Source organism: Oreochromis aureus, linkage group 17, assembly GCF_013358895.1.
Source record: "Oreochromis aureus strain Israel breed Guangdong linkage group 17, ZZ_aureus, whole genome shotgun sequence".
Lineage (NCBI taxonomy): Eukaryota > Metazoa > Chordata > Actinopteri > Cichliformes > Cichlidae > Oreochromis > Oreochromis aureus.
In genome coordinates, this window is record NC_052958.1 from 29250678 (window position 1) to 29322766 (window position 72089).

At 39.3% G+C, this 72089-nt stretch overlaps 2 long non-coding RNA genes across 3 annotated transcripts; both read left to right on the forward strand.

Annotated features, from left to right (window-relative positions):
- Positions 1 to 13049: 13049 nt before the first annotated feature.
- Positions 13050 to 54244, forward strand: LOC120434058. 2 transcript variants are annotated; one of them, XR_005608916.1, is made up of 4 exons: positions 13050 to 13075; positions 25936 to 26019; positions 53508 to 53723; positions 53799 to 54244. It is a non-coding gene; the product is annotated as an uncharacterized LOC120434058 (long non-coding RNA). The 2 variants fall into 2 exon arrangements; XR_005608915.1 differs by lacking the exon at positions 13050 to 13075 and adding an exon at positions 13452 to 13526.
- Positions 54245 to 58483: 4239 nt separating this feature from the next.
- Positions 58484 to 58884, forward strand: LOC120433884. Its single transcript, XR_005608816.1, has 3 exons — positions 58484 to 58555; positions 58629 to 58718; positions 58797 to 58884. It is a non-coding gene; the product is annotated as an uncharacterized LOC120433884 (long non-coding RNA).
- The last annotated feature ends 13205 nt before the right edge of the window (positions 58885 to 72089 follow it).

Below are 72089 nucleotides of genomic sequence, written 5' to 3' on the forward strand. Positions count from 1 at the left end.
GGAAATGTGATTGTTGGTGACAACTGCTGTGACGTAGCAGCCTGCTAGCAGGTGCTTCAGGCTCTGTGCCCATTCTCTTCTCTGAAATGGCCACAGAGGAATATCTGTCAGGCCTGGTTACTGGCATTGCCATCTAGCCCCAGCACACTCTGTATTTCGGAGCTCAGCAGAAGAAAACCATGCATGTGTGTGTGTGCGTATGTGTATATAGGCATGTGTGTAAGGGAGATCTGACTGTTACGGAGTGAATGCTACAGACAATGAAACAGGAGACACATGTAGTCACTAGGGGAAGACCGCCTTCTCAGACTTTCCAACCGTGAAGACAGGTGTTGCAGATTTGTGTATATTCAAAGAGAAAATGCATATCCAACATGCTCTCCTTTAATACTACAATTCTGAAAGTTGCATGTTGCATGTTGTTGGTTTGTCAGAGAAGAGGGCCCTGTCTTTGGCAAAGGTTTTTAAAATACTAAAATGCTGTGTTGAACATTCTGACAGAAATAGTTTGGCACTGCAGATATGTGTGCAGAGTAGTTCTGTGCAACTCTGCTTATATTGCCAAACTAATAAAAGCTTTGCTGCAAATTGTTTGCAGTTCTTGTTTTTCTACTGCTTGTTAACCCTACAAGAAGATGATTTATGTCACTGAGCATTGTACTTACAATAATGAGCTTTGGGGTAGCCAATACATGCACACAAGGGACTTATTTAATTAATGTACAACTCAGTTTAATAAAAACTTGGTAAGCTGTGTTAATGCTAATGCAGGAATGGAGGACAGAATGCAATGACTTGAAAGTCATTTAAACTTCATATTGAAGTGAAAATACAAACTATCTGATGTTGAAAGCTCAATTTGAATTTTTCCACCAACAAAAAAAAAAGTTGGAACATGACCAACAGAAGAGCAGAAAACATATGTGATGCTAAACAAGACATAGACAAATAACATTTCTTAAGTAATTAATTTGAATGGTTACATAATTGGTCAACCAATGTACGGTTGTGTTTCTCACTGCAGTACGGGGAGACAAAATCAAACATCAACAGCCCATCACAGGGCTGGAGTTAAAATGATTTTTGAATTATTACACTTCATTACGATTTTTCATTTACATTTTACACTGCATTCAAATTCTTGTCAAATCTGGTTTGTATGAAACTATTATTGTCTAGAACGCCGCAGTGAACACACTAATCCCACCTGCACTCTATGCACACTAAGATAAAAATAAGACTGAAAACATATACTTCAAATTATCAGCTGTGCAAACTCCATTTCATAATGAGGAAAGGTTTAAACACATTCACTTTTGTGGAATAATTAAAAAAATGAAAGAAACATACAGAGTATTTGCTCAGTCTATTCTACTTCACTCAATTCCAATAATTATGTTCAGTATGAAACATGATGTCTTGATTCTGACTCTGGCATTGAAACAAATGTGGTCTTGACGTATTAAGTCCTTTAGTATTCAGCTTCTGAGAGCAATAAGCTTAGGCTTTCCTCAGTTTAATTTGGGGAAATGTTCCATGACAGGACAGAAGACAGAGCTAAGAAGTTACTTATTTAGCAGATGCCTTCTGCTCAATAACTTGTTTTAAAATGCATTTCTGAGTCATTTAATGAATCAATAGTGCTTACAGGATCTTTTTGGTGTTGCTTATGCAGCTTTATTAAATCAAGAATATTTCTATTTTCAAAGGGAGTTGCATTTTTATTATTACCAGGTTATACTGTAAGTCCAGGCTTTCCTTGATAACATATCATGACACTTAGGCACAGGCAGCTACCATGTAGCCTGACATGCCCTTAAATCAAGAACAAGAATCTCTTCTGTTCACCATTCATGTTCAAATGTATGTGCGGTTTCAGTAGCCACCCACAATTCTTAGAAAGGTTTATGCCGTGTTTTTGCTGACTACCAGCTGACTACTTAGAGCTGACTTGGATTTTGAAAAGTGGATGACACAATTGAAAAGGGTATAGGGAGGGTAAAAAGAGGTCCTGCAGCAAAGAGAAAATATGTTTTTGGAAATTAAAGGAGTAGAGCCTCAAAATAAAGTTGTGAATACGTAAATGAGCATAGGAGTACTATTTCTCAGTTTCAGATGGAACAATAAATGATTTTTTTGTTGATGTGAATTAAATTTGGGTTAAATGGCAGATTGACTGAATTAATCTAAACTGTAGAATCAGGCCAGATGACTCAAAGCATGAAACAAGCTAGATCACTCCTTGGAGCATGAATGAATTGAATATGAAAAGTTGGCTTTCTATGTACTTTGGGCTCTCTACATTGTGCTGCATTATTCTTGTCAAGCAGTGATGATCTCTCCCGAAGGGCAATCTGGCAGTGGGCTTTCCAATATGGAGTGATGAGTGATGTGTCTTGTGTAAATTGTCCCACATTGGATCAGACTTATTGATTTCTGAGTGTTGGCACTTGGATCTTTTGAGCTCTGTGCTTCTCCAGCAGAATGATTACTTTTTCATCATCTCATTGATATTTCATCATTATTGTACTTCTGCCTCCTTCCTTCCAAACTACTACTGCCAAGTGCCCTTCTAAAAAGCAATTATGCTATGGATGTCTATCATTTCACCCTTATGAAACTGTCTGTGCGCAATGGCTTCTTTACAAACCGAGATGTTATATTCATACTGTAGATGGCAGTTCCACCTTTTCACTTCGAGCGGTTCCTGTGTGCTGCGTGACTTGTTTGAGCATGGAAAATTCTGCACAAACAAGCAACTGTCACTGAATGGCTAATGGGTGTAGCACAGAAGCTCAAAGATGTGTTTGCTGCCATAGGATCCCACTTACACGGAATAATGATGATGTTTGTCCAACCTTCCTTGCTGAGGCAAATGCGAAGCTACATCACTGTTATTATTTAAATGCAAATGACGAACTGTAGAGGCAAATTTCACATTTTAAAAGATATCAGCAGTGATTATAGCTTTTCATGTGGATTTATTATGGCAGTTTACTGCGTAGATGCAAAGATATGCATAATGACTGCAATTATTGAAAGTTTAAACCTGACAATTATTTTGAAAAAGCACCAGAATACGACAGAGAAAGTGAAATAAAGGAGGGAAAGAAAAGGAGAGTGGTGTACAAAAAGCAGCTTGAGGTCTGCCTTTAGAGTGAAGTAGATTGTCCCATCTGGAGGTGTGGTGAGAGGCGTGTTGATTTGACAAGATTGTATGATATGTTACTTGGGTGGAGGAGGGGAGCCTGCTGAACGGCACTGAGGCATCAGGTCAGGTCATGACATCAGATAAAATGAGGATTCTTAAACTTAAAAGCTGAACAAGGCAGGACTTATAAATAAGACTCGAAGCTTTTTTTCATTATCAACCATGAATTAGGAAGCTACAGAGAAAAAGCATCCATCCATCCACCAAACAATTCTACATCCTGGTGCCGAATAGGATGAGTGAAAAATTTTTACTTTAAATGCAGCCAAGATTGTGTCTAGAAAAACACATAAATGCTAGAGCATTTCCCTGTTGTTGTTGTAGTTGTTGTTATTGGAATCCTTTAGCACAGATGTTCTCAAATACGCCGTCTGGCTTCCTAAAGGTATGAAAGGTAGGGACTGGGTTGGCAGTTGGTGGTTCGATCCCAAGCTCCTGCTGACTGCACATCAAAGTGTCCGTGAGCAAAAACACTGAAACGTAAATTGCTCTGCGCTGGCCCTATCAGCATGTGTGAGTGTGTGAATAGGAGGCACTGAGAAGTCCTTTGTCATGCTTGGTCGGAAAATGCAATGCAAGTCCATTTGTTGGAGAAGGTGAGGGACTGCAAGAAAAAAACAAAACACAAAGTGAACCAAAGCTGAATGAATCTGATTTATTCAAGCACGAGAAGGCTTTCAGGTCAACAGTGCAGTCAAATTTTGTGTTGGAAAGGTTCATTCGAACAACATGGTGCAGTAAGTACTGAGCTGACAAAACAAAAAGCCTGAAAAATGCTCATACAGCAGATAACTAAACCTCTGCAGCTGAAAGGCAATGTGTAAATTCCTTTAAGTGCAGCTCCTCAGACGGCCACTTGAGCATACAACACTTGATTTATTTATTCTTTTCAGTGTCAGCTCAGAATTTAACAAGTTCAAAGCCTAGTACACATATATACTGTATATAGATAGATAGATAGATAGATAGATAGATAGATAGATAGATAGATATTATATATGCTTATTCATTTGTTTGACTTGAAGTTCTTTATCATGTGTGTGCTAATGATGCCTTTGGTGGAGTAATATTTAATGGAATTCCCTCACAAATAATATCTCCTGCTTTATGAGACAGTCCATCAAAGATGTTTGCACTCCAAACTGCACACAAGTTCTTTGTCTGCTACTAATTAGCAGTCATCTGTGTCTGTGCATTACACCCATACACTTTATTGTTGCAGCTTGCTATAAAAGCTTTCTTATGTTAGCTGCAAACTTTGTGAATTTTACCCACTCATTTAAATGTGGTCACGTCTGACTTGATAAGTGACCACAGAGGACAGAAACACATGGGTAGCAGCATTGATATTTTATATACAGTTTATTGATTGACTCTGAAATGGAGACATCACTATGAAGCTCGTTTTTCTCTTTGCTGTCCTGTCAATGGCATGCAAAAGGATGTTGTCCATGTTTCAGTAAAGTTAACAAAATAAACACAAACATACAGTTCTTGTTCTTGAGAACATTAAAAATGTTCATTTCTCCATCAGAGAGGGGAAATTGCAGGAAACCATTTGAGAAGCTACTTTAGTAGAACCAAGCATGCTTATTGATGTTACATTACAGGATTTCTGTCGCTTCAAATCCACAAAATTAAAGAAGTCTTCTCTTGCTACCATGTGTGAAATTAACTCTTACAGCATTAATCAAAATATATGGGCTCCACTGCAGCTGCACACACTCTTGCAATGCTTGACGCACTCTTAAGCATGCAAGAAAAATAAACAAAGCTGTAAAATATTCATGCACTAAAATAATATAAATGCATAAACACAGCTTGTATTTTTCAACAGCATGAAGACGTGCATAATACCAAGTTCAGCTACAGCATCTTCCATGCTTATGTCTGCTTATGTGCAAGGGTGAGTTCTCTAACTGCGATACCATCCATCCACCTCCCTCTTTGTCTACCTGAGTCAGTGTGGGCCTCACACTGTCCTAACAGCATCCGGTCTAAATGAGGTGAGCAGAGTGGCCGCTGTGCCAAATGGACACATAAAAAGGAGACATTAATGGACTGAGGAGCAGCATAAATCTACCAGCCAAGCCTTCTACTCCAATGCCTGTGTTACTGGGACGATGTAACAGGAATCACTAAAGACGCCCCAGGTGAGGCATATATCTCTGGCATCTGATTTTACTGACTCTAAGTGCCACTGACATCACACATCCCACAAAGAAAAGGGGAAATTCAATTATGTCTCTGTTTAGATGAAAAGTGCCGCAAGATACTGTGCTCTTTAATATAATTTGCCATCACCTTCCTTTTGCATTTTTTTTTCTAAAAAGTATATGGTATATAAATTTGGTGTTTTCATTTAGGTCAAAGTTTTATGCAAAATGCTGATGTTTGTTGTAATTGGTGAAGTGTGTCAGTGACATCTGAATATAATAAACAGGGTGAAATCTGTTTAGAATTTTATCCCATAGAGTATGTAACGACAATTTAAGTGCATACATGCTGACAGCAGAGTGTAGCGTTTGCCGATTTCAGACGCTATTAAAGAACATCTTTATAAACACTCATCCTCCCTGAAAATGCCCAACAAGAGTTCAATAGGCCCACATGTACTGTAGGGAAATGAGTATTGAGAAGGTTCTTGTTATGAAATGTCCTCATTTGTTGTGTGGTGTAGTAAACAGCAATATGATTCTCATCTTGTGTAAATTCAAAATGGGATCCATCATTTTGAAAGTGACTCATTCAAGCTTGTACATGACTGATGATACTCATTAAGAACAAATTATGGCATTTAACAGATGGAAGTATTAATATGTGAATACATTTTTTTACAATAATAATATCAGCCTGGATATATAAGAGACTTTGAAGGAAAACTATGTAGCATTTTTGTAAATTAATGACTGTTTTGGTGCTCTCCACTGGCAGTTGTTACAGCACAGTGGAATCCAATAATGAGCTATGGACTTAAACTGGTTCCTTCCAAACAGTCATGACAACAGGTGATTTTGCTGATTAGCTGCTCCCTTGCTTCTTGAAGATGCAGTAAGTTAATCAGTGAAAAACAACAACAGCTGACATGTTTGGGTAGAAGAAAAGCACAGGTTCCTTCCAAATCACACCCGAAAAACAAAAAAGAACAAATTGGTCAGAAAATTATACATCATATATACTGAGCAAAGCTTTAAAGACCCATATTTTCAGTCTGGCTTTTCAAATGCCAATTAAACAGTAGCACAAACCCATGTAAAACTGCTTGTTGAGGAAGAATTTTACTTGCTAATATTTTATTATCTCAGTTATAATTAGGGTAAATGTACTAATTACAGACTAACTAATATATTTTCTCCAGGTATGACGTTTTTCAAAGTAATATAATTCAATTTCAGTTATATAGCACCAAACTTCAACAGCTGTTTCCTCAAAGAGTTTTACCGTGCAAGGTAAAAACCTTACAATAATAAAGAGAAAATACCAACCATCAGATGACCTCTTATGAGTAAGAGCAACAGTGGGAAAGAAAAGATCTCTTTTAACAGGAACAAACCTCTGGCAGGACCAGGTTCAGGGAGGGGCGGCCATCTGCTGTGAGCAGTTAGGGGTGGAGGAGGGAGGAGAGGGAGACAAGACCAAAGACGTGCTGTGGAAGAGAGACAGATATTAATAATATTTCATAATTAAATACAGAGTGCTGTATAAACACAGAGAGAGTGAAAAAGGTGATTGAAGAAGAAACACTCAGGGCTGGATCAGGTGAAGCCTATTAGTTATACTGCAATAGGCTGCTGGGACCTTTCCATGATGCACTAACTACAAACTTTATCAAAATGGAAAGTTTTAAGCATAATCTTGAAAGAACTGAGAGTGTTTATCTCCTGAGTCCAAACTGGGAGCCGTTCTGCAGAAGACAGGCCTGGAAGCTGAAGGCTCTGCCTCCCACTCTACTTTTAAATATTCTAGGGACCACAAGTAAGCCTGCACTCTAAAAACAAGGTGCTCTATTGGGGTCTATTAGGGTCTACTATGAAGTCTTTAAGATAAGCTGAGGCCTGATTATACAAGACCTTGTAAGTGAAGAGAAGGATTTACTTTTTAATTCCTTTAGATGAACTGATTTTAGTCTAAAGGTTTTTTCTTTCTGATATTGCAAAGTACTTACAAGAAATCATCCACTGTTTCCTTTTCATTTTTTTTATTACTAAGCTGTACCTTTTTGACTGATGATTCCTAAAGTTTAGTGTATTGTTATCATTATATTCATATTTGCATATAAATTTGCAGAATCTGTTTGGTAAGGGTGCTGGATGGTTTCTGGTTTCCATTTCTAATCTGCTGGTAGTCAAAGTTCTATAGACCAATTTCATTTGGCTTTTGTTGCATTCAGGCATATAGTGAGGAGAGGAAAAGAGTGAGTTTACAATGACCCGCAGAGAAAACTGAAAATCTTGACACAGATAGCTACTGGCTACACTGGAAGCACAGAAAAAGTACCCATTGCCACAACTAGCTAAGTCAGCAGACTGACTGATTGGTTCCCAGGTTGAAAGCAATTTATTTCAGATTTTAATTCTGCGAGATGTCTAGTCTGTGGGATGCTAGTAACTTCAAGTGGTAAGATGGATAAGCCCTTCATCATACTGCTGTAATCACATCAACCATTTGGCCATTTTGCATAATATCTGGACAGGGCTCTCTCAACCAGCCACGTTGTACTAATGGACTCTGTTGTCAGGAGACAGACTTGCAGAGAGGGAAACAGAAGTGAATTCCTAAAGCAGCAGAGCGCCACACTAGAACGAAAACACATTTATAGCACCTTCAGCTGACATTAGCATTGAAACTGTAGCTGTAGGTTGTGGTTACTGATGAACTAGAACTTTGCACAAACTTGTGTAAACTCGTGTTACATAAAAAGCTACACCACAATTTTTAAAAGTTGCACATTTATTGATTAAAATCTTATAATAACAGTACATCAGCCCATACACTATGAAGTTAGAATCTGCCACAGCATCTTGAAATGACAAGTACAAGTAGTGCAGCAGTCAAAATATATACCTATTTTTTCTCAATAACTTGTCTGATGGGTCAAAATATGGCAGACCAAGGCGCAGAGCACCTGAACTCTTAGGCATAATTTTAAAAAATGCCTGTCTGACTATTTATTTTGAGTTTCGAGCATACTCTTAAATGTTTAAGCTAATTATAAAAAAAAGTGTGGCATGCACTTTACAAAGTGAACTGTGCCTTGAGTTGAGAAAGTGACTTCCAGTACTAATGGGCCCTGCACACCCACACAGGTATTTTCAGTAATTCTGAGTGATTAGACCTCTTGCTCAGGTCTGTTGAGGTGGTGGAAAGTTACTTCCTAATGACAGCTGTTTCCATTAAAATATTTTGCAGGTTTTTGGTGAATTTCTGAAAAACCAGTCCCTTTTTTAAAAAGTGCTCTTAAGCACACAAAAAGCCACGACAACCTGACATTTTAATTGGGAACCAGTAAATGTGACACATCGTGTCATGTTACTGATACAACCCACCGGAGAACTTGGGTAATGTGTAGTTTACAAAGGATTTACAACATGAAGCTGTGTATATTCTGTGGTACTAGTCACTTTGAGTATAGATAGACATTTAACAAATTACTTCTTTTCTGCCACACCTGAGAAAAAGGCATTTACAACAAAATTGTTTTGCTATCACCTCAGTATGAAGAGTTCTACAGGAACATTTCTCAGAAGTACAGTCCTAAACAAATGCTGCTGTATTCAAAATACAAAAACTGGGATGTAACCCTTCAGTGCGTGAATGCCCAGATTCCTAGGCTTTTCAGTAATACTGTCAGGTCATTAAGACATAACTACCGTATATCTCACTACAATAGAAACTTTCTATTCAAATAATTGAATATGTTAGATGTATGAAATATGTGCAAGTAAATAATACAAAACCATATTTAAGACCATTTGTGTTTGAAATATCTACACATGAACTGTTGTAGAGATTTCTGCAGGTGTTTTTTTGCTGCCTTTGGGTTGTTTTTCATCTCTTTCAAGGTTATACAGTGTGTCCTTGGAGTGATCTTTGCAGGATGCCCACTCCCACAGAGAGCTCTAACAGTCCTGAATTTCATCCATTTGTAGAGTTTGTCTCATAGCAGAATTTGGGAATGTGACTTTTCAAGCTATGATGCATCTTGTAATTCTCAAGATCAAGGAAAGGTTCCTGATCTTTGTTGGCAAAAGAAAACTTTGTCAGTAATCAGACTTTTTATGCCTTTATCTGGAGGGAGGGGCGCTCTACAACCCATACTTCCAATCTCATCTCGTCTATTGGAACAATTAACTCCAAGTAGCTTTTGGAGATTTGATTAGCATAGAAGCTCTCCTTTTCCAGTTGAACAAGAGTGATTCAGTAAAGGCAAGAGACATTTGATTGTTTAGTGCAGTCCAATTCTGTTTGTATGCAGCTGTGACTTAGGATGATGGTGTTTCAAGGGTTAACAAGGTTTTTCATGAATCTACACACAGGCGTGTCATCTGAGGTTGCTCATCATAAATCCTTTACGTTTCTATTTTCTCAAGTAGAGACGAGATAGTTTAGCAGGATGAGGAAAATCATTTTCTCCCATGAGTCTATACTCACCACTTTCATGCCAAGAAAAGGATCACAAGTGCAGAAATAACCTTAATTTAAAAAGGCTGTCCAAAACGGGCTTTTCATCTGCATTTAAGTGAGTCTTGCCAAGTTTAAATATTAAAGCAACTCTAAGATTTCTTTCAAGTTCATCCAGACAATACGTGGTCTCTGTATACCATAAACCCAGAGTGAACAAAGTTAACAGAGTTATTTTTTTAAGTCACAATTGATAATATATTTCAAAAAAAGCAAGTTCAAAACAAGGGTATGTAAATTTGTGAGTTATCTAAATTTTTATCGCATGTGGGTAACAAACATTTTATTAGTCCTAGTAAAAATATCATTTTAAAAATACAATTAAAATATATAATTAAACAAAGGAACAAAAGTCGTTCTTTTTATTTCAAAATATATAGTCTTTCCAGGAGGGTTGTATATCGTGATGCAGTCCACAATATCTGGGGTTGTTTGCTGACAAGAGGGACTCTCTCTCTCTGTATGTTGGCTGTATTCTGCACACAAAGCCTGCTGTGAGGATCTGGCAAGCCTGCATCCACTACCTATCGTGACCCTGTTTTGGTAGAGACCACACAGAATATATTTTGTGACCTTGCATCTGGGTCAGAATAGAGGGGTCACTGCAAAGGACTACTGTGCCTACAACTAGTGATGCGTGAATCATGAACGAATCGTTCAATACTCGAGAATCACTTTACTAACTCATGAATCATGATTCACAAGCCCAACTGACTCACTGACTCATCCCTGTTGCTGTTAGCAGCAATATATCTAGCTTATAATTAAAATTGTGGAGAAAAACACAACATCCAGTATCTTAACAAAAACATTTCTGCTCTGAACTGGAAGAAAAAACCCTGAGTAGAAGCTCACATCAAGACAATAGCTCCTCGGTTCACAGTAGCATCGCTCTGCTAACATGCTAACAGCACATTTGAGCTACTCACCCCCTCCTTTCCTGTGCTGAATCGTAGGGTAAGCAAATCACTCAGGACTCGCTCACCTCCTCCCTCCTGTGCTGAATCGTAGAGCGAACGAATCACTCAGGACTCACTAACCCCCTCCCTCCTGTGCTGAATCATAAGCGTAAGCGAATCACTCAGGACTCACTCACCCCCTCCCTCCTGGCTTCTTCTTCTTCTTGGTTGGCAACCAATGTTAAGGCGCATTACCGCCCCCTGGCTCACAGCTCAGTGGACGTTTAGATGGGAAAATATATATTTGACACATTTAAGGAAAATACTAATAAAATAAAAATAAACAAAATAAATGTTCCCTTTAGAAATTTTTTTGCTCTTTTTTGCTCTATAAAATAGTTGTTTTCTTTTAGAATCAGTCATCTTAGCTGTAGGATATACATGAAAAGAAAGAAAGAAATTAAGTGTGAGTGAAAATGTACATTTTTTGCACTCTCTGGTCAACTGACTCAGTGAATCAAATGACTCAAAAAACCCGATTCACTTTGGTGAGTGACTCATTAAAACTCGATTCAGTAAAAAGAATCAAATTTACCATCACTACCTACAGCATTCTCAGCAGCAGCTGGCCAAGAAAGAGATAGCTCATCACTAGTGTGACAAAATGCATAAAATTAGAAGAAAAAAAAACATAGCATAGACTGATGTATCTTGCTAAAACTACCACAGAACAGGCTTCTTAAAGATCCCGGACTTTTCATCAACTAACCCCTACATACTACATGTTGCACTCCCATAGAGCCAGATTTACTAATCAGGCTAAATTAGCATGATGTTGTAATCAGGAAAATATGCCAATAGAAGTGAAAAGTTGTGTAGTTGACCTACTAACAGTGCACCAATTTATAGACTAAGGAGTAGTGACCAACATTCAACCATGAACAAATTAGGTCAAAGTTAACCAGTAACAGGGTGTGAGTAGTCTGCTAACTGAAATAACAGATTTTACGACTGTTTGAAAGCACCGGTACTATCAGTTGAAGTACAGTTTCAATATCTTTTTGACATTAAGACAGACTCTTAAAATATTTTGAGGGTTTGGGGGGTATTACAGCTATTGTGTTTATAAATCTTACAGCTCAGGTGGCGTGCACTAGTCTGAGAGCTGCATTATTGCAAAATATTACCCCTTTTCAACTTGAAATCTGTGACCTTTACAATGTTCACACGAAGACAAAATGAGTGAAACTTATGAACTTTTTGAAAAGTGCACCGCACACTAAAAACAGGGAACATTCATCAAATTAACATTGTGCCTTACCACCAAAACTAACATGTTTTGGTTCCAGTGAATTTCACTACTTAGCAAGTAGTTAAAAAGTGAGACGTCTGTGGACACAAATCAGCATGTTACATGCAAAGTAGAGGTGATGATGGCAATCTGTTACTGAATCAAATGGCACAGCAGCATATTTTTTTTCTTTTTTCTTTTTTTTACCATTTTCACCTTGTTACAGCAAGAAACCTCCACAGGTCACTCGCCAGGTGGTTGAGGAATACATATTTTTCCTTAGTTATTGGTGCCCAATCTGTAGACATGGATGACTTAGGCTTTAAAAATCGATTTTACAGTGACTACCATCAACCTCCAGCAACTGCCTGCAGCTAGCTGGGAAATACCTACTTTTCCGTACCAACTGGTCACCAACCAGTTTCTAGGCCTTTGTGACTGGGGCCTAACTTCAGATGGTAGTCGGTAGGATAAATTTGGAAATCAACAAGAAAAAGCTATTCATGCTAAAGATAACAATTAAATGGTGGACATAGGAAGAATGTTTCCCACAGTTAAGGAAGGAGTCAAGACATGCTATGGGTAATAGGGAAGAGCTTACCAGATGACTGGGAAAGTCCTGTAGTTCTTCTAGATCAGGGGTCGGCAACCCTAGGCACGCGTGCCACAGTTGGCATGCGAAGGGTTAACTGATGGCACGACCATAGCTGGACTGGCCATCGGGCATATCGGGCATTTGCCCAGTGGGCCGATGATTTTTTTTTTTTTTTTTTTTTTTTGTAACGGTATAAACAATGAAAGGTGGTGGATTGGCCAGATGTTGGGCGGTGTGTAAAAATAACTCAATTGTTTGGTGGTGGCTATGGCGGAGCTTCCACAGATTCAGTAACATTAGTGGAGGCCAGCAGGTGGATGAGGGAGAAGGGAAGGGAGGCAGGAGGAGGAGAGACCCGAGGCGGGGCCGGTCCGAGTATCAGGTGAACTGAACTTCAGGTAAGAAGTTATGACCTGCAGTCATATGTGTCAGAGATAAACCAAGTTTAGGTGGAGTTTATTTTTGTTGTGCTGACTTTTTACAGTCAGTTACAATAACTCATACTGCATGCTAGCCATAGCTGGACTGGCCATCGGGCATACCGGGCATTTGCCCGGTGGGCCGATGGTGATTTTTCGTTTTTATGGGCCGATGGGGTTTTTTTTGTTGTTGTTTTGTTTTGTTTTGTTTTGTCGTTTTTTTCCGTAACAGTATAAACACTGAAATGTGGTGGATTGGCCAGATGCTGGGAGATGTGTAAAAATAACTCAGTTGTTTGGTGGTGGCTATTGCGGAGCTTCCACAGATTCAGTAACATTAGCAAGTGGTGGAGGCCAGCAGATGCAACACGCTGGCAGGCGGATGACGGAAAGGCAAGAGGAGCAGAGAGGCAGGTGAACTGAACTTCAGGTAAGAAGTTATGACCTGCAGTCTATCTGGGTCAGATATAAACCAAGTTTAGGTGGAGTTTATTTTCGTTGTGCTGACTTTTTACAGTCAGTTACAATAACTCGTACTGCGTACTAGCTAGCATGACGAAGTTTATATACTGCTGGGCGGGTGCTATGATGTTACTGATGTTGAACTTGTTTTATCTTATTTTATTTATAAGGTTAGTTATTAGAGTCTCCAACCATCCCTTAAAAAACTGAATCGTCTCGTATTCAGAGAAAATATTACGCGTTTCGTATTGAGGTGAAAAGGAACACAGTTTGTCCCGGACTTCAGCTACAATGAAAAAGACACAAAGCTGGAGTTATTCTGTCTTTGCTGCACAGCTGCCTCTTCTTCTCTCAGTCTCCCCCCTCTCTCTCCTGTTTCTACTTCAATCATGAAACTGATCAATGATCAGCTGATCGGCTTTTCTCTCTTGTTTATTTATCGCCCACTTTGAGCCAGAAAGAGGAAACCAGCGGATGTCGCGTTAAACAACAGCAGCACGTTTAAGCTTGATCAGCTGTTGTTAGAATTTATTTAATATTAATTTCTAGTATCAGCTGATGTTTGCTGGAGCCACGGCTGTAAAAGCTGCTGGTCATGATATTTTTTTGTATATGTGGTGAGAGGGAAACATGCAGATGAAACCAGGAGATGTCCTTACTGAATCATCAGAGCTGAACAGGTGATGGAGAAACAGGTTTACCTTTTAGGTGACATGAATGAGTTGAAGGGAAGTTATGAACTGTTTCTGAGAGACAAATAACACCAGGATCCTTTTCTATGTAGCTGACGGCTGGTAACTGTGCAGGGGCGGATCTAGCAAAGTTTTGCCAGGGGGCCAGGTAGGGCATTAACAGGGAGAGGGGGGCACAAAGAAATACTTTCTTATTCTCATTTAAAATGTCTGGCTGTTATTAAATAATTATCTGAAGCTTACAACCAAAGTTTTTATCTGATGTAAAATGTATAGAAGTCATACATATACCAACAAGACTGTACATCACTGTCACAACAGCGTTTGTTTTCATTCAAAGGCTTTATGGCTTTTCCTATAATACCTGGTGGGCCGGTCTCTAGTCAAAATGCTGGCTGAGTTAATGCCAGTTAATACAACATCGAAGCAGCTGGAATCCACAGCTGTGCGTGTTCATGGAGCTTGCATTTTCACCTGCTGGACATCACTACCTGACAAGTTTAACTGTCTTCAGAACATTGCAGAGGCCTTATTGACAGTATTTGGCTCTACATGTCTGTGTGAGCAGATTTTCTCTCACATGAGTGTCCTCAGGTAGCCGTCTGAACGCTGGACACTCGGAGACCTGTGTCTCTGAGTGGGAGACCAGAGATCACATTAACATGTGTGTCTCTGTATTAACAAACATGCCATATTGGCTGAGTTTATTTTTCTTATCATTGTTGTGAGGAGACCATAAATAGCATTTGTATTTTCTGTTGTACTTGCTGTTATGGAGTTCTTGTTATGGATAAAAAGTATCTTTTTTTTGTTTCAAAATAGCTGATAACTATTCGCTGATAGCTGCCAACATCTGCGAACAAATATAATTCTATAAAGTGGTTCTATATGTTGTGTAACTGTTCATATAGAGTGTTATTAAATTTATTGCTAATGCAATCATATGGCACTCTGACTTCTGAGGAAATTTTAAATGGCACTCGCCATCAGAAAGGTTGCCTACCCCTGTTCTAGATGAAGAAAATGACTTATAACAATTAGCTAGGAAGAGAGATCAAGCTGGAAAGAATGTGCAGTGGGTTAGGTGATTAAGGACAGAATTGGAGATGTGCTAACAAGTAAAGAGAGAGTGTTGAGATGATGGAAAATTAGCTATTTAGATAAAATGAGATAAAAAGAAGGATGAGTAGAAAAGAAGAAAAGAGTCAATCAGAAAGTGCAAAGGGTTAGTAAGGAGGAAGTGAGATCAACTATGAAGAAGATGAAGAGTGGAAATGCAGTTGGTCAAGATGAGGTACCTGTTGAGGTATGGAGATGTTTAGAGCAGAGGGCAGTGGACTTGAAGTTAGAGGATGCCTGAGAAATGTTACGGATTTTCAAGAACAAGGGTGATGTGCAGATCTGAAGTAACTACAGATGTATAAAGCTGATGAGCCACACCAGCCTTTGGAAAGAATTGTTGAAACTAGGTGAACCAAGGTGATTATCAGTGAGCAGTAGCATGGCTTCATGCTGATCAAGAGCACTACAGATCTGATGTTTGCTATGAAAGTATTGATGGAGAAGTAGAGAGGTTAAAAGGAGTTGTGCTGTGTCTTTCTAGATTTAGCATAAACGTGACATAGGATACCAAGAGAGGAGCTATGGTACAGCATGAGGAAGTCTGGAGTGTCAGAGAAGTATGTGCAGAACATGTAAGAGAACAGTGGGTTAGGGCAGAAATGACAGATGGGTTTCAGGTGGAGGTAGGGCTACATCAGGGCTTGGCTCTGAGTCCCTTCTTGTCTGCAGTGGTGATGGACATGCTGACAGATGAGGTCAGGCAGGAATCAACATGGACTATGCTATTCATAGACGACTTTGTAATATGCAGTGAGAGTAAGGACCAGTTGAAGCAAGCCTGGGCAGGTGGAGGCATGCCTTGGAGAGAAGAGGATTGAAAGTCAGTAGAAACAAAGACAGGATACATGTGTGTGAATGAGAGATAATCAAGGTAGATGACTTTAAATACCAGGGGTAAACAATCCAATGCAACGAGTGCAAGAGAAGTGAAGAAAACAGGGGGTGATTTGTGACAGAGGGATAGCAGCAAGAGAGAAAGGGAAGGTTTACAAGATGGTAGGGAGATGTGCTATGATGTATGGTTTGGAAACAGTGGCACTGAAAAAAAAACAGGAGGCAGAGCTGAAGATGATAGGGTTTTCATTGGGAGAGACCGGAATGGGCAAGAGTAGAAATGAGTACATCAGAGGGACAGCTCAGGTTGAGCGGTTTGGAAGAGTAAGACGTAAGAGAGGCAAGGCTGAGTATGAGCAGAGGAGGGATAGTGGATATAATGTACAACGGATTTGCCGGGCGGGAGGAAAAGTGGAAGACCACAGAGAAGATTCAAGGATGTAGGGAAAGAGGCCATTCAGAGGGTTGGTGCAGCAGAGGAGGATGCTACAGATAGGGTGAGATGAAGTCAGGTGATCTGCTTTGGCAACCCTACCATACCCACCAAGTCATACTTCCCACCCAGATTGTTAGTAATCTCCATTACCTGAACACTGATGCAGTGAATGGGCTGTATCTGACAAAATAGCCTTTAAACTTCTAGAAGTCCTTCTAAAATGAAGATTTGCCACTCTGCAGCCATATTTGCAATATGATTTAACAAAAGAAACAGAGAGAGAGCGACTGAGAGAGAGAGCTCTTTTATTTCAATGTTAAAAACATATGTATGTAATCATCAGCACCCCCTCACACATATACACAAACTCAACCTAATGCTGAAAATGTTCAAATCCCTTGCATTATTCTGTGTCATTATATAAAAAATTGTAAAAACAACAACAACAACAAAAAAATCCCATGGATTTCTAGTCAGGATCTTTGATGTCTTGTCCTTATAACACGTCTCGCACTTTGTTCTTTCCAAGGACATAACACAACCAATGGCACTGATCACTCTGTGGAGCCCTCTGAACACAGTAGGTTACATTTAATATGCAAGAGTGAACATCATAGGACCTGCATTATTTATAGATTATATAGTCTACTCAAGTTAATGTCTCTCTACGATCTTATAAAAGTCTTCCGAATGAATCTTTATTTTTTAACTAACACTACTTTTTAGATGTGTGTTAATAATGTAAACAATGTGACTCTATATGCGTTGTTTCCCTTTAGTGCAGCAAGTTGTAGGTCAAAATGCCACAAGAAAAACCAAATGAATAAATGAGTACAGTTCTGATATAGAGGTCCCATACTGTCGGACCAGAGCAAATTCTCCTCACTGTTTTATTGCTCAGGTTTCTGACATGACTTCCTTTTGCTTAACTTTCATCATGTTTTTTTATTCCTATATAGCATGTCATGACCTTTTGATACACAGTGTAATTCAACAGATGTGTGTATGAAAATTTTTAAAAAAGGGTGTGTGCAGTACATGGGTGTAATAGATTTGGTAGCTTTGTTTTAATGGTGGCAACTACATTCCTTTGTTGTTTTGATGTTGTTTAGGTTCCTGTTACATATAATCCACCAAATCTCTGACTTTGATTTGAAGATAAGTAGATACGGCTGGCAAAAGAAATTCGGCGTAAAGTGAATTACTCTAATATAAAATGAACCCCTGCTTTCCTTCACTCATTAAAAACACCAACCACCACCAAACACACGCCAGTGTATTCCTAGTGCTGGTTGTAAGCCCAGATAGATGGGCTAGCATCAGGAAAGGCATCTGGCATAAAATCTTTGCCAGACCAAACATGAGAATCATCAATAAGATTTCCATACCAGATTCACTGAGGTGGAGAAAAAGACAAAGATTTGTATCTGTGGTTTGCAGACATGTACAATACCAATCTAATATTATGAAAAATTGTTTAAAAAGCAAAAAGTTAGAAATGCAAATTTTACATTTACACTGCTGGGTTAAAAATTACCTTTGAAATGATTTTTATGTGAGAACTACAGTGAGGTATGGTTTCTATTGCATACATCTGCTCCTCAAAAATTGAGCAATCAGGGAAGAATGTCTGTTAATGCTGTTTTTAATCAAGAAATTTTAGAATCTGCTCACATCTGTCTAAAACATCTCGGCACTTTTTTTCTTTTGTCACCAAACACTTATTGATAAAGAAAAAATTAAGGAATCCTAATAAAGTCAGAGAGTATTCAACTAATACCCTTAACTTATAAGCGACTATCAGAAGTGTTTAAAGTAACAGCAACAGCTGACAGAGAGTTTGATCAAATCAGAAAGTGAGACGAGCCTGATGATCGTTGGTGAGCTGCGGTTTTGATTCAGTCCTCATCAGCAACTCAACACTTCCACTCAGTGATTTATTCTGTCTCAAACGATGCAGAAAATTACTTCATCAGAGCTCCCGTGTTAAATGCTTGTTTACTGAAAAGTGCTGGTGTTTTAAATTGAAGTCATTATGGGAGGTTTTGTATCCATTTATACTAAAGTTAGAATTGCAGTTCAATTCACAGTATAAACCAGATGTACTGCCCTAACAAATATTCCACCACTCTTGTTTCGCTCTATGTATCTTACTTACAAGTAACCTTTTTGTTGTTATCAATTTATTTGTATTATTTACGGGAGGCCTCTGCTCATGCTCAACCGACTTCATTTCATTTCGCTCAGGTCTGTGACAAAAATACAAATAATGCTGCTAGTGTAAGTGCAAAATAACAAAACACACACAAAAAAGAAGGGAAGAAAAATCCACACAGTGCCTTCTTTTACTCATGCAGACGGTTGTGGAAAAGCAAAACACAAAAGCTATCAACTAGATATAGATAATATCAACGTAACAGAAAACATCTATCCGTCTATCCATCATCCATGCATCTAGTTTCTTCTGCTTTTCCAATTCTGGGTTGCAAGGATCTGGATCCATATCCCATCTACCACAGGGAGAGAGGTGGAATACACCCTGATCAGTCTGTCACAGGGCTATAAGAACAAATTCATTATTATAACTTTCAGTTAGGCGCTGACATTTTCCTCCTAAAATATGACATGTGGAAAAAAAATACTGAGACACTGTGCAAAATGTAAACACAGAATGCAATAAATCGTATATGAAAATGGTATGAAGACAGCATATTAAACATGACAACTTTAAAAAAATGCTTATTATAAAAGTCTGTGACAAAAAAGGACAGCATTAGTGTAATACTAATGGAAAAAATTGAAAAATTAGTAAAATAACAAATCAATAAGTTGCAATCTCAAACAATTTAGCAACAGTGCTTCTAAAAAAGCAAGTAGTTTGTGAACTTCAACACCTGCAGTATATTGTGTATTTTCACGCATCTGTATACAAGGGATATGCTCAAAAACCAATAGCCTGTGGCTGTGATCATTAAAGGCATTAAAGACAGACACAGTTCTGCATGTTGCTGGCATCAAATCTGAAACGTTTCATCTCGAAAACTGAACAAATCCCTCAACTTTTTTTTGTATCTACAGCTTAGTGCTACCAAAGGTTTTTGGCCACATACCAACTGTTTGCTGCTGGAATCTGTTTAAATTTAGACTGCTAAGAGCTTATGATGGAAAAAAGAAACTGTTTTGGCAATTAGACTTAGAGGATATTCCCTGATGAAAAGGAGATAGGAGAGAATGTTTGTGGGCTTAGGTATTCTGAAAATGATGAGAGGGAAGAAGGGTATAGAATAGTAGGTGAAAAAGTCAGAAAAATGATTAAACTGATGGCTGTTTGATCAATGACCCAACCTCTCTCTAAGCACCTTTCTTTGATTTTCTTTTCCCCCATATCTCTTAAAGTTCTTTTCTAAACGCTCTTATTTTGCCCCTTTTAGCTGTCAATCACTCATTGTACTCATTTAAAAAAGTATGATAAAGATTACTACACAATTTATACTTGTATTATTGCTTCTTTTCCTGCAAGCAGTAACTATGAAAGTGTGTTGGATTGTGTGGACCTGAAGATGTGATTGCTGGCTACAGTCTGCATGCCTTTGTCTTTTTTGTCCTTTTCCCACATGTGCCTTACACCCATAAATGTCCCAACCATTTTCTGTGTCAGTGTCACAGTAAAAGCATGAGTCATATTTGATTCTCCACAGAAGATGCTACAGCAATTTGCCAGCATGAGCCTTTCCCAGCATGTATTGGGCCAGTGAAAGCCTAGAAATGTTGGAATAGGCCTACTCACCAGAGCCGCTTAAGTGAACACGCTCTATGTATGAAAAGAACCCCCAAGTTCTCTTCTTTGACCCCGTCCATAATGTATTGAACTGATTGCCTGACCTCAAAATGACTTTGGATTGTAACTCACCATTGCTATCTACGTCTCTACCAATGAGCTCTCTCATGCTTACGCCTTTCAATCACCAGTCAATCCATTCTTTTCTTTTGAAAAGATAAGTCACTTTCAACACAACTGTATGAAGAGAATCATAAGTCTCTTTTTTTACTCAAGACTTAAATAAAATCCTAATGGCATTGCCTCCTTCATTAAAGAAAACACCAGTGCTTCTGTGTGCTGTGCGAACATTATTCTCTAAGATCACTATAGATCATAATCTAACAGTTTCTGACTTTTTTGTCCCAGATACCTGGAAACTAGAGAAATATGATTACTTAAACTCTGTCAGTGTCAAGAAAATGTTTTTCTTTCTACTTGTTTTCTTGAAATTGTGTTACATTTTTACATAATAGTGGGGATTTTTAACACTTGTTGTTTGCATCCTACACCCATGGATTTTGTTTTCATATTATTCTAGATGGAATTAAAAATATTTCTGGCCAAAGACAGTACTCATTGGAATTGCAAATCAATTTTAGTTAGCCTCCATGCTGAGAGCCAGCAATGTTGACACCACAGATGGCTTTAACTTTTTGGTATTTTATTGGGCACGATATGAAAAATAGGGATGGCAGTTTTCCCATTTGAAAAAGTCCTTAGCAAACTCCCTCCCTTTAGTTCAAAGATGGCCGCTGATGTGAACCCCTGTTTTCAAATGCCAACATGATTAGCCTGCCAAGTGCTGCCTAAACAGATCTACAGTAGAATGGTGCATTGCTGAGAGCCAGAGGCCTTATCCCTTCTGCTAGGCACAGAATTGGTCACCTGCACGTTTGAATCAGGTGCTTGCCCTTGCTGCCCCACACTGGAAGTCAAGATTCCTATGTGATTATTTTTCTGGAGGGTTGTAGCATAAGCTGGTAAGAGTTTTAGTAAAAATGCAGAGTCTGCTGCTGACACACTCCTGTCTGGTCAAAGGAAGAAACAAAAACTAAACCCTCCAGCAAGCCGCTCTAAATTGCCACAGACATCGTGTGAGACTCAGCTTTTTTAAGAGTGAACTTTGGTATAAAAAAAAATTTAAAAAATGTAAGTAACACTGCACCTGTTATTCTAGATGGAAAAAATGGCAAGATTTTCCATGTGACATATTTATTAAAAAAAAAAAACCAAGCTGCACTCTGCTCTAAACACAGCACCACATGAAATCAGCTTTTATCCCAGTGGGTGATAAATTCAATTCGGCTCAATTCAGTTTTAATTATATAGAGCCAAATCATAACAACAGTTGCCTCAAGGTGCTTTATACTGTAAATTAAAGTCCCTACAATAATACAGAGAAACCCCTTATGAGCAAGCACTTGGAGACAGGGAGAAGGAAAAATCCCCTTTTAAGAGGAAGAAACCTCCGGCAGAACCGGGATCAGGGATCAAGGATGACCGGTTAGCAGGTAGGGGGAATTCTACTGAGCAAAATGCAAAGCAGAACTACCTTCCCTGCCCACATTAGGCACACATGTACCACTGACCACTTCATTAGAAATTAAGTTGGGAGTAGTCAACAATAAGCAAATAGCTCGCTGGTAGGTCAACTACATTAATATGTTTTACGGTGATTTAAGTAGCTAGTAGTTTTTAAGTAGTTTTGTCATCATTTCAGTTGTGTAATACTATACTTCAGACAACTCTGAGGTATAAGGAGATGTGAATGGTCGTTGGCTGTGGTTTTCAATGAATTATTTAAACATGAATATATTTCTGTTTAGTATAATTTACTGGGAACCTCAGCCCTAGGTCTGCACTTCAGCAGTTCTTCTTCCGTGTAGTTCCTGAAAAAAAATTATATTGTGACAATGCACTAAAACTTACAGAGAGACAATTTCAACAGAAGGAAACAATTATTTCTAATAATGGCTGTCAGGACTTATTAGTCCTGTGTTGTACTTTGTCTTGTATTTTGTAACATGTGTATAGTATCAATGTGATATTTTTTTATAAAATAGGAGCTATATAAATGTATACGTATAAATATTTCTGATATCTCTCACTTTAATGAAGTCCAGTTCAATGGCACAGCAAGCTACACGTTTAATAATAATCTCTTCACTGTGTCAGTCAAACACAAGTATTACTACCTTAAAAAATGCTTTATTTCTTTGAACTGTTGGATTTCATTCCCAGTGTATCGCACACTGACTGTATCGGAGCATATCAGTGACCATAACATCATATCAGTCATTTGTGCTTCATGTTTTTTCAGTGGAGTGAATATAATTTCATGATCATTAATATTAGAAAAACGTTTTCTCTCCAAGGTCTTTCAAAACAACTTGCAAAATTACTATTATAAAATCTTCTTAGCTGTCCTTTGGCTCAGCCTGACAAGGTTTTCATATTTTAATTTTAATGGTTTGTTTGTTTGTTTCATATACTTAAAAGTCTTCAATGAATTTGGAGAAATTAGGGTTAATGATGCAGCATTCCTTTCATACAAATTTGGGCTACAAGAGGTCCCTTAAAAGTTTTTTCAGAATAGGTTAATAATGGAATGGCGGCCATATCTTTTATCTTATGAGTTCCACTCGTTGGTGGTGACATTTTTTAAGGAACGAGAAAAAAAGAAAAAGAAAACACTCGCAGGATTACTCAGGAAAAAGAATCCATTTCACTGAGCAGCTTTATTGAATATTCCATTGTCAGACATCCTCATCAATCTAGACTTATAATCCATCATTGTCAAGTGAACAATGCATGCATTAATTTGAAGGAATACATTCCTTTTTTCCTTGCACCCGCAGGCAATAATTTTAACAACTGTCAGCAAATTCCTGGAAGCTGTAAGTAGAGCTCAGATCAATTGCCTCCGTAGGAAGGAAGCAATGCGCACATAATACTGGGACGAACTTGATAAAGTTTGTATCATATCCATGCTTAGGAGCAATCAAAATGCACAGCTGCCAGACTTTAAGCAGTGCTTCTAAGACCGAATGGAATATAATGAAAAATACATTTACAGGGAGCTATGGATGGAGAAGCAGAAAAGAACTGAATGAATATTGTGTTCCACCGGAAAAACTGTTACACTCTAACTGTTCACCCTCTATTCATGTGGCACAGGTGGAACAGCATCTCTATTTGTTTTTTGATCTGTTGCAATCTATAATTACTGGTAACACCCTCCTGAGATGTATTGGCCCAACGGATCTACATTAAAACAAAGAATTTTACCTTTTATAAAATAAATACATAAATGATGACTGGATCTTTGGTCAGACAGGCTGCTGACCATGCAGTGCACTGGTGAAGACCCCAGAATGTAGCAGTCTAAAAAAAAATGCTACAGATAGATATAAGTGTAGCCTTAAAGCTACATTTATATTTTTATGGTCCAGTTGAGGCATATGTAACCCAAAGACAAGCTGACAGATATAAAATACCTTTATACCTCATTCAGCCCAGCTCTGAATGGAAAAAGTATATCTGTGTGGATCATGTTATTCAGTCAGCCCTCCTCTTATCCAGGGTTGCATGCCGATCAGATGTCATCCAGCTTTGGTGATCAGGAATAGAAATGAATCCAATGAAACTAAAGTTTAAATGTCATTTTTAACCATTAGGCAGAAAAAGACAGAGAGAAAGAGTAGAAAGAAGGAAATATATATATATATATATATATATATATATATATATATATATATATATATATATATATATATATATATATATATATATTACCAGGTGCAATCCACATAATCTCCACATCCCTGGGATAAAATACAGCATGGACTGGCATCTTTGCCACATAGGTTATACATGTTTTGAAGAGAATGGCACACGATGAAGCTATTGTTCTAAAACCGATATGACAAATCCATTCCCATATTCAGCATACACTAATCAACATTTCAAATTGTAACACAAGCTTTTAGAACAGCTGCTTGCTGCTGGAAACTGCTCCTTGAAATGAGGTTAATGAGTCCTAAACTATACAGCAAATGTACCATAAAAGCAGAAAAATGAGCTAAAACAGGCTGAAAAACGAATCATCCCAAAGGACAGTTTAAATTAGAGGATGTCTTAATGATGATGATTACACATATTTGTGATAAGTAAGTGTTATTCAAACAGGTTACACATTAAAAAATCAGCGTGTAAAAGCTGGATGTGTATTAATACTACAATGAGGACTCCTTGACTCCTGAGGTGAAGGGATGACTCAAATGATTATTTCCCACGATTCTCTGTTGGGTGACAATGACTTGCCTGCAGGGAGCGGAAAAATCATTTGAATGTGCATTTACCATATGTGTTGCTGTGTGATGGCACTCATTTATGTCTGAATTTATATCTGCATTATTAAGCAAATATATATAAAGGCAAAGTTATATTCCATATTTCAAAACTTGCTTATTTCTCTGGTGTCACTTCACACTCTGACTGCTTGGTAGGGACAAATATTGTGAAGGAAAGCAAATCAGCTGCTTGTTTTTTGTTTTTTTAAAGGAATAGCCCTTTTTTAATTTACCATAAGATGTTTCTAAGCACCAAGATAAACTTTCCACAGACACTTTTTCTGCTTCATTTGCACTCAGCTCTGTTTTTGTCAAGCTCATCAGTTTTTGGCTATGTCAAAAGCTCTTCCTTTCTAATGGATTTTCTGCTAACAGATTTTCTATTTACGATAAGAGGATGCTCCTAGTCTTTAAAGGCCCAATTGAATGTTGATGGGAGCAGCTATATTCTAAACAGTTTAGCAGAATTTTTGCATAGCTTTAAAATAAACTACCAAAGAAAAAGAAAGAAAATACATAAGGGTTTTTGTTATCATGTATGCATGGTATATTTATTTCACAGGATATTAAAAATTTCACACTTAAGCACAACTCATAATTGCATGCATTGCTGTAGACTTGCAAGAGCAGGTGTATGAATTTTTACCTTTTAATTATAGTTTTATGCGTTTTCTCTGCTCAGTGCAGATTTACAGAAAATGCTCAGAGGATATAGTAGCCTATCAGTACCATCAGTGCAATGCAATTTGCATATGGACAGATCTAACTATTTTAATTTGGTATTGACACAGAGGTTATGTCAGATTTTGGCAGTGCTAGAATCTATATGCCTCGCCTGCAACCTACACACTGTTAAACTTTGCCCATTATATGGCTAGACATAAATATCGATGGAAAACGGAAGGGAAATTCAATAAGGTGGCACAATGTCAAAAACAAAATAAAATATATTTTCTTTTTCTTGGCATGTTTATGAGCACTTGTATGAATCAAAATCTATTATTTTCTCTTCTTTTGTGTTACTCTCTACCAACTCTTGAGGGAACTTGGCTCTGGCGGATGCTCCATTAATTTCAACAGCTAGTGTCTAATTGCATCTGTCTGTCTCTAATTTCGTGCAGGGCAGGTGATAGCATGCAGGTGATCTATTGGACTTTTTCACTGAAAACCCACCTGCTGTGGCTGGAAGCAACCTGGATGAAATGGTGAGCCAAAAAACAAAGCTGAGGACCGTTAAACCACAACAATAGGGTAATACAAAGTGATAAAAAGGCCTAAGCAGTCAAATGAAAACTTCACGTCATGTTGTTACACTCCACCTACTGTGGTGTATTGACAGCTGTGATTTTTGAGGTAGAGCAAGTTGGTCACTGATTTGATCACCAGCTTCTTTGGTCAGTATGTCTTTGGCACAATTTTGAACCCCAAAAGCTGCTCTCAATGTGCCATGAGTTTGTGATTGTGCTGTAGTGTAAACTGCTTTAAGCTGTCCATAAGGCTAGAACAACCCTTTATAAATTAGGTATACTCTGAGAAGTTACTCTTACGATACCTTTCAGCATGAAACTTATGAAAACACAGCGGTTCTTTTTTTAGTGTTAAACCATCCAACATCCAACCAAGCTTTACGCTTGTTTCCTGTCAAAATATATTAATATTTGAAATAAATGGTCAACCACCACCGATTAAATGACTTTTGAGTATTATGGCATTCTATCACGTCTGGCGGGGCAGATGGCGTGGAAGGAATGAAGTGAGGACCCAAGTGCAGGCAAACGGGGATGAGGGTGGAATGATAAACAAAACATGAGCCTTTATTTTGGAGGCTGAAATACAGCAGGAGGAACACAGAGGATGACAAGGAGGGGCAGAGGACAGCACACACTATATATACATACCAGGTAACAAGGGGGGAATACACAACAGGCGGGAGACATGGCTGGGATTAATATGACATAACAAGACATGGGAAGCAGAGCAAGAAACACTGACGTAGGACACTGACTACCAAAGTAAAACAGGAAGTACAAGACAATTTATAAAGACGCAGACTTGACAGTGACACGTGGAAACATGACAGACTCCGGAAAAGAGGGAACATGAAACACAGAGACAAAGTAACTAGAGGTGGAACATAGAGAAGACATAAAGACAGAAAACTACAACACACTGAGAACAGAAACAGAACAGAAACCTAGAAACCACGAACAGTAAATATAATACAAAACAGAAACCCATAATTCAAGGAGTATAAAACGCTGGTTCACCGACCCAGGACCACGACGCATTCCTACTATAAACTGAGTCAATTTACCATCTGGGTAAATGTTGAAATTTGCTAATCACTATCTTTATTTGCACTGTGTTTCCAAATCTAATGTACTTTGCTCAAACTTCAGTTGGTCTTAAACTCAGTATAATAAACAGTGAAGACAGCCACAGTAACATAACCAAAAAGAACAAATCAAAAAGGTGCTAAGATTTGCTTCTAGAAGGGCCTGGATACCCTGTATAACACAAACAGAATAAAAATGACAGTAAGAAATCATAACCCACCCCTAGAAATCCCTAAAGAGCATCAAATCTTGAGGTAAGCCTGCTGGATATAAAACTGACTGGTCGGAGACTGGTCAGTTTTATATCACAGGTTAATGATCCAGATAAAATGTCAGTCCCTTTTGGGAGCTTTGTGCTCTGCAGTTACCTTTGTTTTATTTTGCCATGATCATTATTTTTGTTTTTACTCTAGCTTTACCTTCACTAGTCTGTCTCAATGCTACAGTATTGTTTGGAATGTTCATGCTGTTGGCACACCGATATTCTTAATCACACTGAGAAAAGGAAAACAATGGGAATGGTAGATGTTTCGTTTTTTTTATTATTTTAGCCCCTTGCTAGGTAGTTTCTAGGCAACATGATTATGTCAAAATATTTAATGTAAATAGGGACCTTCAAGAGCCTAAGATGTACCTGTGTGTCAAGTTTGGCTGCTTTACTTCTTCTGGTTTTGGAGGAGTTCACAATCAAAGAAAGAAACAACCAGACAGATTAAAATTTGGTTCAGGTACCAAAACTACTGATAAGGTTTAAAAAGTGATAGTCTTTTGGAATAGAATAAGTACCTTCACAACATTAATAAAAGCCAGTGCATTTAAATGGGACAACAAATGTTCCTGAGGGGTGTACTACAAAGCGAGATTAATGGGTTAGCCAGCTGTTTCTGCTTAAAGTCAGAGTTTTCAATGTCAAGAAAGTGGCTCTCATTTCACCTGTGTAATCACCATGGTAACTTGTGCTGAACACATAACCTGGCTGGGACCAGCACCACTTGTCACTTATTCTTTTATTTACAGTATGTTTTACGTGCAATATAGATTCTCTGCTGGGTGAGTGTTAAACTGCATTATTATGTATTAAATCAGTGAGGCAGACAATGTGGTGCCAAGTCTCTTTTACTCTGTGGGAGCACAGAACACACACCAAGAATACCTGTTCAGTCAGTAAAATGAATGAAATCACTTTGGTTTTTTGACAAACTAAAGCAGTTTCCATGTCTTCATTATGAGGCTGTGGGACAGTAACATTTAATGATTAAATGTATCCAGTTTAAAGTTTCAGAGCTCTAATCTGTCACCTTAGAAACAAACAGCAGCACTGAGAGTGCACTCAGCCATAAAATAATTAACTTGAATTAACATATTTATTTTACCGCTCCATGCACTAAATCCCGAGATTAACAGTTTTCTGTAGGAATAATCTCTTGTCTTATTTGAAGCAGTGTTGTATTTTACTCTTGTACTTGTGTGTTCTCCTTATATTTTTAATCACCATTTTATAATCATCATCATCTGATAACACCTGATTAGAGAAGGGATCATTCTGAGTCACATGACCCACAAAATACCCTGCTTAACACTGAAAGCTGATAGGCAGCAAAGGCCTGGCTATATTGAACTTCATTTGTAATTTACCCCTCTGAGCAAATGACCATATGTGGATGAGTTTGAATTACCATATTTTTCGGACCATAAGGCGCACCGGATTATAAGGCGCATTAAGTGAAACAAAACAGTCAGATGAGTCAAACTTTACTCAACTCATTCTTCTTGCTTCCTCCACTACCGTATCATTAAATCATGAATGCTGAATTCTCTCACAGCTGCTCTATTCCCATTTTGTTGCAGTATATTAATGACTAACCTATTGTGGATGGATTATCTCAGTTGTTCTCCTGACTGAAGTTTGGTCCGTTTACAGCATCCTGCCATGCGATTGCATTTGTCCCTAACCATCGGGAACCCTCATGTTAACTTTTATAGAGTAGAAAAAAGCTAGCATTCATCCTCCAGCTTCACTGTGTTTATGTTATGCTAACATAGCTATGTCCCTAGTCCTACATAGCATGCAGGTCTTACCCGGATCTGGTGTCAAGCTGGCACTTCTGGCTGACTTCTGGCATGATAAGTGGTATGTCATCCAGATATGGCATGGATGTGGGCCAGGTCTGGCAATGATGCCACTATTTATGTTCCCATTTTCATATTTTAGTTATAAGACCCAAATGCCATGTTGCAATACTATACTGCTATGGTAGCCAACGTTTCAAATGCGGGTTTGAAAGGTTTGTGAGTGTACACTTTATCCAAAACCTAGTGAGGGTTTACTCACATTTACCACTGGGTGGCTGTAGCTCAGGAGGTAGAGCATGTCTCCTGCTGATCAGTGGTTCTGTCCCTGTGTGATCCTCCAGTCTGCATGTGAAGAGAGTGAAGTGTGAATGTGTATGAATGTAGTTAGGAAGCACTCAATTTTGCGTGTGCGATTGGGTGAATGTGGCATGTTGTATAGAGCGCTTTGAGTACTGGGAGAGTAGAAAAGCGTTTTGTAACAATCAGTCCATTCACTGTCTGAACAGAGTTTTGTCATGTTACTTTTGCACTTCTATGTTCTAGCACATGTTGTTATGACATGGCTTGATTAAGGTATACATTAGGCTGACATCTGGGGCCAGAGCTGAAACTGTTCTGGGCCAGCACAGGACCACCAGTGTGTCTGCAGCTGGCCTTGTCCTGCCCATGTGTGGGACACCTCTGGCAAACCAGATCTGGGCCACCAAAGGGCCGTCATTCTTTGCGGTATGTGGGCCACGTGTAAGAACATTGTGTGGACCAGATCTGGGCCATACCAATTTTGCTATGTGGGGTGATCACATAGCACATCATTATATACCAGCTAGCCCAACTTCAGTAACCCTCCAAAAGTCACAGCTGTTTAGTTTTCTGTCTTCATTTATCTTGGAAGTGATAGCAGAGCTGTACCTTTTTATTCTTCAGAAATCTCTCAGTCAGAACATGGTATATCATGTTTAGGTGGAAACTAGCGAGCTAACTTCCTGCTAACTTCTAACTCCGTTAAATTTAATACATTCCATTTTCATGGATGCCTGGATGTTAAACTTAATTGTTACACCTGGTAAAGCAGCAACGCTGATCATTTTATTAAAGATGGAATAATTTAGACAGTTTTTAACTCTCAGTGATGCCGCAGTGTTTGTTTGACTTTGGCACCTGAAGCGGACCGAGTTTTGGACCCAGATTACTCCACGAGGCTCCTGACTACGGTAGCCGGCTTCGTAGCTTACCAAGGTCATACTAAAACATTTTTTGACAGATTTTTGAGCGCTGTGTACCACATAAAATCGGTTCAAGGTCAGTAAGCACAATCAGTATTCATACATATGGCGCACCTGATTATAAGGCGCACTCTCCATTTTTGAGAAAATTAAAGGATTTTACGTGCGCCTTATAGTCCGAAAAATACGGTATTGCTGTAAACATATAAGTCATGACACCTACACAAAAGTACTTTGTAAAGTGCTTTAAATCCTCAAGTAGAGTAGAGAAGCTATAAGAACCAGTCCACTTACTTATGAGTACAGCATCTCTGAGACATCTGTCATTTCACTACACATCTATAAATTAGATTGAACCAGTTCCTGTTTTGAATTATTCAGCATTTCACCACAGAACATTTAGGGTGAATATGAGCATGTTTTATAAGGAAACTAGTGTGAGTCACACACACTGCTTACAGTGGAATACTTACTCGCAATGCATTCAGGATGGTGTTCCGGTGGAGAACAGTAACATGTTTTTGACAAGTGTAAGCACATGAGCAATAATTTGGATTTATACCTGACAGTTTTTCACCAAAAATGTCTGAAATAGTCCCTTTCTTCACCTGTGAATCATCCTTACTTGTCTGATTTGCTTACTGGCCAGGATAGAAACATCCTAGTTATTTATGTACAATTTCTTCACAGCAGTGTGAGCAAATGAACCACAGGGTCAGGAAATAAACAGTAGGCGGCAGGTTAATGACATGTCATCAAGTCCCTGTACAAAGTTTTTGGTAGTTTCCTCTCAGACAGGTTTTCTAAAATTAATTAAAAGAAACATGTTGTAATGGGAACAGGGGGGAACAGGGAACAATCAGGAAATGAATGGGCAACAGACTTTTTCATGACTAATCTTCCAAACATATGTTTGACTTTGTTTCCTCACATGATGTTGCGTCCAAATCCAAAATGAACTATTAAAATGAGTTTGAAGCAGCCCATTAATATGAAGGCAGACTGCTACAGCCACTGTATTTGAGTCAAATATGAGAGCAATCAAAAAGAACTACCTCCTCATCAATAAACCACAACGATCCCATCCATCTCTCTAGAGCTATGATGGATAGACATGGACCAGTCTAATTAAAGGATGAATTATGGAATGGATTCAATTCATCACTATTCTGTCATTGCTATTAAATTCACAGTCAGTCCCATTTTTCCATATCTGGGTTGCGCCGCTTTTCTGCAACTATCAATCATATATCAAGAAAAAAAATTTAGTCCCAGCAGGGGATCTTATGTAGTTTATCTGGGCCAAACTTCTGGTAGAACAACTCTCTGCTTTAGGTATTCATGTTAAGACAGGACTAATGCATAATGATCCCCAGTGTACATACTGATGAACCCTTTAAGCTGCATATGGCAGGCAATATGGCATTAGAACAAACATGCTGGGAGAGTCTATTGAATGGTTTTACAGCCGATTGTCCACACACACACACACACACACACACACACACACAAATAAAATGTACCTTTTGCGCACACATTAGCATAGAAACGGGCATAGCCATGTATTATTTCAGAGACAAAAACACACCTGCTCTCTGGAGGAAGACTTGTTAGGATATTAGTGATTAGGTTGGCCATGCTGTACATAAATATAAATAATAATAATAATAAACGCCTACTAGCAACACCTTGCATCTACATTTTAAGAGATTTACCCTATGTACAAGATGCTGAGCTACAGGTCAGTTAACACTCTCTGTCAAAAGAACAACAAACTCAAAGAGGGCACTTGAAGGAGACAGCTGGCATTGAAAAAAAAGGCCAAATGTATCATTGCCCTTAAGTGTCCCTTTCTTGAGAAATGTGGGGAAGATAATAAGCCCCTGTCACAATTCTTGAACAAACAAGCCAAGATTAGATCACAGTCTTCGAATACAAAACAACATTCAGGTGTTGCTGTCATTTCATGTCCAGTGCTGCGTACCTCAGCACCTAAAAGGAATTCTTGTGTGAGCGCATACGTGCTTCTGAGTTTCTGTGAATGCGCACGTGTTCATCTGTATGTAAAGTGGGAAATCTATTATACAGTAGAACACACAAGAAAGAGAGAGCACGAGAGAGAGAGGGAATGTGAGCCAGTGCCTCAGGCTCAGTGTAGTTTTATTAGTGGGGGTGTTGAAGAAGTGGGGTGCAGTAGAATGGACCACTGCAATCTGCTATTTTTTTCCTCCCTGCAAAATTATGCAAACTCCAAAATCTCTTGAATTTCAATCCTTTGCGAGATACTAACACCATGACTTTGGAAACAGCTCAGCGGCACCTTGAAAAGTGACTACTCTTACTCACAACAGACTGATTTACAAATTCCAGTTCCTGAAATCCATTTTTGTGGACAAGTTTCTGAAGAAAGTTGGTCCTTTTTGTTTTGAAATAACCCCAGTCATATTTGTTTTGTTTTACCTTCCCAGCAGATTCACTGGATCTTATAGTTGTTATTGGTTTATGGGGCTGCTGGTGTTACCCCAGCTATGTGAAACTAAACTTTTACATATGTCATATACTGTATATGGCTTTCAGCAGCATTTTCATACGATGTGGTAAAGTGATGCCTGGATTTCTCTCCTTCACTCCACGTGTGTCCTAACCTCTACTTACCTTTTACTGAATGTGTTGCCTTCCTCTGGTTCCCTCACTCTGTCAACTGACACACCTGCATCGAGTCTCTGTTCACCTCCTGCTCCTTAATCAGATCGTTCCATGTATTTATGATTGAGTCTGAGTCAGCCTCTTAGTTTATTCTTAGTAAAAGTTTAGTTCTTGTTAACTGGATGATCCTGCCAAAGACTTCTCTTTACCTCTCCCACCTCTGTGGGACCCTTGTGTGTCAGCTAGTGTCTCATGATTTTGTAGTGGCTTTCTGGATTCACTGCCTGCCCACACCTCTGCTGAATACTTATCAGATACCTGTCTGTAAAATACTTACCTGAATGAATATTTACCCTATACCTACTTTTGCAGTCCTTATCTGAATTCCTTTGTTAGCTCACTCTAAATAATCTCTTTAACTGTTTCCTGCATTTGAGTCCACTTAACACATCTTAAATGCATCAATATTAACTGATAACCACCAGCAGCTTCATTAGAAGGGGATGGTTAGGAATCTGAAAATATTAGGTATATTAGAATGAATTAACATTAAACAATTCTTATAAATGTTAGTTTTGTCTAAGTGCTTTTCAATACTTAGAATTCAAGAACCAGTACCCATTCAATTCTGGCTCTTAAAATATGTCCTTTAGATTCTATTCATAACCATTTTGGAAAGAACTCCCAGGCACAGTCAGGGACCCTTTTCCATGGTCTCTGGCTCATATCTTTGCTTTTCACAGATGTCTTGTTAGCTTCATCAAACAGTGAATTAGCACCTCTAATTCTGAGGCAGTATTTCCTAGCCAGTAAAATGCTGGTTTTCCCACTTTGGATTTTAATTGGTTGGTGCCTCAAGTGCATGACTTCATGTATTTTGTGTTTCTGTCCACAAGTAAAGTGAGAGAGTGGAGTGGGTGATTAACAGATGGATTGGAGCAGGATCTGCAGTGATACACACATCATGCTGGTTTACTGTAATGAAGATAAATCTAAGCGTGAAAGCGATGCACAATATTTGTTGGTCAGTTGTCCTTGGTACCCCTACCTATAACTTAAAAATTCTTAAAATTGTGTGTGACAGGAGTGATGGACCCGACCACATATTTCACACTTTCAAACACTTTTCTTTATTCTCAGTTGCTGCTTCAACACACCTCAGCTGCAGCTTTTCAGCTGCCAGCCACACGTACACAACAACAACCTCAGGACCCAGTTCATTCTTTTTAAGCCGGTGAGGCATGATTGCTGATGGAGCTCTGGTGTGTGGGTCTCCCCTGCAGCCACGCCACAAACCACGTCCGCCACAAAGTGATAGCGAGTTTCCTTCAAAAAATGTCTGGACTCACAAATACAGATGGATGATGACTTATGTCATGTGCAAGGCACTCACAACCAGTGTTGGGTAAGTTACTTTAAATTAGTAACTTAGTTACATTACTAGTTACTTCTCTAAAAAAGTAACTCAGTTACTTCAAGTTACTCGTTACTTTCAGAGTAACTAGTTACTAGGGAAAGTAACTTTGGTTTTACTCAGAATTCTCTTGTTAATGTGTTGCTTTCGTAACTGGATACCCAGCAAGTTTGCCAGTCTTCTATCTTGCTTACTTGCCACAAGTGCACTGTGCCACCTACCAATAGAAAGGAAAAAATAATGTGCATATTTCCATGAGAGAAATCCCACGCCTGGACCGTCGTTGACCACCGCCATGATTCTAGCCTGCTTTTTACATCCAACACAAAAACTGCAGTCGTGGTGCTTTTGATTGTACTCAGAACTTGGAAATTCTGCCTTCTGAATAGGAAGATGTAGGTAACACCAGACTGCAGATGAGCTGCATACAGAGCTGGACTGGGACAAAACAATCGTCCCGGGCATTTTGACTAGAGACCGGCCCACCATTATAGGAAAAATCATAAAGCCTTTGAATGAAAATAAACACTGTTGTGACAGTGATGTACACTGTTCTGATGGTATATATGTATCAATCTATCAATTGTTTGTTGTAAGACTCAGATAATTATTTTTTTTTTTTAAAAGCGAGACATTTTAAATGAGAATAAGAAAGAAAAGTATTTCTTTGTCCCCCCTTTCCCTGTTAATGCCCTACCTGGCCCCTGGCATCACTTTGCTAGACCCGCCCCTGCACAGTTACCAGCTGTCAGCTACATAGAAAAGGATCCTGGTGTTATTTGTCTCTCAGAAACAGTTCATAACTTCCTTCAACTCATTCATGTCACCTAAAAGGTAAACCTGTTTCTCCATCACCTGTTCAGCTCTGATGATTCAGTAAGGACATCTCCTGGTTTCATCTTCATGTTTCCCTCTCACCAGATAACCAAACCGATATCATGACCAGCAGCTTTACAGCTGTGGCTCCAGCAAACATCAGCTGATACTAGAAATTAATATTAAATAAATTCTAACAACAGCTGATCAAGCTTAAACGTGCTGCTGTTGTTTAACGCACATCCGCTGGTTTCCTCTTTCTGGCGCAAAGTGGGCGATAAATAAACAAGAGAGAAAAGCCGATCAGCTGATCATTGATCAGTTTCGTGATTGAAGTAGAAACAGGAGAGAATGAGAGAAGAAGAGGCAGCTGTGCAGCTTCAGCTTTGTGTCTTTTTCATTGTAGCTGAAGTCCGGGACAAACTGTGTTCCTTTTCACCTCAGTACGAAACGCGTAATATTTTCTCTGAATACCAGACGATTCTGTTTTTAGGGGACGGTTGGCAACTCTAATAATTAACCGTATGAACAAAATAAAGTTCAACATCAGTAACATAGCACCCACCCAGCTGTATAGAAACTCCGTCATGCTAGCTAGCACGCAGTACGAAAAAGTCAGCATACCGAAAATAAACTCCACCTAAACTTGGTTTATATCTGACCCAGATAGACTGCAGGTCATAACTTCTTACCTGAAGTTCAGTTCACCTGACACGCGGACCGGCGGCCGCTTCGGGTCTCTCCTCTTGCCTCCCTTTTCCTTCATCCACCTGCTGGCCTCCACCACTTGCTAATGTTATTGAATCTGTGGAAGCTCCGCGATATCCACCACACGAAGTAACGAGTAACGAGCCTATCTAAATCCCAGTAACGAGTAACGCGTTCCTGGTTTTGGCATAATAACTAGTTACCGTGCTCGTTACCACAATAATAACGTAGTTACTGTAACGCGTTACTTAATAACGCGTTAGTCCCAACACTGCTCACAACAGCGCTGCTGCTGCCCTTCTGTCAGTTGGTCAGACTAGGACACCTTACAGATGCATCCTAAGCGAGGTGTTTTGGGACTAGAGCTTGGAAAAACATTCTCTTTTTTTATTTAATTTGTGAATGCCATGACAGCAAATACAGGATTACCGTGATACCTAATAGTCACCAGATGTTATTTCTATCTAAGTTAAAACACACAGATGAAAGTGAGAGCTAAATGCAGAGAAATGACTTGGGAAAGTGATCATCCATCCATCAAATCATATTGTTACATGAAAGTACATTTAATTTGTGATTTAATAAGAAACAAAACTTTAATATGAGATCCTTTATCATTTACTGTGAATGTATAATGGTGAAATATACTGTAAAAAGAAACAATCCACAAAAACATACCGGCTTGTAGAAATGGCCTCAATGAGATGTAAATCTCTTAAAATTTATGAGATAGGCATGGATTACTGTGTGTGAAAATTTACACTTGCATGAAAAGCAAATAAAAACAAATGTCTACCCACGTTCACCAAGAAATTCCTGCATAAACCAGAACTTTTGTGTGCATGTGTGTGTGTGTGTGTGTTTGTGTGTGTAAATCAGCAGTTTTTGCATAAACTGGAGCTTCAGCAGAACTCTCCTGGGATCCATCTGCAAGCTTTATGCTATGATATTTAGCCTTTAAGGATGCATGAGGCTGGTAATAAAGTGCTGGATCATTTGTAGTGTAACAGAAGAGAGGATGGCATTTGCAGTGGATTTGCAGAGGTGAGTCAGAGGTCACAGCACATGTTGGCCTGTTCTGCTCACCAGTGAGTCTAACCTTTGCTGGGCTCCATTAGTGACAGGAACAGTCTCTTGGGGTGGAACAGGGTGAAAGAAAATGAACAGCTGGACTGATTTCCTGTCTCCATGCTGTTTGATGCTTGGGGCAAATTTGCTAATATCCATACAGAAAGCAAGCTTGATGTTTGTGTTGACGTGCCACATTTCACTTGAATGGTTTTTCTAAAGTTTGTGCATACTCATTTCTGCACAAGTGTGCTGTTTGTCGATATGTCAGGCAAGTTTGTGACTGGAAGGTCACCAGTTGAAATCCCTGCGCTGTGTGAGAAAATGTGTGAGGAGAATGCAAATTGAGTAAATCTCTCAGTTTTCCCATTAGCTTACCACTCAAGTGCCCTTGAGCAACAGCTTGGAACTCTAACTGTTTCTGTGAAACCACATCAACATTATAGTACTGGTCAGATCCTGCAGGCCATCAGCATACAATTCGGTCACAGTGGGAATCAGCTAAAAAATGCATTCACTTTCTTCATATTATTAAATCCTACAAAAGATTTTTTCTTCTTTTTAAGATAACATTTGCAGCATTTTACTGGCAACAGGGAAGAGATGGCACACAGAGAAATTCATTGTGACCACGTTTTTAAAAATGCAAGAATATACCCACAGCAGGAACCTAAAGTGACACGGGTCAGTACACATTTTTATTACAGGGATATTTTTGCACTGATTTTAAAAAGTGGTGAAATGCCAGACATGTTACTGGGGAGGAACCTTTTTGTAGTCTGAAAATTACTAGTGGTTAAATATGCCTGTTACTTGCCATGTGGTTTCTCCTCCACAGTTGTTGCTGTTTAATTAGTTTTATTTGCATTTAATTGGAATCCACTTAGACTTACCACACTGCTTTCTTCATCAGCTGACATAGAGGTCACCCAAATGACTGTAGCTATGGTGAATAACCATTTATTCTGGACCATCTTTACTACTGGACATTTAGTCTAACATATAATTCAGCTTCACTGCCACACAGACAAATACAAATATTCTTTCCTTACTGTATTATATTTAGGTTTTTGATTTATTGAGCTCTTAACTTCTTCTTATTATTTTACATTTTGATTCCAGTGATGTGATTTTGTTCCCATATCTTTCAGGATACACAAAGTACAGTAGTTGCAAAGTCAAACGTCAGTACCAGTGCCAAACAAATATGGTTAGGTCTGAATTTTCACTTTTTTCTTCTTTTGTAGCTCTTTGGTGATTTTGACAGTGTGCTTTGATTTGTTATCATGCTGAAATATTCCCTTTCTAACCACAATATTACTTCACCACTGATTGCAAAATTGCCATATCTCCACTATCCCAACATGACACTGGTAGTATTGCAGGTCAGGTTCACAGAGTACATCTAAACATGTGCAAGTGTCTTGGTAACAGCTATCCAAAAAATATGCTCTCAATATTCCCAAATCTTCACTCACAATCTGTCATATTCTTAGCAAAATGTAATCTTGCAGTTTTATGCCAAAAAAGGCAAGAAATGTTTCTTTTTTTTCCCCCCAGGACAATGTGCACAGAGGTCGATGTTATGTAGTGTCAGAGCTGTCACAGAAACTCCAATTTCCATTGATGACACCTGTTCCAAGTCTGAAGCACTTGCCAGTCTGTTTTTCACAGCTAGATTGTACAAGTAGCACAATATCTGTGGTTTTACAGCACAGCCACTGCTGTTCTGATTAGTGGTAGCCTGAATTGTTCTGCCTCCAGATTACTGTGCAACTGAGGCCATTTTTTTGTTTGTTTGTTGTTCAGTCAGTTTTTTTTGTGAACAATTTCTTAAGACTACATTCTTCAGTTAAAGCTAGATACCGAAATTTAAAAAAAACAAACAAACATTCACATCTTTAACCCTCACAAATAGCCTTAAATTATTAATACCACAAATATTAATATTAGTATAAAAAGCACAGAGCTAACTACAGATAGATGTATTTCAGAGTTAACCTTTATCCTGACACAGATTGTTTTCTTTCCAAAATACTGATCAACCAATAATCTGTACTACTACATCTGTACTCATCAAGCACTTCTTCAAGATCCTTGATAAGTTTTAAAAAGTTTATCAGTGTTTTTCATGAATACCAAGCTCCATCATATCAGTCTGTGGGCATGAAGTAATTGGGTTTCTTGTAATCAGTCCAGGCACTGCTTAAAATAATCAAACCCTGGGTCAGCCAAGACCTGAGAAAATAAAGACCAACCTGTGTTGTTTCTCATGTTGTCTTGAACATTGCTATTTCTACTATTCCGACTCTCTGGGTTCCTTGTCTCTATTGGCTCTACTTCCTCTTTTCTTTGCCAAGGTTGAAAAGACATCTTTTAGTGATATAAATTACTTTAGATGATGTTCTAGTCAAAGTTTTTACAATTTTACAGTGAGGAAAGAATTATTTTTACTTCTTAAGCTGGTCTTTTTATGCCAATCATGTTAAACATTTGACATGTTCTCTGTTCTATTGTAAATAAAATATTGATTTTTGACAATTATTTCATTCTTTTCATTTTTTAAATTTTACACAGTGACATAACTTTATTCAGAATTGGGATTGGACATATCCAGAACAATAATCAAATCAAAACATGGCAGTACAATTTTTTTTAAGCAAGCAGGAAGTTTAAAAATTCCTGCTTGGACTATCAGCTGTAAAGCTGCATTACAGTCCAATGTGAGCTTGCAGACCTCTTTAGTCTTTCTCCCCCCATTCTCTTTCCTCTACAGTACCATGACTTATCTCTCCATTGTTGGATGAAGTGAATAGAGAGAATTGAGGGTTAACGGGGTCTTGTTCTCTTGTGATGGCACACTTATTGACACGGCCACACAAAAAGCACCAGAGAATAAGGAGGTGGCTGGTAAGGAGACACTCTGTGCTAATGAAGTGTATCCTTCACTATCTATCAGCCGTCTTGTGGCAACTATCAAAGAACAAAATCAATACAGATGTGGTCAAAGATTCAGCTGTGCTTGAATGGAACTGCTCACCTCAATCTGTCTTTGTCATTAACTCTCCTCTTTGTGCCCCTTCTTGGTTAATGGTAATAAACTAATCTTACAGTAGAAGTTGCTCTCTTCTGTCTGGTTGTGGCTTTTTTTAAAGCAATATGATCCGAAATGACACTGCTGAGGTACACAAAGCTTTTTGTAAGTATCCTTTTAGCATGAAATGTGATATCTGACCATTTTGTATAATTGTGTAGCTTGATAGTGTTTTTTTATGCAGCGAATATAAAGCATTAGGTTTTCCTTTCAAAAGTATTTTGATAGGTAGGCAATAAAATATGCAGATGCAAGTATTGGTACAGAAGCAAGTCATCCCAGTATCGTAAGTGAAATAAGGCAATGTTTTATGACTAGGATGTGTATTAGACACGCCAGTCCACCGTGTCTATGCAACGCTTTGGCTCTCATCAGCGTGAAATTGACATGCACGCTTAAGTTGCAGTTATTTTAAGTCAACATTTTTGTTGTATTATTTAGCAAATTATGAACAATAGTAACAAACTCAAAAAAGTGTCAGTTAAGAGCCACAACTTGATTTTCAAAACAAAAAGTACTTGTTGTAATCTTGAGTTTGTTATGCTTCTTACAATCGATGCAAGCATATGCACAGGTTATGTTGTTAATGGCCAAATATGGAACAGTGCATTTCAGACAAACTGTTAATTAATGGAAAAGTAAGAGTACTGTAATTACTTCATTCTATGTAATAAATTACTGCTAAAAGTCGCTGCACTGAATTGCTTTTTTCAAGGTGTAAACAAGACAACAACCGGCCACAGCTGCCTTTCGGTACACATGTCAAACTGGCCACTCCCATTAATATCATTCAAATGGGTAAGTTGTTATGAAGTGATCTACCACAGAGTTACTATTAAATGTTTTACACCAGGGTGTAAACATGCTTTGTAATGCTGTAAAGTTGAGCATTTTAACGTGCAACTTTGTTTAAACTGACGTGTTTTTGGAACCAGCTCTAAGTGGAGTGTCCAGAAACTGCAGCTTTTTGGCAGATATGTGTTGGCTTCATTTTTCAGTCTCTGAGGCAGATTCTTGATAGAACAATGCAGAATTTGCAGTCTGTCAATAAACACATACAATTTACCCACAATATGGACACTGTTTTTACAGAAAAAAACAAAAACAGCTAGATGGTGATGATATTGTTGTGAAATTCATAATGTGCTGTTTTAAAATATAGCGTTTGATGTAGTTTTTGTTTTCTTTTTGGACTGCATGTTAAACTGTGATGTTATGAAAACTGAAACACTATTACTATAAAAACATAGCATTGCTAAATACTTACTTAAGTTATATTGGTATAATATATTTGTTATTTTTGGTCTCAGTTGGCCATTTGTATTCCACTGTGCCTATTTTTTCTTTTTACTTTCCTTTGTCTCTGATGGTGCAACCTACCTTCTTTTTGTCTTGGGGAGCAAAACATAAATAAAAGAGCTAATCCCACTTGGATCCAATGAAATCTTTGAGGGCTCCTTGGGAGGGTCCTTCCCAAATCTTTAAATTTGAAAGCCACATCATCTCATAAATACTTTAAAGTAAAATCACCAAGGTATTACACATTACAGAGGGTGGGAGTTTACTTAGGAGAGACTCAGCTGGGTGGTTGATGGCATTAACTGCAATATTTCAAAGGAAAAAAATACATCAAAGTCTTTTTCTGGCTGCTCGGTTCAAATGATGTCTGAACCCAGTTTGACATGACTCTCAAATTTTATTGAACTATCTATCAAAACCATCATCATCTTCTTCTTGAGCTGCATAAAGCCAGAGGAAATGAACCCATTAGAGGGTTCCATCACAAGAACAAATGTCACTGCTAGTTTCATCTCCTACTGCAAGAGAGATGCATTTCTTAACATCACAATGTGAAGCCTTTATTTGATAACAGGGAGAACGAAAATAAAACTTGAATAAATTAAATATGGGTGGAGACAATCAATAACCATTTAAAGCTGGCCTGACACTGCAATAATTATGTGTTTTCCTCCCTTTTCTATCTTAACCCCAGAGAGTTGCATTTACAGCTGCTTTTCCATTGTCTGTTAAAATCTTAAATCAGAAACCAAGCTTCCCATTTATAATACATATATTTGGGATTTCTTTTTAAATCTGTGAAAAAGTGATACTTGTATGAAAAGACTTTTTTCTTCTTTGTTTGTCGGCACAGCTTAAAAGGGTGGTAAAAGAACTCTGTTCCTCTGTCTTCTGGCAGCGTTATCACATCCTACTGAAATAAGGCCATCTCACCAACTCACACAGAGGGAATTGTGGATTGTATATAATTACTGATTCCTACTGGAATATTTCATACTGAGCAAGATAAATTAATTGATAAGAATCTCACTTTTTATAGTACTCATTTCCTCCTCCAGCGTGAGTAAGACCAAAGCACTGACATTACATTTCTTATTTTTTTACTTCATTTTGGGGGCATCAGAACACGCAGCATTTACTGGCCGGAAAAGCAATTATCATTAGTTCTAAGGATGTTCACAGACAATGGACTCTGTAGAAGTTGGCAAAATAATTCTTCCTCGGTGATGTTTTTCAGTTGAAATTTGGTGAAAAATGCAGCTTATTATATTTAACTAGAAATAAAATGTGTCAGAAGCCAAAGAACGGTATTTGATCATCTACTCCTGCCTGCATATTCACATTAACAGATTGAATATGAATGTTAGTTTAGGCAGGGTACAAAGTCCAGTTCACCTGCAGCGCCAGCTGATCATCTGATCCCAGTGAAAGCACACATCAACTGATGTCTCAGCCTTTTTACACATCTTTCACATTTGGCATAAATCATACAGACTATACTACTTAAACTGTCTTATACTAAAGTACCTACACCTGCTGCACATCTCCAAGTCACTGTGCAACCCACCCTCATGTGGCTTGATGCGTTTTTGTTGTTGTTGTTGTTAATGCCTGCTCTGTTCCACACTGTGTGCACATGGAAGGGCAGTGAGGTATCCCCTCCCTCCCTTTAGGGGGTTGGGAAGGGCACCTGTAACCGGAAGGTCGCCGGTTCGATCCCCGGCCTCTCTGTCCTGGTCGTTGTGTCCTTGGGCAAGACACTTTACCCTACCGCCTACTGGTGTTGGCCAGAGGGGCCGATGGCGCGATATGGCAGCCTCGCTTCTGTCAGTCTGCCCCAGGGCAGCTGTGGCTACAACCGTAGCTTGCCTCCACCAGTGTGTGAGAGTGAATGAATAATGTCATTGTAAAGCGCTTTGGGTGCCTTGAAAAGCGCTATATAAATCCAATGCATTATTATTATTATTATTATTCTCTGCACATTCCATGCAAGAGCAGGACAGTCCCAGAGCAACGCCATGCCACCAAATATAAATCGCTGAGATACACAAATGCATGGAAAGTTGAATCTTCTTTTGACTACAGTGGTCCTGACCAAATTGTTAAATGAGTTTAACATACGCTTGTTGTAGATTATTTTCATCCAACATATGCACGTCTATCTCTAGTCAACCTAAGGTCACAATGGCATTGTTTAAAAAAGTAATGGAAAATTAAAAATGTATCAAATATTGAGGAGGACTGTTTAGAGCTGTTGTTCCTGTTCTGTCTGACTTCTAAAGTAAGTTTCCTTTCACTGCCACTCAGAAATTGCTTTCATTTTATGTGATTGAGTGAGCTATTGTGTCATAAATCAAAAATGTGATGAACCTGGACCCTTGTGTGAAGGGAGCTGAATTAATTTTTTTTTTATCAAGTTTCTAACTGATTCAAGTTTCTTACTCAAATGGTTTCTAACAGTAACGTCTGACTTATGTATGTAGACAGGTTGCTGGATAAATGAACAGAGAGGCAGGCACAGTAAATGAAAGATTTCTTTAGTGATATTATCTGATGAGTCTGATGTTTATACTCAAGGTTATGTTTCTATAGAAACTCTGATTCTGGTCTACATACTTGAGTAACATGTTTGAATTGCCAGATTGACAGAAAATGTTTCCTCAGTGCAACCGTTGAAAAGCTAACTATTTTGTTATGGTGGAACTGCAAGTGCCAATAATTCTTGAAATATTTTAATATAGCTATTGTGACCATCCTCGTGTTCAAGATGTAGAAAAAGTTGAAGATTTTTTTCTAAAAGAAAAATAAGAAAGAATTTAAAAAGAATAGTCGTCCATGGTGCCAGTGTTGATCCCTTGGCTTTTCCTCTAATTCCAGCATACATTTATTTGTGAAATTTCTTGTCAACTAATGGACAACTGTCTCGAACTTTGGCATGGATGTTTCCTTTTGGCTTGTTTGTGTCTCCACCCATTGGAGAGGTGGTGTAACTTGTTTCTAATGAGTGACACTGGCAACACCTAGAGCCATTGTTCCAGTGCTACACAAAACCCTTTCCAGCTCTCTTCCATGAGGCACCTTTTTGATTTTGGTTGGTCTTTGGTTTGATTCTCACATTAAACAACATTGCGCACACTATTTGCTCATGCACTCATTTCCACAACAGATTGTACTGATCACACACATCATGGTTAGCTTAAGTTCTTTCTTCTTTCCTTTATTTAAAATGCATAGTGTTTTTATTGGCATTTGTGTGCATCTCCCTTTTTGTCATGACCACTCAGTCCGATTTGTGTCACTATACACAATCAATTATAATAACCTTTGCAAGTTAATCTGTCAAGCAAAATATACAAAACAAAAGACATTTGTTAGGGTTTCAGTGATAAAACAATAGATATTTGGACACCCAATAGTGGTTTCGCCAAAGATCACAGTTAGCTTGCAGAACTAATTAACAATGTCTGGGCATAGAATCAACATTTTTTTTTATTAGCTGTGGTTTGCTTTACATTTCTGCCAATTCAGTTCACCCACATTGCATCATTAATGAGCTGATATTTTTTTCTTCATGCCCCATAGGTTCTCTCTGGGTGTTCACATCAGAGATTTGTGAGGGCCTTCCTACGACATTTTTTTCTGAACAAAATATTTCTTCCAACAGGGATATATTATGCTTCAGACCATTATCCTGCAAAAAGATCCTCCTCCATCACAATTTCTTGCGACATGTCATAGTTTCCTAAAGCTGTTTTGGACACCTGGCTAACTGCAAGAAAGTGGATCTATGCAGATAATCATGAATGACCACTGCATAGCCCCGTAGGCTAAGGTGTCAACACTACCTGGCTGGGTGCTGTGGCCCTGGTGTTCCTGAGTTTCATCCTCATGAGGGTGTTTTGGGAGTTATTCAGCTTTTCATCCAGGATCAGTTCGCCTTATCTAGATTTTGAAGACATCGACACTTGTTTACAGGTTGTATTATTGGTTCAATTCTGAAGTGATCAGATATTCTGAAGGTTTCAAAGCAGAGCTGTTGCTTCTCCATATTGAATGGAGCCTGTTGAGGAGATTTAAGCATGTGACAAAGATGCCTTCTGGGAACCTTGAAGTGTTCATGGCTACTGCACTTTGACGGAGACCTCATGGCAGACCCATGACAAACTGGAGAGATTACATGTTATGACTAGCATGAGAATTCTTTGGTTATCATGGTTCTAGCTGTTTATGACCAGGTAACCTGGTATGTGAATGTATGTGAATATGTCAGTGTTACTATGCCAGTGTGTAAAACTTAGCTCATAACACCACTTCCATAGCTAGCTCCAAGATGACGGGTGACAGGTCAATGAACATTATTAGAGTGCACAAGGCTAAATGACATAAGTAAAAATAAATGGCAGGCTTGTTAGGTTATCAGGTTAGATCACATGTGGTGTTTCTTTTGTCATTTCAGATACCAAAGCTAAATATAGAAATGCAGTAAATGGAGCAGTATCCAGGCAACCACAAGTGGGTTAATCCTCACCTATTCCAGGAACTCACCTGGTACAGAAATGTGAGAATTGATGGACACAGTTAGCAACAAACCAGCACAAACTAGATGAAGGATAATAGTAAAAATTACAATAATCTTAAGTCAGCAACTTTCTCATTTATACTGCATGTGCTTTTTTGGTTTTTGTTTGTTTTTCTTCATTTATTTCTTCATTTAATATAATGTGTTTTTTTTTTCTTTTCATTATTTATTTTTGAGTCACTTCCTGAAGCCTTCAGCAAAGTTATGAGGGAGTGGCAACATTTGTGGCAGCATGATTACTGTACACCAGTGGCACACTATTCTGTCTGGCAGTAGCAGAAGTGATTAAAGGGCAGCTGTCAGGAGATGCGATTTTATCTTCTCCAAACAGGTGTAGAGCAGAGCTGACAGCAGCAACACTTACACCTCACGTGGGATGGACTAGACCAAGACAAATGGAATTATGTCTTTCTCCCATTTTGTCAAGCACCTTATCTGTCTGAATCGATGCAGCTTTCTCCTAGCCGGGGGGAGCAGGAGGAAATGTGAATAGCCATTGCAGGCAGGTATAGTAATTGGACTCTTTCCATCCTCCCTTTTAAGTCTGGAGTAAAGTGAAACTTCTTCCTGACTGGAAGAAAATATACCAGAGAGGGAGCAACAGAGATAACAGTGAGACAGCTGAATCTTAAGCTCTACATCAACAGTGTTACTGTATGTGCTTCACTCCGTCAATGACAAAATGTCACTTTAAATCTGAAATCTGTCTGTGTTGATACAGTTAAGCTGTCTATGTGTACTTGGAATCTTGTGATATAATCACATAATCATAACTCACTACTTATTTGAAATACTTCAAAACTTGACACTGCACTTCCTCGGCTTCCCAGCAACAGCCATCAAGAAGTAGATTGGATGAATGGTTGTCAAGTTAAGCGAACAGCTGAAAGAACTTAGAGACGTGTCAGGACTACACATTTTATCAAAATTTTAATAAACGCTATGTTCACATGCAACTCAAATTAGTTGTAAAAATAAATTACAGATATTGGACAATTGGAAAATGTACTGTCAATAAATGATTTTATTTAACTATACCATTTCAGATTATGGTAATAGGGAGGTTACTTTGAAAAAAAAAATGCTTTACAAGCTGTCAGTTACTTAACACTGAAAGAACTTGAAACTATTGGATGTATTGGTGTGTGTATCGTATCAAGAAATTATCCAAAAGATTACCCAAAAGAGTATGCAGCAACTGTTGGCGAACGACTGTCAATAACTGTCACCTAATTTGTTCATTTTTTTTCTTGCAAATTCAAATTCTGAAAATTGAAAATTATAACTAAATAGTGCACCTTTTTATGGCACCAAATTATTTGTAGTTAGTGTAATAGTTAATTCCAAAAACAAAAAAAGACTAAAAGTAATTGAATCAGCAGTGGCACAGCAGTGTTACTGAACTCCAGGAAGCCAAAGGAAAATGCTGTTCCCTTCATCATGTCCAAAAACATGATGAAGTGTTTCTAATCTTGCCACAGTGAACAACTCCTGTAAAGTGTATGTCCCGCAAGTGACCCACAGTAAAGAATGGAACCGGTCAGCATGGCTGTTGCTAATAGTGAATTGGACAGTGTTGGTATCGATTATTCTTCCATCAAATTTGTAGTATCATGTTGAATTGATCAACTCTGGGAAACATCTGCGAGTGATTGACATTAACCAGAAATTGTTACCAAAGAGGAAAACCATGAGCTAAAAGCCACAAAAAGTTGTAAAAAAAAAAGTGGTATTCCATTTGAAATTGTTGGTATGTTGTTCATCTGGCAGATCATATATTTTCATTATCTTTTTTGCTTTTTAAAGTCTGTAGTTCTTTATTGGCGTATGGTATTCATTTAGTTTGGGGTTGTAGATAGATGTGAGAGGTCTCAAATGTAACAACTGTTTTGACACATAAAAAAATTACCATTAAAAATGTATGAATTTTTCTATAATTTTACACATTTGTTTCTTACAGTTAAAGCCCAAAGCAGCATTTATTTATCATGTAGAAAATCTGAGGCATATTGTTGAAGTCGCACTTCATTTTCTTATATTAAAATTAGAGCTATCAGCGTTAATCCCGTTAAAATGAGGTTAACGCCATATCTGCCATAAGTTAGCGCGGATCGCCCCGTGCGCGGGACTGCACGGCGCTAACGCATTAACGAGTTAACCGCGCTAATGCCTTGACGCCATGCAGCCCCATGCACGGGGCGATCCACGTTAACTCGCTAACGGAGAATTGCCGCGTTAATGCAGTTATGGTGTTAACGTCATTTTAACAGAATTAACGCTGACTGCACTAATTAAAATATCTCAGGGATTCAATGTTTCATGAAGAGTTTCACTGGGCCGCCCCACTTGGGACCAAAGTGGGCTGTACCACAGTGTACCACAATGTAAAATGAATTCAACATCTCGGTTTTTGGCAACAAATAAAATCTACTAACCTTTAGCCTGACTCGGCTTTGGCAATTTGGGATTATGAAATGCCTCTAGGGATCACGATTCAAATATGAGGAATTTTGCATAATTAAAAAGAAAATTATATATATATATATATATATATATATATATATATATATATATATATATATATATATATTAAATGAGGATTTATTTTTGACTGTCTAATGCAAAGCACTACAATACAGTAGTTTGTATTTTAATGGGAGAAGCATAAGCCAGTTGTATTCATTTTATATTAATTGTAGTGTTATCAGTCTGCAGCCATGAACTCCTCTGCCATTTGGTTTGCCCTTTACATTTGCCAGAAATTCTTGCCTTTTTTAAATGCAGAGTCAAGATGAGCAACCCCAGTGTGCGCTGTGTTACACAGCACACAAACAGGCACAAACACACATTCTCACCTCATTCATTCACATTAGCTGCTTTTCACCCTGCTTATGCAGAAAGCCTCCATTTCCAGGTGTAAATTTTTTTCATTATAAGGGGAATTGAAAAGAAGATGGGGACTACTTTTTTCCCTTTCTCCCAGTGATGAGTTCACGCATTTGAAGAGGAGCTTTGTCACCCGGGAATTAGCACTCCATGCATGCATCCTCTCTGCTCTCCCAGACGGCCTTTACATCATCTGAGACTGAGAGAGAGCTGGGGAGAGAACAGACCTCAGAAAAGGAAAGAAAAAAATGAAGAAATAAAGGGAATCTTGTCACTGACATACATGCATGTTCAAATGACAAATAACAACTAATACGCTCTTTACTGATCAACTTTTACCATCCCAGTTATATTAATGTAAGGTTTCATATTTTCTTTGATTTACACCCCTTTAATGAGATGAGAAATTTTAATGAGATTGGTTCTGTAAAAAATGGCAAGATATTTTGGGATTGGTGTTTATATATTTGTTTTATAGTATTTCTGACCACCACTCACTACTTTTAACCACACATTCATACAATGTTTAATTTTATCCATGTTTCCACATCCATATTTGATTCATTTTGTGTGTATTTATCCTTTATCTACCTTACAGCCATGACTAAATGTGAAATCATCTAAAAACTTAATATGTATGTCTTTGTGAGCCAGAACAAAGGGAGGATATGCAAATTCCACATAGGACCGATCAACCCCAGCGACTATAGTAAAATGAAATAAAATAGTCATCACAAAAGTGATTGCACTTAAGATATGCTTGTGAGAGCATGTGTAAATGTGTGGGATGTGGATGTGCGTGTCCATGCCAAATACAGCTGGTGGAAAAGCCAGCTGCTTGCTTATGGTGGTATTGCTCATTAGTTGGTGGTTAAAGCCATTCTGGAATTTTGAAGGGCCAAATACTTCACGGGATCCTGCGGTTGGCGAGATAAGTGTGTGTGTGTGTGTGTGTGTGTGTGTGTATGGACAGTATTTATGTAACAGTGCCAGTACAGTACAGTGCCTCATATATCGCATCAAATCGCAGTATTCATCCAAAGCAATATTTCATTTTATCTTTTGTATTTCTTGCTTCCCCACAAGGACAAGTCTAGTGAAAAGGTTTTGAATCATTAAAAGGCTAATGATAATACTTGATGGACAGTTTAAAAATCCCATTTCTATTTTTCATAAATGTAATTAGCCATAACAATCGGAGAAAGATTTTGAGGCTCCTGAATTTGAATTCCAACCTCCATAAAGTGCTTCATTTCAGGGCAAAGGCCTCCTTTGCAGCAAATTTCAAAGCCCGTATTTGGAAAAGTACACTAAATATGGAAAAACATCCTTTTTCTTTATTAAATATTTCTTTGCTTCTGGTGGACCCTTATATCAACTTTGCTAAGCCTAATCTATTGATGCAGGGTGGTTTTACATTCATCTGGCATTGGCATTATGCTAGTAAAAAGCAGAGAGTGCTTTGTGGATTTATCTTTGACTCCCACGCAGTTCTTGGCTTCTAATTTTCTGATAACAGGAGAACACGAGTTCTCCTCCTAAAAGACACAACTTGAAACTCGAATGTGCAATTACAGCAGAATGAAAGTCAGCGGCTCCTCCATAACATAAGACCACAATGAACGCCTGGTGGTGTTTCAGCTCAACTGCATTTTTAACGGATTGTGCTCAGAAGCTATAGATGTGCTGCTGATTTTTGGGAATTATTTTCCTCCCACTGTTATGTGTGAAAGTCTTTCCTGAACCACAGTGGCTCAGCCTCCAAATCCTCTGAAAGCAGACTGCTAGAGTCAGTTCTTGCCCTGACTAGCCCTTATCTTAGAATACAGGCTGTTCTAACATTTGACAAAATCCAGACAGATTAGCCCTGACTAGGAGTTAAACGAGTCACCTTCAAAGCCACAAAGATTAAAATCTGACACCAGTGTGCAAAAGGTCCTTGAGCACGCAAGCTGTGCAGTCCACAATACTGGAAAGAGATCATAATTTAGATGCAGTATTTTCTGCACTGAAAATGATGGATGGGTTACTGATAAACTGTAACAGTCAGGGTATTCAGAAAATTACAATGTTCAAACCTTGAGATTAGATGAAGTCTTTGTTTATTTTGGGTAAAAAAATAAATAAATAGAAGAAATAGAATAAATATATTGTATTGCCAGAAAAAAATGGGGATTATTTTGCTTTGTTAGCGTAACTATGCTTGCTCTTAAAAAAATGTTTTTGACAGTATAGTAACCAACTTTAATGAACTTGAACATCTCTTTTATACTATTTCTCTCTCATAACCTCATATGAAGGCTAAGCATGAGCATTAGAAAATGCAAGTCTTCTGCACTTTTAAAAAATAGCACTAGATGTCCATGGACACTGTTCTCTGAGCCAAATTTGGTCACTCAATCATAGCTTTTAATAAACCTACCAAATTAAATAGTGGATATATGAATTTATTGGGACTCTTTGGATAATTCAGCAAAATATTACTTTTTCCTTTTTTTGGAAGATGGTGATTGGGAAATAACGAGAGGTGTAAGTGGATGCTTTACATGAAGAATCATTTAATTCTGTCAGTTATGTTGCATTTTATGAAAAAAAGACTTCAATGCTGTTCTTAGTTCTCAAACTTATAGTCTTTGGAAACAAATCCTTCTTTTAGACAGAATCAAGATACTTTAACTAATCACAGTTTCAACCCAATTTCTGCAAGACATCTGCTGCTTCTGTTATAAGATGAAATTCTGGTCTGGAGTAGTAGTTCATCACTAACATCAGTCATACTGAATCATATCAGATTACTGCCACTTGCCTACCTTGCTCACATATGATTTTTATTTTTCTTTCTTTCTAACTTACTGCCATAATATTGATGTCACTGATTTAACACTCACCCTATATGGTAAATGGCCTGTATTTTGTGTAGCACTTTACATAGTCCCTAAGGACTCCAAAGCGCTTTACACGTTCAGTCATCCACACACTGGTGATGGCGAGCTACATTGTAGCCACAACCACCCTGGGGCACACTGACAGAGGCGAGGCTGCCGGACACTGGCGCTACTGGGCCCTCTGACCGCCACCAAGTGTCTTGCCCAAGGACACAACGACTGAGACTGTCCAAGCCGGGGCTCGAACCGGCAACCTTCCAATTACAAGACGAACTGCCAACTCTTGAGGCACGATCGTCTGCCCTGGGGCATCTGCATAGTAGAACATGCTTAATATATCTCAGGAGGGCGTCCAGGATGCACCCTGGTCAGATACCCAAACCACTTCAACTGGCTCAGTTCAATGTGAAAGACCTCTATCTCTGAGGGAGACACCCTTCAGAGAAATCCCTTTTCCACTTGTATCTCCAGCCTCCTTCTTTCTGTCACTACCCACTGCTGGAGTTTTCCTCACTTCCAGGAGCACCACGGCTGCTTGGACTGGGGCTTGAAGTTCACCACCATCAGTTCTCCTTTTCATTTGTGACATGACCAGGGCATAACTCAGCTGTCTCAAGTAGACAGCAACATCTCCAGCATTCTAATAATTTCTAGAATGGGAAGTTCACCATCTAGATGATGAATCCATTGCCATTTGGTAGGACGGAGGTTAATTTACATCCCATACAGGAACAAAGGTTTTCTCAAATCAGCCAGCACCCAACCATGCATGGAAAAAACTTTTGAATTTTGTGCAGAACCCCTTATTGCTGCTTGTTTGGTGTGTTTCCTTTTTTTGTTTGTTTGTTTATTTGTTTGTTTTTGCCAAGAACCTTTGGCTATGTGTGTGGGGTTTTTTGTGTCTATTTTCAAACAAGATTAAGAAAAAAGATAAATACCAGAATTCTACATCTTTTTCTTGTGTATTTTCCCACTGTTGGTAAACCGAAAACACCCCACTTTCCACCTTTTTCTTTGTGTCTTAGGTATTCCATTGATCAGCTTTTGGTCAGCAGTGTCCTCCTTGTTGCAGAAAGTGCATTTTCCCCTACAATGGCACATTATTATGGTGGCGAACTTTTCGTGCCCAGCTGAGCTAAATCCCCAATTCCCAAAAAAGTTGGGAAGCTGTGCAAAATGTAAATAAGAACATAAAAAAATGATTTGCAAATCACATATTTAATCTCATATTTAAACAGCTGTGATAATAATTAACACTCAGTCTGAGGTTCTCTGCTTGAAAAGGTCAATGGCATACAGTACTGCCACAAGTGAAGGGCTCCATGTACCTTTGGGTAGAGGATGAGATTGACAGAAACATTTGTGTATCATCTACAGTAATCAGTAATGGTTTAGGTATGTTTCCTCACCTATGGCCTCACACTATGACTTGCGACCAAAAGTATGAAACTGCAGATACAACCAGTGGAAATGAGCTTTCCACAAAGGAGCTCAGGAGCACAGTCAACTTAGAGTTGAGCTGTCACTTCTCCACTTTGACAGGAGCCAGTTGAGGTAATTCGGGCACCTGAAGATGGATATACAGTGGATTAAGGTTTTTCTTTCAGGCATATTTAACTTGGAAGACACCTCAATCTTCTTGACATTGCCCCATTGTCCCTTCCAGAATAACTGAGGAGGTGGGTGGAGGAGATCTGGGTGTCTCTTCATAGCGGTCATGGTCCGTGAGAGTTCCTGGGAGTTTCCATCTGTGGCTGCTGGTCCCTTTGGGGTGGAGCCTTCCACATCTCACCTGGACCGTGTTTGCATGCAGTCAGCAGGAGGGCTCTTAAACCCTGAGCAGTCTACTATGCCTCGCCAACTCATTGTGTGCCCTCTGGTGGTAACTTGGTCTCTGGTTCTCTTAAACTTATGATCTTGTTTTTTCCCGGTATAACCTGCTTCTCTCCATGTACAGAGGTTGACGTGGCTCGTTCCGCTTGGAGTGTTTTCACCTACCTGCTCTGGTGACCCTCGGCTGCTTCTCCTGCCCGATTGCCTGCCCGCAGCCTGCCCCGCCTCAGAGCTCTTTGTGTCGGACCTATTAAACCCTCCATGGTTCCTCGGTCCCCGTTGGTTCGTCAGTTCCAGACTGACCCACTTTTAATGGGGTGGATCATCACTGTCAAGGGAGGACTGAGACAGGGAGAAAGTGTTAAGTTTTCTCAACATTTAGTTACCACATGTTGCTTCCTTGGGTGTTACTGTCAGTGCAAAGTTCTACTGCAACGTGGTCACAGGTGCACAAGGAAAAATATTTGGGGGAAATTAGCTAAACTGGGGACGGGCATTGCAAATGATTCCAGGCTATAAATACTGTGGTGTGTTGCCTGCTTCATGAAACATAGAAATAAACCTAACTAAACTGCAATGTGTGTCAGCCTGTTCTCTAGTGCCAGCTCAGAGCACATTAAGCATTTTTGGCTGCACAAACACAATCTTTCCTAAGGACCTGGCCCACTCGTCTAATCTGGCTCCCTCACAACTTTGTCCACTTCCTGAAAATGAACACCAAGTTGAAGGATCACTATTTTGACACACTGGAGGAGATCCAGCACCAATCAAAGAGCACAAGTGCAAAAAGAACATAAAAGGACTTCCACTGACATATCTTGAGATATAGCAGCTGTCCTGGACAAAGTCTAGAGGTGCATGACATGACATTTTGAATATGAAATCAGCCAAATCTAAGGTTTTGTTGTAAATGGACCTGTATTTTGATTGCATGTTTTGGTCACACCTGTTATTTCCTTAAACTGATTTTTTTTTTCTGACCACACCTCACTCTCTGCCCTGCCATCATGCCTGCCTGTACATAGTTCTTAATGAAGAGCATCCCTTCTAAGATAATTGATTGCTTCGGTAATTGCAGTGTTAATTATACTGACTGGAGGGGCTGCACCCACTCATTTTTAGTCCAATTGCCCGTAAGCATGAGAAATTAGAAAATTTGGCATTTGACTGATATTGGTTACCATCAGCGCCTTAATCCTGCCTAGTGCCTCTCAACTGTATCGCACTGACTTACAAATTACCAGTGTGCTAATGGAGACTCATGAATAATCCAAAAGAATGAATGCTTGACAGTTAGTCCTTGTGCACATGAACACATGCCAGACCTCGCATTTAATTCATGAACGTGTGAAATCCACATCTGAAAAATACCACCAAAGAAGTTACTTATGTACCAATCATCATTCTTTGAAAGTTGCCCACACCCTGGTCTGGAACATTTTAATCACTGGTAAACATGTTGCAAGCAATGGGAAAATAATGAAGATTAAGTCAGGAAGAAATTGAGCAGGATTTAAATTAAGCTGCTGACACTCCTGCATTATGGTGGCATAGAACATTAATTATTACAATATAAAAATGCCCTGAAGCCTGCTAAACACTTTATCTTTGTTGCCTGCAATGTTTCCATCTCAGAATTGTTCAACACTAATTTAGCAAGAACCCAGAAGGCCTTTAAACAGTCTGTTTGTTAATGAATGCAAAATAATTGTCCAGCATCACCTCATGTTCAAAATTTTATATAACCATTATGTGCATTTGGTGTGTTTCGATTGGATCTAGGACATGCTTTAAAAAAAAAAATAAAAATAAAAAAGCTTTATGCACTTCATGATCATGTGACATTTAAAAGGAGAGTAAAAGACTGGAGGAGTATCATTACCAGTAATCGTGGCATGGTAATTTCATTAATTACAATCATGTGATTAACTGTCTGTCAGAGCTAGAAGAGGGTAGCCAAGACTCAACTAGCATTTTCATGGAGAATTAATGGGAAACAGAGCCTGGAAAGACTATTGGAAGGTTTCACACTGAAATGGAGTGTATTTAATAGATGTGATGGCAGCTTAAATGCAAATCTATGAAATATAGGCTTGACCAGAAGTACTTCTTTTTTTTAAGTTTGCTGACTTATGCTACCCATAAAATATATACCCATTTGGTCTTGTATGGAAGAAAAAAAAAGATTACTAGCAGTTTTATGTAAGATTTTCTATCATGGTGCTCTTACACCTCCAATAACCTTTGACTTTATGCAGTACGTAAGGCTTTGTCACATGCCCACAAAGTCCATTTACAAAGTGGGGATGAACAGTAGCCCAAGAAAGTCCACATTGCAAGACAGGGCAGGGTCATGAATGGAACAATCAAAAGACCTCTGGTTTGATTTAAAACATACCCTTTCAAAAAGTCACACATTGAAAAGTCAGACTTCCATCTGCAACAAGGTTTTTTGACATTTTCTAGGTTATCAGCCATTCTTGAGTACCACAGTTATCCATGCTGCAGTGATAACACCAGTAAATCCCACGATCATTAAAATCAATTTATTTCAGTTAAGTTCAGTTGTATTTATATTGTGGAAACTCACAACACTAATCCCTTTATAGTGCTTTATATTGTAAGGTAAAGACCATGAAATAACATAAAGAAAACACCAGCAATCGCATGACCCCAAATGGCAAGGGACTTGGCAACAGTGGAGAAGGAAAAACTCCCTTTTAACAGGAAGATGGCACTTACTATGGAAGAGGTGCATATAGAGAAAAAAAGAATTTCAAAAGAGTGAAGAAGAAACACATCATGGGAAACCTATTACGGGATAACTATGGCAGAGTTTAGGATCATCTGATTCAGTCCTACCTATAAGCTTTAACAAAAAGGAAAGTTTTCATACTAATCCTAAAAGTAGAGAGTCTGAGTCTCTATTGGGGTGATATGTTTCTATGAGGTCTTTAAGATAAAATTGGGCCTGATTATTCAAGACCTTCTGACTAAGATGTTGAAGAATGCCTTTTGAAAACTTTTGGACTAATCTGCATGTTGAAAACTATGCAATGGCATTACCCGGTACTGATGTGTGTACTGATCCTGTCCATGCACTCTGCGATGACTTGGAACTGAGAACAAGTTTCTTTCTCTCTTTTGCTCTCTCATGTTCTCTCTTTTTCTGTGTATATGTATGTATGACTTTGTTTGTATCAATTCTTGATAGCGAGGGTTCTTACTGTAGCATGAAGTATATCTTCCCCCTGCTCTCTGCTAGATCATTCTGCAATAGTGGTATTTAGAGCTCCTCTCTTTTTTCAGTCTGGTTTCATTTCAACCCGCTTCACAGCTCCCTCTCAGTGGTTGTCTTAGCTTTGTTCCAACCCTCTACCAGTATCCACAGCCAAAACCACCAGAGTACACCAGTTCTTGGTACAAACCTTAGCATTTTCAGAATTTTCCAAATCCAAATCCAATTTATTTATATAGCACATTTAAAAACATAAAGTTTGCCCAAAGTGCTGTACAGAAACAAAGGCTGAAGTACCTCGGAAAAGTATGGGGGAGCAAGACCGTTTAGGCATTTATAAACCAACATTAGGACTTTGAAAATAATTCTGTCATGAGGAGGAAGCCAATGAAGAGAGGACAGAATAGGTGTTATTCAAAATGCTGCTACCCGTCTCTTGACTGGTACCCACAGGCATGAACATATGAGTTGAAGACGTGCAAGAGATCCTTGGCTGACTCCAACATAAAGTGCATTACAGTAGTCAAGCCGAGTTGTCATGTCTTGACAAAACTGGCTTTAGCTTTGCTATTTGCCTTAACTGGAAAAGGCTTTTTTGCAGCACAGAACTAATATGCTTATTCAATTTAAAATACAAGTCCATAATGACTTCCAAATTTGATACATGTTGTTTGATAGAAGACCCAAGCCAACCACAATTCCTAAGCGGGCTGCATGAGATATTATTAGGGCTGAATGCAATCACCTCTCTTTTTGTCCAATGTTCACATTTTGGACAGAGAGGACAGATGGTTTGAAAGAGGAGTGAAAGAGGCCATCTATGTCCACTGTGAGCGACCATCTTTGAACAGAGGCGGTGGTTTACGACACCAACTGTCTGCCATCTATAATCCAGTTTTGAGTTCCCTCCCCAGACGCCTTAACGCCCACTCACATCCTGGGCCATCTGACCTCAGGAAATCACATGATAGGGTGGGGCCAGGTTTCACCATGAGCTCACCCGAAACCCTGGCTGATTAGGTACCACACCCGCTTTCACACCTTGTCGCATGTGATTAGAGGATCACCAGGGGGTCCTTTGTCCCTCTTTGGGGGGATACTCCCACTGGGTTTAAATCTGGGACTCTCGGCCATTTGACCTTAGAACTGAAGAAGCTTCTCGGATGAGAGGTGAAACGTCTTCAAGCAACTCAAAGAAGTCCAGACGCTTTTCTTTGCAAACTCCTTTGACTACGATGACCTGGATGACTGAGAACCTTCACAGACACCTCTCTTTTTCTCTCATTGAAACTCAAAAAGTTCAGAGCCATCCAAGCTTTGACATCTTCAAGGCAGCTCAGAAGGATTTGGATGGAGCCTGGGCCATTAGGTGCTAAAGGCAAATAAATTTGGCAATTGTCTGCGTAGCAGTGAAAGGATATTTTGTGTTTTCTGAATGTGACAGGTGAGACCTGAGTCTGGGAACCGCCCCTGGTGGGCGGAGCTGGTCTTTGCTCCTTTGATAAGCGCAGGTGTGGGCAATTGGGCATTTTCTCTGCAAACCTGAAGCTGCAAGTGCTCAGTCCAAGTTGGGCAAGTTGCTGTTTGTAACTTCTTTCTATGAAAGTGTGATATGGGTTCTCCCCTAAACTTCTTTTAGAACGGTAGGTTACACAAAAATGTACCACTTGAGCTCTGGCTGTTGGCAGAGGTTTATAGTTATGTGCACCCTTGTAGGTGGGAAACATTGCTCCCGTGAGAACGGTACAGTGGACTTCATCGCCACTGACCCACAGTTATTAGGGTGTGACACGAACTTGTGGACAGGTAACAAAACAATTAAGTTGAGGAATATTCCTGTGTTTTATTGTCCAGCATAAGTGATCTCCTGCCTTTTATTTACAGAGTACCGAGCTGCTGCTTTGCCCGGTGGATTTCTGGTTGCGGGCAAAGGACCCGACACATCAGTGTGTTTTAATTTGTTTTAAACTGGTGTAAGTCGACAGACTGACTGTTGTGGCTGTCGATTGTTTTGTTTTGTTTTTCTTTTATTTTTTTCTGGTTGTGTGTTTTAAACTGTTTTATATTTGTATTTTATTTTTTAGGCAAAGCAGCAGCTGGTAATTCCTGGTGGTAACAAAGTGTAATTTGCATTTAACCATAGTAGGCACACTTATTGGCGAGGGTTTTTATTTTTTTATTATGGAGTCCCAATCAGGCATTTCTAGCCCCCTTAGACCTCATGACTCTACTCCTATGGAGGGCTCTCCGCAAGAGAGGTTGGTTTATATCCCTAGAGAGAGGTCGTGCCCCCTGTTTAGTGGAACTGGGGAAATTAGTGTCCAGAGTTGGGTGGAGGAAATAAAATCTGTGATGCGCACTCGTAGACTTGCCCCTATTGATAGAGCCCATTATATCTATGACCATTTGACTGGTGATGCTCGTGAAGAAATAAAATATAGGTCCCAGCAAGTAAGAGAAGATCCAGACCGCATTCTTGATATTCTCCTTAGCCAGTATGGTTGCCCCATGTCCTTTATTGCTGTTAAGGAAGCTTTTTATGCAAGAAGGCAGCAAGAAGGGGAGTCATTGAGGGAATTCTCCCATGCATTGTTTTCTCTCATGGACAAAATGATTCAAAGTTGTCCAGAGAGGCGAATTCCTGAGGCTGTTAGACTGCTTTCGGATCAGTTTGTAGAGGGTGTCCGGGATGGAAATTTGAGCCGCGAGCTTAAAAGGATTGTTCGCGAACATCCAGATTATGACCTCCATACTTTAAGAGACGAAGCCCTCAGGTGGGAGCGGGAAGGCAGAGTAGGAGTAGAACCAGGCCGGTTCAGGACTTATTCTGTCCCAGCAGTCTACAGCATTCAGCATGCAGGACAAACAAAGGTGCCAAGGGATACTATTGGGTCAGAATTAGCAGAGGTCAAGGAAATGTTAAAACGGCAGCAGGCCCAGATTGATCAGCTTACACATGAGTTGAGAGTTGCCCATACCTCAAGTAAGCCTAGGTTCACGCAGAGAGGAAGGCAGGTTATTTGCAGACGGTGTCAGAAACCTGGCCATTTTGCTAAAGACTGTGATAACGAGAGGGTAGTAGCCTTTGAGTCTACAGCCCCTAGCAGGAGCTCATCTGGTCAGGGCATGTTTTCCATGCAGACGGAAAACTAGCACCCTCTGTTATGCTGAGCCACATATCAGATGGGGACATAACTGGCTCCAACAGTTGTAATGCTCAAACGTCTGGTCCCCCACCCAAGTTGGTAGGCTCCTGTCCAAAGGTTACCATTAATATGGGAGGGGTAGATGTCTCCTGTTTATTAGACACTGGGTCCATGGTCACTACCATCACGGAGAGTTTTTTTGCCAAACATTTTAAGAACTGGGGTCCAGAGACACTTAAAGCATGCCATTGGCTGCGGTTACGGGCAGCTAATGGGCTAGATATTCCTTATGTTGGCTACCTGGAGCTTGATTGCCAGGTGTTAGGGAGGCAAATACCAAAGCGTGGTGTGTTAGTTGTTAGAGACCCTTTGGAGTCCAGCCCCAACTCCGAAATATGTGGAGTACTCGGCATGAATGTGATCCGCGAGTGTTATAGGGAGCTGTTTTTGGAACATGGCTCTGCTCTTTTTGACCTTCCTTTCGTGCAGGAAGATCCTTGGCAGCAGGCTTTGCAGCGTTGCCATACCGCCCAGCTACAGCCTGAAGCACAGGTTAGTGGTCCAGTGAGAGTTAAGGGTAGAAGAAAAATTTGCATCCCCGCGGGCACAATGAAGTTTATACCTACCACATGTCGGAAAGCCCCTTCAGCACACACTGGAACAGCGCTTTTTGAACCATTAGATGCCGGTTTGCCTCATGGTCTCCTTTCTTCTCCAGCTTTGGTCCTAGTGGTCAGTGGCACTGCATTTATCCCAGTTACCAATGTGGGATTAACTGAGGCCATTTTGCCACCTCGCAGTCAGCTTGGCACCTTGTGCCAAGTTGAAATTGTCAGCCAATCCAATGGCTTGACCAGTCTGTTGGAAGACTTGGGGGAGGAAAAATGTGTTACCATGGCAACTCAGAGTGTGGAACCCAACCCTCTGAAAACTGCAATTGATGCAATTGATCTCTCAGCCCTCACTGTACAGGATCAGGACAGGGTAAGAGCCCTTTTGCGTGACTACCAATCTGTTTTCTCTTCTCATGATGGTGATTTAGGCTGTACCAATTTAATCACTCATGAGATTCCACTCTTAGATGAGACTCCAGTCCGCCAGCGGTATCGACGCATTCCACCTTCAGAGTATGAGAGCGTTAAGGCCCATATTCAACACCTGTTGGAGAGTCAGGTGATCAGGGAAAGTTGCAGCCCTTTTGCCTCTCCAATTGTGGTAGTACGAAAGAAGGACTCCAGTATCAGGCTTTGTGTGGATTACCGTTTGCTGAACTCAAGGACTAGGAAGGATGCTTTTCCCTTGTCCCGAATTGAGGAGTCCTTGGACGTGTTGTCAGGTGCACGTTGGTTCTCTACCTTGGACTTGGCTAGCGGCTACAATCAGGTCCCTGTTGCTGAGCCAGACAAAAAGAAGACTGCTTTCTGCACTCCTTTCGGGTTATTTGAGTTCAACCGCATGCCATTTGGCCTCTGTAATGCACCAAGCACCTTTCAGAGATTGATGGAGCGGATGTTTGGTTCCCAGAATCACCAGTCTTTGTTGTTGTATCTGGATGATGTGATTGTCTTCTCTACCACAGTAGACGAGCATATTCAGCGCTTAGGAGCAGTACTGGAGACCTTGCGGGTACAAAACTTGAAGGCCAAGTTGGAGAAATGCTGTTTTCTGCAGACAGAGGTAAAGTACCTTGGACATGTGATCTCCAAGGATGGGGTAGCCACAGACCCAGATAAAATATCTGCTGTGTCTAATTGGCAAACTCCTAGCTCTGTTGCTGAATTGAGGTCATTTTTAGGGTTTGCTAGTTACTATCGCCGCTTTGTTCCAGGTTTTGCATCCCTAGCTGCTCCGCTTCACCAGTTGGTGGCAGAGCTGGCGGGGACTAAGCACCAACGCCCCTCTAAGCGTACACTGCAGGACGTTTGGACAGAGCAGTGTGAAAATAGCTTTCAAGAGTTGAAAGCTCGGTTGGTGCATTCCCCCGTATTGGCTTATGCTAATTTTTCACAACCTTTTATCTTGGAGGTTGATGCCAGCCACTGGGGTTTGGGGGCAGTGCTTTCACAACAGCAAGCAGATGGCAAGGTGCGTCCTATAGCCTATGCTAGTCGAGGACTAAAGCCCACGGAGCGTAACATGTCCAACTACAGCTCCATGTAACTTCAATTCCTAGCCTTGAAATGGGCTATGACTGAAAAATTTAGAGAATATTTGCTGGGTAACAAGTGTGTTGTCTATACAGACAACAACCCCTTGAGCCATCTGACTACAGCAAAGCTTGGAGCTTTGGAACAGCGCTGGGCTGCTCAGCTCTCTTCTTTTGATTTTTCAATTAAGTATCGTCCAGGTCGTACAAATGGCAATGCAGATGCTTTGTCCCGACAGTGTCAGCCATCAGAGCAAACTGTGTCTTTGGAAACATTGCTTCCTGGTACTTCCCTCCCAGACTCTTTAGTCCAAACAGTTTTACCACCCCAGCAAGTAATCCAATCGACGATTTCGGTTTTACCCTCCCGTTCACTGGCAGACCTTGCTACTTTGCAGAGGGATGACCCCACGATTAGTGGCTTTTTGAAGTTTTGGCACAGAGGAACTGGCCCTACTCGTCAGGAGAGGAGAGATTTGCCAGCCGCAGTGCTGGAGATGTTGCGCCAGTGGAGGAAACTGGTAGAAAAGGAGGGTGTCCTTTATCGGCAGATTTTTCAGCCAGATGGGGGGGAACCCGTGTGCCAATTAGTGGTCCCTCATAGTCTCAAGAATGAGGTTTTACATGGCTTGCATAATGACCATGGTCACCAGGGAACTGACAGGACTGCAGACTTGATACGTAAGAGGTGTTATTGGCCAGGTATGTTTAAGGAGGTTCAGGATTACTGTCAGCAATGTGAACGTTGTGCGCAGGCTAAAGCAGTTTATCCCAAACCTAAAACAACCATGGGTCACCTCATGGCTGCGAGGCCCAATCAGATTCTGGCAATTGATTTCTCATGCCTTGAACAGTCTGTTGATGGCCGTGAAAATGTATTGATTCTTACTGATGTGTTTTCAAAGTTCACTCAGGCCATTGCTACTAAGGATCAAAAGGCAACTACTGTGGCCAGTGTTTTGGTTCACGAGTGGTTTTACCGCTTTGGTGTCCCCTCTAGGATCCACTCTGATCAGGGGAGGAGTTTTGAAGGAGCAGTAATTCAGCAGCTGTGCCAGTTATATGGTGTAGAAAAGAGTCGCACCACTCCTTACCACCCACAAGGTAATGGTCAGTGTGAGCGTTTTAATCGGACTCTGCATGATCTGTTGAGAACCCTGTCCCCTGAGCAAAAGCGTCATTGGCCCATGTATTTACAGCAGCTTACCTTTGCTTACAATACCACAATCCATCAAACTACGGGTGAGTCACCTTATTTTCTTATGTTTGGCCAAGAACCCCAGCTCCCAATTGACTTCCTGTTAGGCCGAGTAGAGGAACCCACACAAGGCCCGGTGCACACTTGGGTCCAAGAGCATCAGAAACGTCTGGATGTTGCTTATAAAGGTGTGAGAAACCGGACCCAAGCAGCAGCGACGCTGCGTGCAGATCGTCAACCTGCCCCAGCTTCTGACCCCTTGCCATTGCATCAGTTAGTGTATTTGAGAGATCATAGCATTCGGGGCCGGAATAAAATCCAAGATTTTTGGGGCGCTACACCGTATTGTATTGTCCGTGCCCCTGCTGACGCTGGTCCTGTGTATACAGTGGCCCCACTCCATGATCCAGAACAGAAAAGACAGGTTAATAGACAATTGATTAAGCCGATCCCTGCTGATATCTGTGAGAAAATAAGGGCAGAGCTCCAGCAAACTCCTAACCCTAGAAGTTCACCTGAGCGGTTACCTTTGTCTGAGGATGAGGGAGACCTGTATGTGTGGCAACGAAGGGAGTCCCCGAGAGGTAACCCTGAATGTTCACGAACGGCTTCTGAACCTATACCAACGAGGCCGCAGTCCAGAGGGACTGAGCCTGGTACCCTGACTCAACAGTGTAGTGTCCCCATTCCATTAGCTGAAAGCGGTACAGTTAGAAGAACGGCACGCTCAACAGCCGGCCACCATTCCAATCCACACCATCTGCCCCAATCAGCTGAAGCCAGGCCACCTATTGTACATTCAGTCACAGCTTTTTATAGACCTTGGCTTTAAAGTTTCATTGTCGGGTCGCCAATGCAAAATAATAATATTCTCCAAAGGGAGCAGGTACAATGAAAAAAGAAGAGGACCAAGGATTGACCCCTGGGGCACCCCACAAGAAAGGGGAGCTGAGGTGGACTCAAAATTTTCAACATTAACACTAAACGTTCTGCCACTCAAATATGAACGAAGCCAATCCAGTGCTGCACCTTTAATACCAACCCAGTGTTCCAAACGGGAGATAAGAATACTGTGGTCAACAGTATCAAATGCTGCAGTAAGAGTTTCCAGAATCATTTGCTAAAAAGAAGTGCTGTTTCAGTGGAATGTAGATGTTTAAAACCAGACTGAAAAACCTCCATGATACTATTAGTATCTAAAAACGTATTCAGTTGGGGAAAAACTATTTTTTTCCATTAACTTTGAAAGGAATGGAAGTTTTGAAATAGGTCTAGAATTTGAGGGTTTATAATTGAAACCATCAGGAACCACACTGGAAGAAATATTGCTATTTATAATAAGTTCCAATTGAGGGAAAAACCACTTTAAAGAGCCATGAAGGGAAAACATCCACAGGAGAACCTGAAGGTTTAATTTGCCTAACCATCTCATTAAGAAGTGTAATTGAGACAGGTTCAAACTGGTGTAAGGCAACTGAACTAAACATGGATGGCTCACATGTAGGAGGTATTATTGCTGACCTGATAGACTCCACCTTGTTTACAAAAAAATAGTGGAACTGATTACATCTGTCAACAGAGCCTTCCAGGGTGGTAGACTGGGGTACATTTAAATTAGAGCTGGTGGTCTTAAAAAGACCACGAGGATTATGACAATTTAACACAATGATTTGAGAAAAATGTCTGTTTTTCTGATTTTTCACAGTATTTTGCGAAAATTGGTGATTTGTCATGACCTCAGTTGGTAAAAGTGGTCTTCTACTTTGCAAGGTCAGTCAATATAACCCTAATGAAATGCTTTAAATTAGACATATAAGGAGAAACACAACTGTTACAATCTGGGATTCACTTCTCTTGCTATTGCCCTGGCTCTTTGTCTCTTACTATCCTCGCTCTCTGGTAGAGAGGTAGGCAGAACTGTTTTTTCCTAGGCTTGCTCCTGCACACCTGTAGCACATCTCCCTAATCAGTATGAGGTACTCAAGGATTGGCTGATTCTTAATTACCCTGCCAGATCGTCGTCAACTTAACAGCTTTAGTGGGAATTCAGCCAGTCTTGTGTGACTGAGACTGCTTATGTTTGCTAAATAATTTCTGTCTCCTATCTGCTAGTAACTCTCCAGAGTCCCTGTCTCTCTGTTTGAAGAAACCTACCTGCAGCCATCTCTGGAGTTATACAGCCACAGCTGGACCAGCACTGCCACACCTTCCATGTGTGACGCTCTCTTTGGAAACACAGACTTAGCTGGAACCCACCTGCCTGCCTGCTGATTCTCCTTAGAGTCACCTTCTCTCTGTCTCTGAGCCTAGCCTGCCCACCATCAACCCCCTCTCTCAGTTCAACGTCCTGCCTGGACAATTAAGATTACAGAGACTGTGACAACGTTCATCATAAACATCCTTTAGCACTGGCTGCCATTAACTGTCTCCCTCCCTTTCTGCACATCCTCCATGGGCCCTACTATTGCTGCCACTCCTGTTTGCATAAGACCAGTTCCTTAATTGCTTGAGTTGTAAATAAATATTTTTAAACGTATATTCCAGGTTCCAACCTGTGGGGAAAAAACCCCCCAATAACAGCGAATGAATTTATGGGCACAGCAATGCTCCACATATATCATTAAAAATAGCAAATCCATATTTTCTAATAGTAGACAATAAGAGATACAGTAATTGGCCTTTTGTAGCACTTATAAGTAAGTTGCCTAAGCAGCCAGTAGCATATATTTGGAGAGTTCTTCTAGAAGCCTTAAATATTTAACAATATATTTGCTATATTAGTTTTTCCCCAATGTGGTCATTAATGTAGGCGATTGTTACTGCTCATCAGGAAGGTGAACTCAGCTGCAATGAGAAGACATGAGAGAAATGAGAGCACAGACAGCAACAGAAACTAGAATAATGAGCTAAAAGAAGCTAAAAAAAAACTGTAGCAGCAGAGTAGTAATAGTAGCAATTTTCTGTGGATTCTCGAGTGGCCTCTTTTATACTATTCAGCTTTGTAAACTGTCAGTAAAGATATTGAATGTCAGTGTTTTAATCATACCTCATTGTTCTAAATTCTTTTTCTAGAGCAGATTCTTTTGAAATGCAAAGAATCTGGTGCAACATTTCCATCTCCCTCTAACAGACATTTCCTCTGATTTGTTCAAAGTATTCAGAAGCTGCAAAGTTCCTAACCCAAGGCATTACACTAAAAGCAAACCCGTGTTTTTCAAGTCATTTTCCTAACCCCACCACATAAATTTAATAATTTGCCCCTTGGTTGACGTGCTTTCAAGCCGTCATGCATGCCGTATGACCTCCGGCAATAACTCCAAGAGGCCTTGAAAGGTGACCTCAGTGAATTGCATGCATATGACTAGGCATTGTCAGTAAGAGGCAATAATAGTATGCACATCTGAGTCCTCCATCACACCCAGAGGTATGTATGTGACAAATGGGATATGTTTCATCGTGGAAAGGCAAAATGGCAACAGATTGGGGACGTGCAGCGTGCCCTCTTAAAAATAGCTGACAACTTTCATTGTATTTAATTATATCAGAGTCACATTTTACAACCGCAAGAGTGACAGCTTGTTGATAGAAGTTGCCCGCTTCACACTTGATTAAAGCAGTTCATTGTCAAATTGTTGTAATTAGGCGTGACAAAAAAACGTGGCATAACTTATTAGTAAAGCAAAACAACATATTATTGCATGTATTCTCCTGGCATCTTACAACATTTTCCAAAGAAGCCTACAGTGACACAATGTTTTCTTTTTGTTCTTGGTGCTTTCTTTTGCCCATTTCACACAATTAACAGCAGCACAGATCTCCCAAAGTCTTCTGTTGCAACCCAGAGGCTTCCTTGCTTTTCATTCCTTTTAGTCACAATATCTGCTTCCCTCTTTTGTCTCCTCGTAGATATTGCTCATTTGATGTAAAGGTGTAAGCTGAAAGAAACAAAAAGGTCTTTCCTGGAACAGTTATTTGGAGTGCAGGAGACTCTAAACCCCACCGTCTGAAATTGCAATTCAAACTTTCGAGGCGTGGCACTGAGTGTCCAATAAATGGCTATTGCTTTGCTTTTTGTATGGTCTCTTTTGTCTTCAAGCCAGACATGAACAAAGGTATTACTTTTCATTCAATTTTAGATCAAGTGATGTCTCCCAGTAACAATATGCACCTATTTATTATAAAAGAAAACCACATCTTTTGGCAACAACTTTTCAGCCACGTTGCTTCTTGCTGGCATCATATACAAATTACCAATAACTAGTTTCATTGCACCGAAGAGTGAATGAGCATGAATTTTTTTAAACTCCTTTTGGCTACATTTTCATTACAGGCTATTTTTGCTTCACCAGTCCATGGAAATTCAGTGCAGTGATGTACTTCTTATATAACCCGGCCTTACAGTTTTTGAGGCTTGCCAGGGATTTACATCTTGTAGCGAGCTTTCTATGGTTATGTGCATAAAGTCTTTATACACACTGGAGAGCATTCGTGATTTGCTGCACAGTCATAAAAGAGGATTTTCCTCACCATGTAAATTATTTTATTCTGAGTACTTCATTTGTTTTATTTGCGCCTACATTTTAAAATGTAACCAAATGCTGATTTTTGGAATTACACTTTATATCTGTCAGATATTAAAAAAATGAAAATGAGGCCAGTATCAACCTGTACATAAAATTAGACTTTCAGACGAAAAAGCTTGGTTTAAACAGCCAACTGTACCACATGTCCATATAATATTAGTCAAAAAAGACTTTTTCAATTAGAAAAAGTGTTTGTTTTGTTTTGTTTTCAACTTTTTCAACAGTTACAACTTTTTCATTCAAAAACACATAAAACCATTTTGTGTTTTTGCAGTTCTATGTCATAGACCCAGTGTGGCCCAGTTAAATTTTCTTTTTACTCCAAAAAACCCCGAAAAAATGCACAACATTTTGTTAAGCAATAGATTTCACAAAAATTATTATTTTTTAATTGTCCAAGGGTTCAAATAACATCGAGTTAAAATTCCTGTTTCCAGACTTTTGATTTATTTGGCCATTATTTCATGGTTCAGGATTTACAGCATTAAAAGGTTATGAGGAATATACAGAGAAAATATTTCACTTTTAAAGCATCAGATTTCAAGCCATTTTGTGTCTTTCATACTATGAATGTAAATATTTGCATGGTTTCACAGGCATCCAGGGGAGAAATTTCTTGGAATTGATTTACATGGAATAACTGATCATGGTGTTTTATTAGCCATTAGTCTAGGTCATAATATTTATCATCAAATTCATCATGTGTACTGACATAATCTCTTCACTGGTCACTGTTATGGCTGGATTCCTTTGAAGCATTGCTTGTGATTCAGCGAACAGCATGTGCAGAAATTGTTAGCAATTTCCTCCTGATCCTTCACTGAGGTTACAGTGTCCTTGGTAACAGTAATCCATTTAGCTGTTAAAGAGTCCTTATCAGTCATGCATACTTGAGTGGTACATGGTGTATGAGACCAGAGTCAAAACATGAGAGAATGGCCCTTGTTTCAACTGGAACTTTGCAGTCTGAACTTTATAAAGAATCATCAGTAGCAATGACAAAAGCAGTGCAGGGCAGAGTTCTTCTCTCTGTGGTGCTAAACTAAATACTTGCTTGACAAAAACTATAATGAGTCAGTGACCATGACACGGGCCCCTGGGCCGTTTGCTTTAGTTTTGCCGTATCTCTGCGATTTCCTTCGTTCCTCTTGTAGTCTGATAGCCCAGTCAACATTTGTGAACTTCAGCCACTCTTACATACTTTGCTATGAAACTTTAAATTCTGTATTCATTGAAATGGCACATATTTTCATGCTGTCATATTGTGTATTCGATCTTATCTACCTTGCATTTTGCAGTCCATTAGAGGTGCATTTTTTTCTGTTTCGCTGACTGAGCAATGTTTAAATGTAAACAATGATGCAATACTAAAATATGTATGCACCAGATAAATAAAGTTTGAAGAGTGCATTGGGTTTGACAGTCTGAACAGCTACAGAACTGAATCAGAATGACTCTTTTCTCTGTGTTATGCATGTTCAGCAGTGATTTCGAGAGTAATCCATTCCAGATGAGGCAGAAAAAAGAAAAATCTTAACCGAAAGTTAACTCTGCTAAACCGAATGCAATGCCACCCAGCAGCCATCTAAGTGAGATGCTTGGCTTCTTTTGTGGTAAGCAACTCTCTTGCTGATTTCTGGACTGCTCTTTTAACCTAAGTGTTAAGATTAAAACTTTTGGTTTCTGGGATTTCCTTTTAAGCATTTTTTTTTCAGGAAATATAGAAAATCACTGCTGCAGTGATATACAGAGATGCAGAAAATTTGAACAAACCTGTAGCAACAATGGAAATTTAACAGAGAGGCCATATAGGGTAATCTGTCTGCATGCAGAAGTTCTGTTACAAATTATAGGCCCCATGACAACAGCTCAGACAGGGTCCTGAAACACCAGATATCTATAATCCAGCTCTGGGCCTCTGAATCAGTTGTTAAGTTCCCCTCCTCTTCTGCAGCCCTGTTTACAAGAATGATGTGTGAAATGCCTTTAAGTAAAGCAAAGTGAGGTTTTCAGATGGATTTAACATTTAGGGTGCAATCCCATTTCCCATGCGTAACTGCTTGACTGTAGCATTAACACATGGAGCTACTAGATACCATAATGCCTTGACATATTAAAGCGTTCATATGCCTCAGGATACAAATATCTATGATACCTGTATTGAATGCCCCAGGTAATACAAAATTCCCCGCTGTGATTGCTATAGCAATTTTTTGTGAGATGTGGAAAAACCTTAAAGTGAGGGCTATACAGTTAACAACTAACAGTTAACACAGATAGTTTACACATCACAGTTGTTTAGAGACAACCAAAAGATAATTTCTGTTACTCTGATCAGTCTTCAATTCACCAACTGGAAAACGAAATGGTACACGAGGATGACTTTCTGTATGTTCATCAGTCATCAGCCTTCAGCTCCAGGAACTGTGGAAACAAAGGAAAGGAGGCAAATTATTTGGAACAGTCTCTCCAAAGTGCAAAGATATATGTACCATGCCCTCAACTTAGGACTGGCTATATAATGGATGGATGAATGGATGGATGGAAGGGTGGATGTTCCTAAAAGTGGTTTTCACACCAGTCAGTGAGGTTTTCCTTAACATCAGTCTACCCAGTAAGACGTTCTAATACTAAACGATGCAACACCTTAACTTTATGTAGCCGACTTCATGTTGTCTATGCTGTTGTTTAATGGTAAACATCTAAATTATTTTCATGATCTCTGCCAAGTCATGCCTGAGAAGCTGCATATATTCATCATAGTCCACCCACCGTTCATCAAGAAAGACAGACCAAAATCCGTCATGGTGACAGCAAGTCTAGGGGGTTCAACCAAACATCATTTGGCACATAGCCAGTTTTTTTTCATTGACTATGTGTCATTGTTGGAAAAACTGAAGGACATCAGTGGGCACCGTAAAAGCCCTTTTTGCTCTGATAGCCAATTTTTATTTTCTTTTATTTTTTTCATATTGCTGTGGAGAGATGTAACACTGTTATACTGCTACAGTATAAAAAGTCTCAAGAAGGAGGTCACAGTAGATGGATAGGTTTACAAATAATTCAAATATTCAAGGTCTTTTGCTTTGAAGGACTTTGAGACTTGATAGGTAGAGTCAGCCCTTATTTTCTCAAACCAACCATATCTTCTATTTTACTTGCAGTTTGTCTGTAATCATAGTGATCATTCCAAAACCAAAGTGTGTGCAGCATCAGTTTTAAAATCACAGTGTTTTTCACTGAGCAATTTTAATTAGCTCATCTGATGGCTGTCATCTAACTTAGTCATGTTATTAATAAAATGCCACAGCCACTGCATTGCTGAGTGTGAAACACTCATTTAGTGACACACTTACACTCTGCCCACTTTTTTTGATGGACTTACTGTGTAACAGGCTTAATATCTTAAATCATATTCTCAATGAAATATTTATTGTAGGTGTGTCAAAAATATTATTTTCAATATTTTTTTTCATCTTTTGACATTAGTCTCAATCTCCACATCAAAAACATAGAGAAGGGGGAGGCCAGATGAAATCGTATGACCAACAGGTTACTGCAGCCTTGAGTACGTCTCATTACAAGCTCATTGTTTGGAAATCACAAATAAACAGCTATTTTTCATTTTGTCATTTGCTGCCATTGCCACTGGTTACCAAGCATGATGCTGACCCTTGGATGTCACCATCGAGAGGTCTGATACAGTCATGACATCTCAGGGTAAAAGGTTCGATGCAGTTTATGGTTCATAGTTTCAGATATAAATGACATAAACAGCGTTGATGTTTTCATGTTAAATAGTACAGTGTATATACTGTATATAATGTATATAATGCTAAAACAAATAGTAGATTTATAGTTTTTTGACAGTAAATATATGTGAAATCTAGATACAGCACAGTTTTAGCCCAAACGTGGTGATCTTATTTGTATAACCAAAACATCAATAAATGTCCAGAGATGTACAATATAAAAAGGTGACATATTCTATATGCTGAATATGTCTGACGCAAAGTGAAGTACACTTTTTCACTAAATGAATTTTAATATTGAAAAACAAATTGCCTTTGCTTTTTTGAATTTCTATAAAAACAAGGCTTTTCA